The sequence below is a fragment of the Neopelma chrysocephalum genome, unplaced genomic scaffold (assembly GCF_003984885.1).
Source record: "Neopelma chrysocephalum unplaced genomic scaffold, ASM398488v2 Primary Assembly neopelma1_43, whole genome shotgun sequence".
Taxonomy (NCBI): Eukaryota; Metazoa; Chordata; class Aves; order Passeriformes; family Pipridae; genus Neopelma; species Neopelma chrysocephalum.
In genome coordinates, this window is record NW_020897702.1 from 22,680,026 (window position 1) to 22,735,860 (window position 55,835).

The 55,835-nt window shown below is 41.7% G+C and overlaps 1 protein-coding gene across 1 annotated transcript; it reads left to right on the top strand.

Annotated features, from left to right (window-relative positions):
- The first annotated feature begins 713 nt into the window (after positions 1 to 713).
- Positions 714 to 41,321, top strand: GUCY2F (guanylate cyclase 2F, retinal). The gene is given in 19 exon segments (XM_027677705.1): positions 714 to 1,452; positions 3,247 to 3,542; positions 5,290 to 5,644; positions 10,312 to 10,396; positions 14,763 to 14,859; positions 15,358 to 15,492; positions 16,776 to 16,856; positions 17,867 to 18,043; positions 18,958 to 19,114; positions 20,466 to 20,615; positions 22,460 to 22,608; positions 24,939 to 25,102; positions 25,398 to 25,590; positions 25,673 to 25,847; positions 30,697 to 30,795; positions 32,167 to 32,261; positions 33,304 to 33,395; positions 38,114 to 38,198; positions 41,110 to 41,321. Coding segments are annotated over 19 exon segments (3,351 nt in total). The 3' UTR covers positions 41,137 to 41,321.
- Positions 41,322 to 55,835: the final 14,514 nt, after the last annotated feature.

Here is a 55,835-nt window from a genome sequence, read left to right on the forward strand (position 1 = left end):
AATCCTACTTTCCCCTCATTTTCTGATTACCTGTTTATCCACCTTTCATTTTGCCAGGTTTAAGAGTCTCTGCTATGAATTGTTCTTGAAAAACTTTTTCAGGAAGTTTTAAAATCAAATGCATGTACATATGTATCCCTAAGTATATGAATATAAGGGCCTATGTATGTGTGTGTGTATTTGTCTTCATATGGGCTCTAATTATTATTCAAAACTCACTGTGGATTTTTGGCAAAAGTTGATGGCTTAGTGTGTTTCACCTTTTTATTTTCTTCTATGGGTGTTTGTGTGATTTTGAAATTATCTTTCTTAAGAACCAAACCCATAGTGTATCCACAAGTTGTGCTTTCTGCTGCAAACAAAGCAGACTCATTCTTCACTGCCTGGTGTCAGAATATATTGCAAAGTATATTAAAATATCTATGTAAGTGTGCATTTGAGGGTTACGGCACGTCTGACACTGGTTGGACACTTCTCTGCATGATGAGGTGGGTTTTGTGGTGCATGTCCACGTGTCTGTGCATGGTTTTGGCTTCTCACAGACTTGCGCCTTGAGAACTGTTGTGCAAGTTGTGCTGACTCAGATGTATCTACATGCAGTGAACAAATACGTACGTTGAAAGGCGAAAGTAATCTACTTTCCTTCCAGCCACTGATAATGCACTGCCTGGCTTCCTCAAGAACTTGGTGCAGATCTACCCACCTATAATACAATGTCGTTTCTCCTACGGTGCCCTAACAGCTTCTTCTGGGTGCTGTCGAGGCACATTAGCTTGCATCACCTCAACACTGGAAATTCATTCAAGACATTTTTCTGGACTCTCTGGTGGCCGCTGTTTGGAATAATCCTACTTTGCTCTCCAGCACATTGTTCTGTCTTTAAAATTGGACTGCTTGGACCCTGGAACTGTGACCCCTTCTTTTCCAAAGCCTTTCCCCATGTGGCTGCCAGGTTAGCTGTGGGACGAATAAGCCAAGATCCTTCACTAGATCTTGGCCACAGGCTGGATTATGTGATCCTGCAAGAAGAATGTGAGGCACCAAGAGCTCTGGTTAGATTCATTGACTTTGGAAAGCTTTCCTCAGCTTTCATAGGCCCTCTGAACCCTGGCTTCTGTGAGGTGGCTACACATTTAGGGGAAAACTGGAATAAAGCTATCTTCTCATGGATGTGCAACAATTATAAGCTGGATTCCACCATCCACCACCCTGCATTTGCAAGGACTCTGCCCTCTCCAACCCATGTTTTGTTTACAATAATGAGATATTTTAACTGGGCTCATGTTGGAATCATTGCATCTAGTGAGGATATTTGGATGTACACAGCCAACGAGTTAGCAACTGCACTCAGGAGCCAGGGGCTACCTGTAGGCATTGTTACATATGTGCATAAAGGAGAAAAAGGAATTGAAGACACCTGGAACAAGATTAAAGAAGTTAATGACATTAAAAGTAAGTGCTTTAAGTCTCACTCCCTTTTTTATTATTATTTTTTAATTATTATGATTATCTCTAGGGTGGTACTGCATTGTTACAGTTTAGAGAATTGAAAATTTGAAGTGGCTTAAATGAAGAAGAACTTTACCTCTAACCTTAATGGAGGCAGGTCTTCACATAAAAGAGCGCTGGACATTTTGTGTTTGATGGATATAGAGCAAAATAGTCTTCTACAACATGAAAGATTGGTTCCAGCTTATCTGAAAAAAAATGATATCTAGTAGATGGTTGTCTGTACTTGACTTGTGTAAAGAGTAGTTTTTTAGTAGATGGTTGTCTGTGCTTGACTTGTATAAAGAGTAGTTTATAGGAAGGTTTTATATTAATAATGATTTGTATTCTGGATTATCAGAAATCTCACCCTTTGATCCTCTGTCCTTGCTGCCTGTGTTCAGTGAAGGTATCAGAAGTGAAATTCAGTGCTACACAACACAGTCTACTAAAGCAGTGGAAGGGCTCTTTTCGACGCACAGCTTGTAGTAAAGAACGATCTTCTTTCTCTTGAGAAAATGGGTGGGGGGAAAAGTCCTGTTTTTCTGGTTCAGAGCCTTGTTAGGAAGTCTGTGATGGAGCTCTGATCCTGGATGTACACCTCTGCAGTCATCATTGGGACTCCAGTGAGGATGCATTTTAGCTGACTTTGGATTTTACACCAAAGAATAACAAGGGTAGCAAAACACTGTCTAACTTCAAGTTTTATCAGTATTCAAATATGTGCTTGAGACCAAATCCACCTTGGGTGGGTTCATCTCCTCACCATCACAGCTCTCCATGAGAGTTACAGATGATGGGCTCCTTTCATAATAAATGGAGAGAACCAGTCCCTTTTCAAATATCATTCATTTGACCAACTTAAGCTCTCTGCTACAATATGGGATGAACCACTGTCAAGAAGTACAAGTTTCTTTCCTGTAATTCAGAAACCTGAAAATACTCTTTTTTATTTTAGCTTCTACTTTTCCAAGGATACTTTTTCTCCTAAGGAGAGACCGCAGCTACTCTAGGGATCCTGCTCTCTCCTGGTTTAGTAGCCATCAGGTCTCCTTTGCAACTTTCCTTCACACCATTGCCCTATTTTTCTTCTCTCGTTGACTTAGTCTTGAGATGCTATCTTGGATCAAATATCAAGAGTAGTTCCTTTCCTGAAGGGCCAGTGAGCACCCAGGAAAGCCTGTTAAACAGATACACCTGTATTTCAATTCTCCCACCAGACATGGGGACGTTGGTTCCATGGCATTTTGCGGGCAAAGTCATAGACTTTGGGACAGTCAAGCATGAACCAGATGTTTAAACACAACACAGTGTCCAACCTAAAAATCTGTATATTTGGTGACAGGGTGAATGGGTGGAGGTTGGGCATTGCTTGCAACAGTGTGATGTCTGTCACCTCAGGGCACACAGAGGGAAAGCTCAAGTCTCATGGTCAGTGACAACAATGACCATAATTACCCAACATGTTAACCCGTGCCTCACTTCTGTCAGAATTTCTCTCCATTCTTTCTTCTTTACAGTTCCAGAAATATGTACTGCTCACAACCTTCTTTACTAGGTATTGCAGACCTCCAAAGGCTGAACAAAATAGGTGTAGCTCCCAGCTTCCTTGACACGTAACATAGGAATCTGACCTGTAATAGTCAGGAGAAGAGTAGTTCAGACAGATCTTTTATTGGGAGGGGAGGAAGCTATTTTGTGTTGAAAACCCCACATAGATTAACAACACTCTCTGATGTCCTTGTGTTCCAGTTATAGTCCTGTGCATGCATTCTGTTCTCATCGGAGGGGAGGAACAGGCCACCTTACTTACAAAAGCTCTGGAAATGGGACTAGCAGATGGAAGATACATCTTTGTTCCATATGACACTTTACTGTACAGTCTTCCTTACCAAAACAACTCATTCAATGTCTTTGATAATGACAGCAAGCTCCAGGAAGCATATGATGCTGTGCTGACTATCACACTGGAGTCTGGAGAAAGGACTTTCTATGATGCATTCAGGGAAGCTAAAGAAAGTGGTGAAATAACCAGGGATTTGGAAGCCACACAGGTAAATATTCTTTCTCTTGGGCTTTTCTGGGATCTGTCAACAAGAGACATGAGACAAGCAATCATGGCTAAGCTTTGCGAACGAAGATTTGGGAAGGGCTCTGCCCACATTTGCTACAAGAGCCCTGGTGGCTAAAAAGGCCAATACGAGATGGACAAGTCCAGTTGCAAAAGGCACAGCAGAAGGCCTCTTTAGGTAGTATCAGCAAGACATGATTCTTTCTGCGTTGTCTTTTCTCCTCGAGAGTGATCCTGCGTGCATTCTCAAAGGAAGCAGCAGCGTTATAGATAGAAGCAATAGTTATAGAGAAAGCACAGGGGAGAGTCAACCCAGACTGCATGCTTTCATTTTGAGAAAAATGTGGTGAAATTTGAGTATGGTTTGCATTCATTTGGAAAGATCATTTCTCCTGGATGTCTGGCAATATAACTCAGTTGGTTCAATTTGCAGGACCATGCTGGGAGTTCAAGAGAAAGGGGTTGTCTCTGAGCTTCTCAGGTTTGGTTTGCTATGTGCTAACTGCAGTAGACTCAAGTTGAAAAGGTGTCTCCTAATATAGGAAAAGTCCATGGAGTTTGTAAGGAACCAAAATAAGATGTCCATATGCCTGAAAATTCGAGGGGATGAGACAGACTAATGAAATACTGGATGTTTAAGAGGGAAATGTTTAAGATTCTTGCTGCCTTGTTCTTCTTAGCACTATAGTCAAAGTTACTGTTTGTCAGCACAATTATCTAAATGTGAACAGTAGCCTATTAAAAACTAAATCAGTTGCTACCTTGTAGACATTTGCAAGAAGAACTAGGGAATCTCATACTGGTGAAGAGATGCAGGATTCAAGTGAGCTGATCTTCAAATCTCCCTATGGCCTTTGAAAAAGTTACAAGTACTTTTAAGGCATGATTTATGGATGTCTACCTTAGAAGGAGATGAATCATGCCTTGAAAGCATTCATTTCTTTCCCTTCAATATAATGAGAGCCCAGGTTAACTACATAGAGTGTTGGGTTCTTCATTGTAGATATCTACATCTGAGCAACAAATCCCACCACAAATGTCAAATCCTGTGGCTCCCAATGGCACTCCTCATTTTTTTCACAGGTATTTGCCTCTAATCCCTCTTCACCTACCAGCTGTGAATGTCCACATGATTGCAAAAGTCATCATTTTTGTTAAAGGTTCCTAAATCAAGTCTGTCATGGAAGGGAGCAATGCAAAGAGAAAAGGTTCTGTTACCCAACAAAACAAGTTTGCCATGGCTCTGCTTTGGGATTTTAACATTTTAGGAATAAGTAATTTTCTGACAGAGAAGACAAATTGTTTAGGCAAGGACACTTTTCCTGTCTTGGTAGGGAGGGAGGCGAGTCTGTGACTTTGAACTTCTAGTTGTAGAAGATGTTTTAGTGTAGTGTTTTGAGGCAGGTTGTGATAAATTTCAGCTGAACATCAGGCTCAGAGTCTGGGCTTTTACCATCCTAAAGCAATTTTGCATGGTTTTAAAAATAGTCTGAAATTGTATTTTGGGAAGCAACCATAGGAAAAGACAGGTGTTCAAAGTCATGCATATATTGAGTCTATCCAGAGCTACCTTCGACTTAAGATTCTTCAAACCCTTTACTCTCAGAGCCTTAATACTGTCTCAGTACTTGAATTTACAACTTAGACAGTGGGACAATATTTTGTCACAAACCTCAAACTGGAGGTTGGAAACAGTCTATCCTGACCTCAATTTCTCCATGTATTTTTAGGTTTCTCCACTCTTTGGAACAATCTATGATGCTATTTACTTCATGGCAATGGCTATAGACAGTGCCCGGAAGAAAGGAGGCAAAGCCTCCGGAGCTAACATAGCTGAGCACACAAAAAACTTCAGTTTCCCTGGATTTACTCACCAGGTAGAGACAGACAGCTGTGGGAAGGGGCTCAGCAACTATGTGATACTGGACACAGATGGTCATGGGAACCAGCTTTTCCCAACCTACATGCTGGACATGTCTTCAGACTCTGTGTTGTCCCTAGGCCAGGCCATCCACTTTCCCAATGAAGTTCCACCCAAGCCAGACTCCAGCTGTTGGTTTGATCCAGATGTTCTCTGCACTGAAGGTAAGGGGGGGAAAAAACAACAAAAGGGTCAAATGGCATTGAGTGTCATTTCTTTCTTCTTTTCTCTCACTCCAGGTGGTTACCCCTTTAGATTAGAACTCCCCAACAAGAAAAGTCTAAATTCAAGAAATTAATATAAAGATGTCCAGTCATCATCCTGTTCATAATGGGAATCATATGCAGAGATGCCATCACTGATCCAAAAGACTCTTTTATTGCTTGTTAGATCATAGAATCATGGAATCATTAGAGCTGGAAAAGACCTCTAAGAGCATTGAGTCCAACCATTAATCTATTACTTCCAAGGCCACCACTACCATATCCCTAAACACCACATCTACACATTTTTGAGCAGTTCCAGGGACATTAATCCCATCACTTCCCTGGGCCAATAAGGTTGTTGCCACTCCACTGTTGTGGTGTGCTTGAAGGGGTTTTTGGGTCTAACAGTCAGCATCTGCCTATCTTAATAATAACCATTATACACCAGAGGCTCCACCCAGCACTATGTCCCTGTCCTTCTGAGGGATAGGGCACTAAGAGGATTTGCCTGGAAGACAGCCTCAGAGAGCTGCTCAACAGCAGATGCTTTCACTATCTCTCCTGTTAACCCAGCTTTTTTATCCAGTTGTGGCATTAAGGACATCAGAACTCACCTCTTCAAGAAAAAATGATAATCATTACTCAAAATAGTCTGAGTCACTGTAGACAACAGAGGTAGTAAACAAAGGCTTAGGGGCCAAGACATTTGTTCTGCTTTCCAGGCTGGTAAGATTGGGCACTGTTTTTACTTATTGTTTTTAATTTGAGGCAACCGTGGTGCAGTTTTAAAGTCACGGGGAAGCCAAAATCTCAGGGTAGGATACTTAACCTCCTCTTGGCATATTTACTGATAATATTGAGCATTTACACCTATTGCTCCAGGATATGACTGAAACAGACAAAATTACCCACATCTACAGAATACTTCATTCAGTAGCTGAGAAAAACATTCCCTTTGGCTCAGCCATAGCTGGTTTAAATCAGTGTCACTCTATGAAAATTGGAGATACACTGATCTTACAGCAACTGGCAAGCTATAGAAGAGATAAATATAATACTATCATAGATCTAATTTTGCACTGCCACTAGGAACTATGTAGCAGTTTAGCATCCCCTTCCAGTCTATGGAAAAATCCCACTGATTTTCAGAGAGATCAGATTTCGTGTTGACGCCTTTACAAAAGCATAAAGCTCTAGGCATTTGTCAGTGAAACAGTACTTTATTATTATTATTACTAATATTTCAGAGACTGAATTTTATGACTAAAATGAAATCCAGGCCTCACTCTGGCTTTTGAAGTTAGGGTTGGAGGGGGATTTGATGTGAAGTTGTCAGGCTGCTGTGGTTCCTAGCTCCAGGTTCACCAGGAGTGGGGCTGTGTTGCTGTTCCCAGTACGTGGACATACAAACACACACACACACTGCAGAGACAACCAGTCACTGATAAGAGTAACAGATATAAGAGAGCAGTGTTTTTAGAGGCACCACACCCACAACCAGGATTGCTGAGACATGGACAACATAAATGGCCCCATCCTGTTCTCATGCACCACATAATTATGCTCCAAGCTTGCTACCAGACCTCACAGCCCCAGTTCCTGCAGACTTAAAAATGCATCCTCTAGTAGATGGTCCCAACCTAAATTCCCTAATAGCCATCTCTCAAACCCTTTGATCTCTGCAGGAGGTGACTCCAGACTTGTGGTCTCTCATGGGTTGCAGGCTCCAGGACTCATCCTACCTGTTCATTTGATTGGTGTGAAGTCTGTAAACATCACATGCAGTCAGACAGCACACTCACCCAGAAAAAAAAAAAGAAGGAATAGGGGTTAAGAAGAAGGTAGGACAGATTGTGATGATCAGGTGCAAGGTTTGGCTGGAAAAAAGGCACAACACAGTTACGTGTAACCAGCATCCCCATCCTCTCCCATATTTGACCATCCCTGACTCACCCTATCTGTCCCTTTCCCCATTTTTGCCCTTCCATCTAAAGATCCCATAAGAAGTTTCACATAGTCCCACAGTTCCCTTAAAACATTCCCTAATAACTTTAACACAATCCCACAAGTTCTCTCAAGTATGCCCTAAGTTTGCTGTTTCCCATGAGCTCACGATAACCTTGCTTTCACTTCTAATTAGTTATAAAGATCTGTTTGAGCTTCCTCAGGGCTTTGCATGGTCCCTGCAATGCCCCATTCATCACTGACATGAACTCTCTGGTGTTTGGTAGTGCCTTTGCTATCTCTCATTCCTCAGGGTTTGTTTATCTGGCTGTTTATTTTTTACTTTTCTTGTACTTTTAGTGTATGGTTCACTGCAGTGAATGTTATGCTCTGACTAGCTCTCATTCTCATCTTATCAAATCCTGTTTCAGTGAATAAAATTAGATGGACTTTGGATGTTTTTTAGCTGTTTAAGTGTCTTCACATCTGTAATGATGTGAAACTGTTCCCCTACTTCAGCAAGGGACACGATCAGGGAGAGATCCTTTGGTACTCCTTGATTTTCTGCACTGCACTTCAAGTACCACATTGCATAAGGGTCCTCTAAAGAATGGTCAAGCACTTGTAGGTTATTCTAGGCAATGAAAATAAACAAAAGAACTTCTCTTGGGGTCTTTCTCAAAGGAGATTTGTTCAGACAGTAGTCTCTGGGGGCTACCTAAGGAAGTTCAGGAGACAGGACCAGTAAAAAACCCTGATTAAATACAAAAAAGAGCATTACCAAACTCCAAATTATTCCTACCACATTGTGGTCTGGGTTACAGATTCTCTCCGAAAACGTTAGAAGGCCATGCAGGGATGTGAGATGGGACTTTCATACCTTCATCACTGGTTTGTCCAGGAGGCATTCCCTGCTTTGTACAGCAAGAAAACCAACTCACAGCACTGCGGCTGGGCTATTCAAAGCTCATTCTCTCTTTAAAAATAAGTTTATTAGCAGGTGACCACAGCCCAGAGCACTGGATTTCCTGCAAATCTGCCTCTAAGTGGATCCAATCCTTCCTTCTCCATGCATGTAGCATTGTGCAAGACCTTTATGTGATGTATTCTAGCTTTGCATTAACACCATTCCATCTAGAGGGGAACATTTTGACAGCTCCTTTGCCTGCCTAGAATGAACACTGGGTTGCTGTCACCTGCTCTTATGGGGGTCACAACAATCTGACTTTGTCCATGCATGAAGAACAAAATGTGTCCTGCCAGCCAGCTTGGTGTGGTTTTGCTCATTCCTGTATTCAAGATGAGCATCTTCTGGAGAAAGGTATCTGTGTCTCCACTGTGGTGAAGTAAAACCTTGGTCTACATCCACACTGTCTGCAAAGTGGAGAAATGGGTGTGAAGTATCCACCTCATGGTGCACGGATTTCTTCTCAGATGAAGGTATCCAGGGCTAGATCCAGGCTGGAGCAGGAAAACAGAGTGACTTCTTTTACAGAATCATAACATCATAGAATCACAGAATGGTTTGTGTTGGAAAAGATCTTCAAACATTACCAAGTCCAACCTTGCCTTTTATGGATAGGAACATCTTTCACTAGAATCATAAAATAGTTTGGATTGGGAGGAACCTTTAGAGGTCATCTAGTCCAACCCAACACTAGACCAGGTTGCACAAAGCCCCGCTGAGCCTGATCTTGAACACTTCCACGGATGGGGCAGCCACGGCTTCTATGGGCAACCTGTTCCTGCATATGTGTGAGGCCAATCAGGGCTTGGGGATCTAGGCTGAATTGGGAAAATTTCAGCTAAAATACTCTGTCTTTTCTGAAATGGACAACACTTTTCAAAAAGGTCTTCAGTTTTCACTGGAAAGGTCTAGGTTTCAGAGGTTGCAGATAGGCCTGTGATTTAGGTGTAAGTGTGACATAAAGTCATGAACCTTTTATTAACCCAAATTTCTCCATGTTTGTTTGCATTTATAGATCTCTGAATACAAACAGAATAAAATAGAAAAATCAGAAGACAGAAAAGGCAGACACAGCAAACAGCTCCCTCTAGAATTCAGCTCATTCACTCATGTTGGCTTCCCTTAGCTCTCTAGTAAACACACTCATGAGCAAAGTATCTGCCTCCAGTACTTTCTGTCCATGGAATGTTGAGGAGAACAACATTCCGCTCCTCCTCTTCTGCTCTTTTCAGCATTAGAAATCTGTAGCAGAGAATGAAAAATCCCAGATGGGCCAGTAACTCTCAGTGGCCATAAGTTTCGTACCACATGATAAAGATTTTTCAGTTTTTCAGTTCCTGGAGAGAAAAGGGTCAGATGTTAAAAAGTTATGAACTTTGCAGAAACTTCCTCTAAAACTTGATACTTCCCTGTGAGTCTAGTCCTTATTTACTTGAAGAAAAACTATTTTTCCACTGATCCAACACTCTAAGTATGGTTTAGGTGAAAAAAGTGCATGGAAATAAATAATTAGAGTAGTTGCAGTCTCGTGTAAACAAAGTGAGTAAGTATTTGTGTATTCACAAGTTAACATTGCATAAAAATTGTCTTTTGGTATTCTCCTGGCTAAATATTTGACTTTGTAATCTGATGATCTGATATTGATGTTTTTAATATTACTGCCTAAATCAAAATGATTTTCTAATTCACTGATTCTTTTCCCCCCTTTGCACAGGGATTGAACCTGAAGTCATTGTATTGGGAGTAATGCTGATATTTGCCCTGTTGGTGTGTGCTGTGGGCCTGGCTTGTCTCATCAGGTGAGGTTTGCAGCACATATTTGAGTTGGTGCCATTTTTAACTTCTGTGGGAGGTTTGTGCTTTAACCAGCAGTTTAGACCATGCACACAAAGCAGGTATGATTGTGCTCTCTGCTCTCCAGCCACAAATCTCTTCATATTTATAGTGGGTTGACCCTGGCTACATGGCAGGCACCCACCAAATCCACTCTATCTCTCCCTTCTTCAGCTGGACAGGGAAGCGAAAATATAACAAAAGACTCATAGGTCAAGATAAGGGCAGGGAGAGATCATTCACCAATTACCACGATGGCCAAATGGACTTGACTTGGGGAAACTAAATTTATTACCAGTTGAATCAGAGTAGGATAATGAGAAATAAAATCAAATCTTAAAAACAGCTTCTCTCCACCTCTCCCTCCTTCTCAAGGCTTCACTTTGCTCCCAAATTCTATACTTTGTCCCCACCAGTGGCACAGCAGGCAGGTAATGGGGACTGTGGTCAGTTTTTCACATGTTGCCTCTGCTGCTCCTTCCTCCTCAAGGGAAGAACTCCTGACACCCTTCCCCTGCTCCAGCGTGGGGTACCATTCACAGGAGACAGTCCTCTGTGAACATATACAATAGGAGTCCTTTCCACGGGCCACAGTTCTCCATGAACTCTTCCAGCAGTCCTTCAGGGTGCAGTCTTTCAGGAACAGGCTGCTCCAGCATAGGTCCCCCACAAGTGCAGCCAGCAAACCTGCTCCAGCATGTGCTCCTCTCTCCACGGGTCTAAGGTACTGCCAGGAGTCTGCTCCAGTGCAGGCTTCCCAAGGGGTCACAGACTTATTTGGGCATCCTCCTGCTCATGGATTGCAAATGGATCTCTGCTCCACTGAGAACCTCCATGAACTGCAGTAATATAACCTGCCTCACCCAAGTCATCATCACAGGCTACAGGGAAATCTCTGCTCCATCACCTGGAACACCTCCTCCCCCTCCTTCCTCCCTGATCTTGGTTTCTGCAGGGCTATTTCTCTCACATATTCTTACTCCACTCTGGCTGAAATTGCCCAGTTATTTTTTTCCTTCTTAAATATCTTATCTCAGAGGTGCTACCACTGTCGCTGATGGCCTAGACCACAAGCAGGTCCGTGTTGAAGCCAGCTGGCATTGGTTCCATCAAGGAGAATACCCTCCTTACAAAGTAAAAGGTTCTAGCAGCTTCTCACAGAAGCCACCCTATAGCCCCCCACTACCAAAACCTTGCCATGCAAACCCAATACAACTTTATTAGGTGACAGTGGCTTAAGCACTGCAGGTATTGGTTCTGCAGTCTCAGGAGCAACCATTTTACTCTTAACACAGTCCAGGCTTAGTAGAAGATTGCAGTCTGTTGCTGTAAGGATTAGCTGGATGATGGGTCTGAAGCATTAGGAAGATGATCATCACTTTGGAAATGCAAAGGATGACATATGAACCAAAGACAGGAATCTGCTATGAGAACATGAGGGTGGAGACCAATTCTTTTTCTTACTCCAGATCATTCTTCCCCGATATAATCATGTTTCCTATGCAAGGTTGACCCTCTGTATTTTCTCCATGTACTAGAGAGAAAGAAAATACCACTAGAGAGGGTTTGGTCCAATTGTTTAGGATGCCTCTTTATTATCAAGCTGATTCATTGTCTGTTTTGGAGTTCAGATCCCTAATCATTCCCATTGTATAAATATTGGTCTGGGGATGGGATCTTTGGAGCAAATGCAGTAGTTGTCTGGGGAAGGAACCATTTCCAATTTTTGCATAGGTCACACTTGTGTCCCAAGTGTATGTGTGTGTCCCACTCTATACCCAGGGTAGAAATCAGCCAGAATGGAGTGCTTAGTCCGGGAGCTATGGATTGATGTTTAGCAAGGACACTGTGACCCCTGGAGTAGTCTATCTCTGATTATTGGTGTCTACATGACTGAAATTAGAATGAAAATAGACTGAAAGTAGAAGGCATTTACTCAGCAGCAATGAGTTCAGCAAAGCAGGGTTCCTAGATTGTTCCATCCAGCCTTGCCTCTCAAATAATTCCCAAACATGTTTTCTCTTCAGTCCAGAATCATCCCTTTGAACCCAGATGATACAAGGCCACCCAGCAAGCGACACCCCAAACAGTTCCCCCACTTCAAGCACACAGCTGCTTCTGATAGCATTGCAGGAACTGAGGAGGTTGCCTCCATCCACCCACACTTTGAAACCCAGCTCTATTCCCTGGCTACCAGCCTCTACAATTAAGTAAATAAAATAAAATCTTTCTGCCTACTCTATTTGTAAGCTCTTCCACAAGTATCATGATTGGGAAGGCTCAGTCATGAGTAAAGATGTATGGCCATCTGCACCGCAAGAAAAAAGTCCAGCATGACTCAGACAATAATTTTTATTAGGAAAGGACATGTCTGGAACTAAATTTAAACCACAGCATGGTCTCTGTTTAAATGTGAAAGCTCTGGTCCTAGCTCTGCCAGGGATCTGCTGCATGACCTCCAATAAGTCACTCTACTCTCTATGCTTAGCTTTCGGAAGAGGGATGCTTTTCTCCATGCTTGTGGGAAAGGATGTGATTGATCAAGCAAGGTTTTTCAGGTGGACCAGTGTAAGATACATAAGTTATGAGTCTTTTGTGTGAATATGAGTTGGGTGGCTTGGGACAGTGTGGCTAGAGAAAGATTATAAAAACATTGTCCCAGGTAAAGTCTGTGGTTACACGGATAAGGCTCCCTCTGAGCTCCAGGAAACTCTCTGTGCTCTTCTAAAATGCCCAAAGAGGTACATGGAGTGGAAAAATTAATTGTGGTGATGCGGGGGTATTTTATGGAATGGAGTTCTTCTATAGTAGAGTTAGCAAAAGACATTCTATGGTCCACCTTATCAATATCACAGAATAGTCAATACCAGAGAATATTCTGAGTTGAAAGGGACCCACAAGGATCATAGAGTCCAACTCTCACTTGAATGGCCAGGTGGGGATTGAACCCACAATCTTGGCATTATTAACACCATGCTCTAGCCAACTAAGCTAATCTCAGTGTCACAAAAGTCTTAGGAGAGTGCAGAGCTGACATCTGCTTTAGTGTTAACAAAGTTCCTTAAATAAGAAAGTGACACTGAGGGCAATAGGGGAGCTTTTCCTTCCCTTCTCTGCTCCTGCTTGAGGAGCTTTTGACTGTCTAACAGATATAGTCTGTTTTGTGCTCAGTGTTAGACCTTGATGTCCATTGAAACAGTGGGTTTAAAATGATGAGGTGTGATGTCACATGTGCCATACTGCTCATTCCATGTAGCTTTTCCCTCTGTGTTAACTTGTGATCATTACAAGAGCATATCTTCCTCTGTGCTTCATACGACACAATACTACAAGGTAGAGACTCAGACAGCATATTTCAACAGTAACTTGTGTCCAGGCAGCTTTTATAAATTACCCACAATTCAGCATTGGTTCCTAAGAAAGGCTGGTGTGCCTGAGAGTGGTTTGCTCACCAGCCAGGCGAGTTGGACTAATAAAACCTATTTTTGTGTCCTAATGGAGGATGATTTGGGATATGACAAATAAAACCGAGCAAAACAAAATATGCATTAAACAGACATCCAATTAATATTTGTAACCAAATTAAATCAAGTTGTCAATTTGTGAACACACCCTTTTAGGTGATATCTTTTGTAGTCTGTGAAATGGATCACTCTTGACCCAGGGGATTTCAGTCCAAGACAAGGCATTGTGATTTGTCCACTGGTTTCACCAATATCTAACCCCATTGCCACACCATGTGGTGTGGTACCTTAAAGACCATGTAGTTCCAACCCCTCTGCTATGGGCAAGGACATCTTCCACTAGACCAGGTTGCTCAAAGCCCCATCCAACTTGGGTTTGAACACGTCCAGGGATGGTGCTGCCACAGCTTCTCTGGGCAACCTGTGCCAGTGCCTCCCCACCTTTACAGTAAAGAATTTCTTCCTAATTTCTAATCTAAATCTTCCCTCTTTCAGTTTGAAGCCATTTCCCCTTGTCCTGTCACTCCATGACCTTGTCCAAACTTCCTCTCCAGCTCTCTTGTATCCCCTTTAGGCACTGGAAGGGGCTCTAAGGTCTCCCCGGAGCCTTCTCTTCTCCAGGCTGAGCAACTGCAACTCTCTCAGCCTGTCACCACAGGAAAGGTGTTCCAGCCCTCCGAGCATCTGTGGCCTTCTCTGAACCTGCTCTGACAGGTCCACAACCTTCTTATGTTGGGGACCCTAGAGCTAGAAGCAGTACTGCAGGTGGGGTCTAATACTGCAGGGAAGCCAGATGTGGGGAATTCAGAGGTGGTGCAAGCTGGTTGCCTACCTAAAAATGATAACCATGACTCTCCAAACCTTTTAGGCAGAGTATCTTGAACAACCAGCTTTTCAAGGGGCCAAACAAGATAATAGTGACCTTGGATGACCTCATCTTCATCAACCCAGAGTTATATAGAAAGGTAAGTCTTCTACTCGTGAAAGTAATCTGGTGGAACACTAAAACAGGTTTGCTGTGTGGTATTTTCATACCCATGAAGCTCTGTGAAGGTATTCACTTCTCCATGTCATTTTTCCCTGCATATCAGAAAATTTCCCATATGTTGAGTGGTTTTGAGTCTCAGATTAGATGTCAGAGCTTTTATGATGACGTAAAACAGGATCCTTGATTGTGTTTATTCTAACTGCCAGGGCTTATTCTTTGTTCTTGAGGTTGGATGGTGCACTATAGTGCATGTCCATATAGATAAATCATCTTATCCTCTACAATAAAGTGTCTGCATTCAAACCTATTGGAAAATGTGTCTGGTCTGTGCTGGCTCCTACCCAGAGCTGGTGACCTCCTGGGGGATGATCCCATGATTTACTTATCAAGAAATCTGTGGTCTAAGACAGAGTTGGAGTGGAAATTTATATCCAAAGATGGTAGCTGTCTTGCACCTGCTTTCCTTGCCTTCCAGAGGCTGACCTTGGACAGTCTGACTGATGCAAACAGTATAGCAGTCAACTGCAGAAGCCTGAAATCTGTAACCCGCTCCTCTTCCTTGAAAAGCACAGTTGCCACCCATGAAACCTCCAATGTGGCTTTGTATGAGGTAGGTAGAGACCTCATGCAGCCTTCTCCCACTGTTCACTGAACAGCTCTAGTGGGAAAATCTTGGGCTACAGTACTGTAGGTCCCAGAACAGGAATTCTGTGAACAGACTCTAAGCATGAAAATAAGTTAATCCCAAGCATGGACTTACCACTGCTTAAGGTAAGTAAAGGTTGGAATACTCTACCCCCATTCTCACCCTGACACTTGGAGTCATGTGGGATGGTGATATTCAACATCCATACGTAGCATTGTCAGGTCTGGTCCCTGTTAGAGAAGTCACCATTTAAAGGCACCATGAAGAACCTTTCTTACAAGACAGTGTTTGGCTGGTGACATCTCTAATAAGGAACTTTCTGACAAGACAGCATCCAAATACACAAACAAAGACTCTTAAATTCCCCTTTGTGCCACTAGGACTGTATGGGGATTAAGCAGAAGCAATGGCCAAGAATATTCACCCTGTCCATCAGTTCTTACCTGAAAATACAGTTTTTTGAAAAAATGGCATGGTAACTTTACCTGAAGAGGAGCAAAATAAACTGCATCTATCATTAATGACAGAAAAAAGATCTGGCCAGAGTTGCTTTCCTTTTTAATCAATTTATCATTGTTTATCAGATACTAATACACCTTCCAGGCATAAAGTTCTGATCCGGGTGAAAGCCCTGCCTCACCCCTTTCTTGAGGATTTGTGTGGATATTCTTATTCAGGTGCAGTGTAGAAATAATCTACTGCCAAGAACATTAAAAATCCTCAACCACTTTGAAAGTGAAGGATCTGGAATTCATACCTAGGTCCCAATGTTAGCTGTTGCTCAGAGACTTGCTCTATCATTCATTCACCTGTACTGTGATTAAGGGACTGGAGCATCTCTCTTATGAGGAAAGGCCGAGGGAGTTGAGCCTGTTTAGCCTTGAGAAGAGACAACAGAGAGGAGACCTCATCAGTGTGTACAAATATCTCAAGGGAGGGTGTCAAGAGGATGGAGCCAGCCTCTTCTTGGCGGTGCCAAACAATAGGACAAGAAGCAATGGGCAGAAATTGATGCACAGGAAGGTCCATCTGAATATGATCTTTACTCTGTGAGTTACTGTGCACTGGGGCAGGTTGTCCAGAGAGGTTGTGGAGTCTCCCTCACTGGAGATATTTGAGAACTGTCTGGACACAATCCTGTGCCATGTGATGTAGGATGACCCTGCTTGAACACAGAGGTTGGACTAGATGATCCATCAGTGTTTATTCCACCCTTACCCATTCTGTGATTCTGTGATTATGGACAGGGAGACTGGGTGTGGCTGAAAAAATTTGAGACGGGAGTGATTCACAATCTGCGGCAAAGCTCCACCAGCATCTTAAGGAAGGTAGGAACAGGAGATAAAGAGATGTGTGGAGGGAAGGTTTCTCGGGGGGGACTTTTGCAGCTTCAGGGTGTTCTTATTCTCCTTGTCTCCTGTTTATCCATTGAATCCCACATCATGGTTGTCAATGAGTCTTGTCCAATCTGGTAGAATGGACCATGCATGACTGCATCTGACAAACTTATCGATGATCAATATGTCAGAGTCAGCAGTTTGCAAAACCTCACCCAGGACCTGCCACTTCAAAGCTGGTACAATGCTAAATGTACAATGAACCCCCCAAGTGACGTTGCCTGCAAAGGCAGAGTGGTTTGGGGGAGCTCATCCCCATGCAGTGTGAGGCACTGGTAGACACTTTCATGTATTATATGTTGACAGTGTGACACAGAGACAGTTTTGCATTTCTCTGGTATTTGCTTTGTGTCTCCATCCAAGATGCCTGTTAGAAGTTGACTTTTAGTCTTAAATTTTATTATTATTACCAAATGACAAGAAAATATACTTAATTTCCAAATCCAAGGCCATTAGTTTTTGACAGCTATTGCTAACATAGCAGTGGCATTTTAATGCATATAAATACAACAAATTTACCAGGTCATGTCTCCAAAGGCAGTGTTGACGGATAACTTTGGACCCTCAAGCATGGAATTGCTTTCCAAATCAGACCAGACCCAGAACAAGATGCCACATGCTGAACTCAATCTACTGAAGCAAAGCCATTTTGACCTATTGAGAGATTCAATCCGGTCTGTCTAAACAGAAAACAAATTTCTGTTCAGTTTGCTTTTACTATCTTTCTTTCTTTGTCTTAATGGATAGATAAAGGAAAGCAAAGCTTGAAAAGAGCATTGAGTAGCCAAAAATAACCATCAAAAAGGTTGTTTGCTTCCCCATCCTTGTATGTAAGGCTGTTTGGGAGTACAAGAGTGATAAGGACATCTAATGATATCAAGAAGCTGCTAAGTAGATGTCTGACTGACTTGGACTAGCTGTGATTCACTGTCTTGTTTCAGATGAAAGATCTGCGTCATGAAAATGTGAATCTGTTCCTGGGCTTTTTCTCTGACTGTGGCATCTTTGCCATAGTGACAGAGTACTGCTCTCGAGGAAGCCTGGAGGACTTGCTGAGAAATGAAGATATGAAACTGGACTGGATGTTCAAGTCCTCTCTTGTGATGGATCTAATTAAAGTAAGTCCATTGCTCCTGCTGAGGCATGATCTGCATGTGACTTTTATATTGACTGAGCTATTTGATCCAGAACTTTGGGATTTTTATAGGAATGCAGGGAAAACCAATGTGAATGTTATTATACCAATATACAGCATCTTTAATGGAGAACTCTTACCCTTATTTTGTTACTATCTGAGAGAAACACTATTTGGGGTAACAGGACTACAGCCACCCAGCAGGATAAGAGGTTAAAACTACACATCAGGCTGCAACTGATCACCTAGAACAAAGAATTTTGTGACAAATTCATACTTTTCGAAGGCCCTATCTTATTGTAAATCAGAAATGCATCCACCATAGAACCAAACACTGTCCATCCCCTGCCACAGGATGGCTGCACTTACAATCACTTTAGTAGAGTGTTCACATCCTTCCAATCATAGCCCATGTGTTTTCATCCCATAATGGTAAACCTGGGACACGCAGCTTTCAGAGGGTAGACTGCCAGAACTATTCTTGCAGCCTGTGATCCACCTTCTGAACCTCCTGCAGAGAGCTGGATAAGGGCATCCAGCTCTTCATGGCTTCCTTTGACCTAACCATTGAGTACTACTCGTGGTAGTACTTACCTTGCCTAAAAATGAAACTTAGGAGTGCACCGAGTCCTAGGGCTACAGAAGGAGGCATCTGACTGTTCCTAAAGCTGTCAGACCTTTCCAGCATTACTTGAGGGTGCAGACAACCTAGTTCATGTTCCTAATCCATTTCTGAACCTCCCCCATAGTTTATTGGTTTGATCATGACTGCATTTGACATAAAGTCAATACTATATCTGATGCCATCTAAGGTGACAATTTGGCTTCGTGTGTCTGAATGCTAATTAATAATATAAATCCTAGGGAACAGCTTCGGGTTTTTTCTGTGTTTCATAGGGAATTAGATATTTGCATCACCGAGATTTTGCCCATGGACGTCTCAAGTCTCGTAACTGTGTTGTGGATGGCCGGTTTGTGCTGAAAATCACTGACTATGGTTATAATGAGCTCTTAGAAGCACAGAAATGCCCCTATATTCAGCCATCCCCAGAAGGTAGGTGACATGAGGAAATATTCTTTTTTGAAATATTTTTCCACTGATTTAACAAATGTTTGTCCTAATACAATTTCAAACCAGTGGCCACACAAGGATTTACATGCTCAATCTCATGACATCTTGTTTCCTGTATGTCATTGTTATACGAAAGGATAAGCTATTTTTTTTTCAGACTTCCTGAATGTGAAGTGAATAAGAGAGTGTCATTGTAAGGAAAATAGATTTTATTGTATGTTGTGACAGAATGTAAGCTTGTTGCAGTTGGAGATGGATTTAACTGTCCCTGAAATCTTACCAGTACTGAATTTCTGTGACCAACAGAATTGGCTTCACATACTTAGACCCAGTCCTATATTTGAAGTTTTACATTAACCCACATGCAAAGAGGTTTTTTGTTAAAAGAAGCCATCTGAAACACAAAATCATGCAGATGTCTTTGAAATAGGTCCTCTACATGCCAATTACCAAAAGCTGCCTCCTGAGATTCCCACCACTTAGGAAGAACATCTCATGGGACCAGGTTTGGAGACTTTGACAGGATTTCTTTCACATGCCCCTTATTTTGGGATTCCTCTGATATCCCAATTTATTCTTGAAACACGGTTTCAAGTAGTAGGTAGTTTTTTGATCCTTCTGTCATGGGATTTGATGCCTACACATTTCCAGTGTCTCAGATAGGGCAGTTACCAGACAGAAGACTTTCTCCTCCCTTACAGAAGTTAAACATATTTGCAGTAGTTGAAATGTTCATTATTCCCCATTATTCAGAATGCACAGTTATCAGGGTAACAATATCAAGTTTCAAGATTCATTTCTTGATGAGGCTGGATATGTTTTACAGCTGTGTTTTTCATCACTTGAACTATTGGATTACAAAGACCGATTGTGCCTCAGATTCTGCTTTTGCAGAAACTACTTTCATCTAAGAAGTATTACAGAAATAATGGTATTAGTTGTTTGCTTTTTAAAAGAGCAACAACAGTAACAAGAAATCCGGGCTTCAGTCTCAAGGATATTTTAAATAAAAAAAAAAAAAAGTTAAACCTTTTGGCAATGGTGAGGTGACTTCTTATGCTGAAGTTCAGGGCTGGTGTTATGCGATAAAATTTGTTGGTACCGAAACTTTTTTTAAAAATGTAGAGTGAAATCTGGAAAATTCAATTTTTTTGTCAGGATGGAAGTTTAATATTTCTAATACATCACAAGAAGTAAAAGATTTGGTCCAGTAAATAATGAAGGACTTTACAACCTTTCCTCAAATGACTGAAATATGGTATTCCTTTTAAGCACTTATTTTGCAAGAGTCTGAGCTCGAGTGTAAGAAACGTAATGCTCTGGAATTTTTTAGAATTGCTCTGGACAGCTCCTGAGTTACTGAGGGATCCAGACATGCGCAGAAAAGGCACATTCAAAGGGGACATTTACAGCTTTGCAATCATCCTACAAGAAGTGGTTGCTCGGGGTCCACCATACTGCACATCAGAACTCTCAGCTGAAGGTAGGCAACAGTATATTTTTAAGGCTTTGAACAGAGCACTCAGAAAAAGTCTGGTCAAGCCCCTGGGTTAAAACATTAATATGGAAATAATGTATCAATCTCACGACTTTTCTCAATGACAAAAGCTTGTTTTCAACAAAATATCCATAATAAGCATCAAACTGTGTAGTTCTGATCACAGCCTTGGGGCTCTGGGTACCCCTCAGGATGCTTCAGGGCCGGCCTCAGCTGCCACCGCAGCACCTCCAGTTCCCTGTCCAAACTCTGACTTTTTACAGTATGGGTTGAAATCTGATGGTAGAATTTTCCATAGCTTCCCACTCCTTAACTTTGCATTTGACAGCCCATTTTTATGTGCATCAGGGGAGTTGAAGTTTTTGAGCTGGACCCCTTGCCAACATCCTATTTTGCCCATCTGCCCATCTATTTTTCCTTAATTCTTCCCCATTTAGAGAGGTTCTCTCTTCAACAGAGTTTGAAGTGATATGTCATTAACCTTTTACTTATATAGAAGGTGATTTCTATCAGAAATAGCAAAGAGATAAGCTCTTTGGGAACTATTCGTTGGTGTAACCATGTTGTGCATGCGTGGAAATAGTAAAGTCACTGCAGTCTGGGACACGTCACAAGCAGTAGAACAGGGAGGGACTGAGAACAATCTAAATTGAGCTGATTTTAGTGACAACACGTTTTAAGCTGGGTGGTCACCAAATAGGGTATGGCCATTCAGTATCTGCCACTTCAGTGCCTGAAAAAACAGGGCCTTGACCTGAAGATGCTACAACAATGCAATGACAATGATGGTTATGGTGTATCCCACCCTGTAAATCAGAGCTGGACCTATGATGTAGCCTATGATGTAATTAGCTCTTGTTCCCTTGCAGAATCTCCAGCAAATATGAACACAGTTCAGTCCAATTTCCTAGCCTGATAAAATGATGAATCTCTACTCGTTGCATTTTAATCCTCAAGGGGCTTTCACTTGTGGTGGGAACTTTAAAACAATCTGGGGAAGGCATTTTCCCTTGGCTGCCTGTTGACTTATTTGGGCCTGGTGCTTTGATTAGTTCATTTGGTGGAGACTGGTGGGATGAACCAAAGAGCCTTAAAGTAAACTGTCAACACTGAAAAGCTTTGGGTACTCACAGCAACAGCTGTGGAAATGCAGAGCTCCTGCCAGAGAGAGTGGTTTTCACTCCATTTGACTGCTCTGCACTACACAAAATGAAACTTCCAAATACAATAACTTTGGTGGGGTTTTTTTTTAGGGACTGACTTCTCAGGGCTTAAAAGCCCAAGCCCAGTTCCTTATTAGTCTCATTTCACCTCTAGATAGGGCGTAATTTCCCAGATGTTGTTTTGAATCCAAACTCTCCCCCTTAATATTGTTTCCACTGTCTCCATTCACATAACCTCCTACATACTGGTTCCCAGTTAACCATGAAGCGTCAGAGGCTGCTATTCTTCCTGTCTGGGCTCAGCCATAAACCTCTGCTGTTTTAGAAGACTGCTGATCCTAGCGGAGAGAGTCAGAGGGAAGTTCATTAAACACAAACCTGCAGGCTCACATATCCATCTGTCACACATTCTTCTCCCATCCAGCCACTTTATTGCTCATAACCTGGTTCTCCAGGGACAAGAAAGCAGATGAATCTCTTTTAAATCCTTCAAGAGACTCCTGATAGAGTAAAGCAGAAACCTCCAACTTCATTTGGCACAGACATTGGGTGCTGAGAAATAACAGTAATGGCTGAAGAAGCAAGCAAGGGAGAGGCGAAAAGTCCTTTGCCCCTATCAAGACCCTCCATCTCACAACATGCTTCCCATTCTTCTCTTTGTCACAGAAATTATAAAGAAAGTGAAGAAGCCCCCTCCTCTCTGTCGCCCAAACATAGCCCCTGAGGTGGCCCCCCTGACGTGCCTCCAGGTAATGAAGCAATGCTGGGCTGAAGCCCCTGAACGACGTCCAACCTTTGAGGAGATATTTCATAAGGTTGGTGAATACAAAGCAGTAGGTGTAATTACTTTGTTTGTACTTGGCCCGGAAGTGTTTTGTTGGTTTGAGTTTTTTTCTTTAACTGAGTTATTAAAGAATGAAGAAGTGGAAGAGCCCTAGACTTGTCCTGACCTTGAGGTGGTGAAGCAGCCTGGACATGGGCTTGATGTCTTCACATCTGCAGTGTACCTTCACAGATTGTCTCATGGAGAACAATGATTTGTAAATTATGATAGCACATTTATATCTTTTTCTTTTTTTTTAATCTGCTGAAGTGTTTAAAAGGTGAGTAAAAGGAAAATTTACCAAAGATTGTTAAACACAAAGATACAACATTTGGCATAGGAGGTCTCTCAGCTCCAGATTGGTAGAGGATGGGAGAACATCCCAGGGAAATATGACTGTACCTGAGTCCAGTTTGAAAAGCTTTCCTAGACATCTGTTACTGGCCAGTCTCACAGGCAGGCACTGGCAAAATAAACTCCCTTTCTGATCCAGTAGTGCAGTTCCTATGTCCTTATAAGGTCATAGAATCATAGGTTTCTTAAGGTTGGAAAAGGTCTTCAAGATCATCAAGTCCAACCGCCAACTCAGCACAACCACTATGTTTGCCACTAAATCATGTCCTCAAGAGCCACATCCACAAGTTTTTTGAACACTCCAGGGATGGTAACTCCACCATTTCCCTGAGCAGTCTGCTACCATGCTTTACAACCCTTTATGTGAAAAAACAATTTTCTTAATATCCAATCTAAACCTTCCTTGACACAACTTAAAGCCATTTCCTCAAACCAAGTGTTAAACCCCAGTCTAGTTTTACTGGGTGCACACTTTAATTTTAGACTTCAAGAGATTTTGTCCGTATGAATTCTTGCAACCAACTCTGGTTCTTTGATACTTTGAGTTCATGTCCAGAGAAAAGACTACACACTTTTCTCTAAGAGACTTTTTTTTTTAATTTGATGAGAAAATGGGCATTTTGGCAAAAAGGGTTTTACAGAGATTACATGCAACTTCACAAAAGTATTACAACAGGCTACTAGGACTTGCTATAGAGTAGGGAACTTTTGTTACACCCTATACAACTTTTGTTACACAAAACCCTATACAACTTAAATGAGATACCCACAACTTAAGTGAAATACAGAAAATAGGTGTTTAAGTTACCCACAAAAGGAAGAAAAGAGTAAAGGAAGAGAGATTAGGAGAAGAAAGAATAAAGAGAGAAAAATATAGTTCGGATTTTAGGGGTCTCGAACCACGACAAAGTGGAAGGGCACATGTTGACAACTTCGAGGAGACCAGGCAAGATGGAGACTATATGGGTGCCTTTTTATCTACGGTGGCCCCTCCCTCTAGGCAGGACCTTTGGTTCTCTGACCACTCGAGTGTCTTCCTAGCCAAAGGGAGGGGTTCTGCAGCCAGTCAGAGGCTCCAGGGGATGAGGTGTGGGCAGGCTACCAGGCAGGCCTTGTTGGTTGATAGCCCAGCCACATGGGTCTCGGTGCTGCCCTGTGCTCTTCACGGGCACAACTATGTTGGCTACAGGCCTTACATGTGCCTTCCTGCCATGGGGCTGCAGATCATGTGCCTGCAGGCCTAGCCTAGCCCTTCCCCCAACACACATGCTCCCCCACAAGGTGGTTCTGACCCAATAATTACTGATCTACTGATTTACTTGGTCTAACACCAAGTAAACAGATATCCATAACTTTTACCTTTTGGTTCTATGAAGCTGGGAACAATTTTAGACCCAGTGACTCCACTGTTGAGTCTAAGGCAGCTTCAGAAGCCACAAATTATCCAAAGGTTCCAGAGGTTCAACTTCAGGTCAGGAAGAGAAATCACAACAAGAATAGAGAATGGAGGTGGCAGTACACATACATGCCAGAGTGCAAAGCTGGATTTAAGTCCAGTAATATGTAAGTAGGTTGTAAGTGTTCCTAATACCCTGAAATTTGTACCTCTGAATGCAAAAATTTGCAAGTTACCCTAAAGATTGGTCATGGGATAAATGGGGTTGCAAACCTGCAGCCTGATAAGACTCCATAACAACAATGTTGACAACTACTGTAAGGTGATGTAAGGGAACTGTCACTGAAAGTTCATAGATGAGCAATATGGTCCTGGGCAGCTTCCATAGCTATTGATGCAAATTCACCTTCTAATTTGCCTTTTTCCTTTATTGTTGAACTCTTCCCATTGATAAAGCCAGTCCTTACCACTGAACCTTGAAAATAAGTGTTTGCTTTTCATTCCTTTCCAAACTTAGAGTGCTACAGTGGTGTAATGAGATGGACAAATAACTCTCTAGTTTTATTTTCCAGTTCAAAACAATCAACAAAGGGAAAAAGACCAATATCATTGACTCAATGCTCAGGATGCTTGAGCAATACTCAAGTAACCTGGAAGATTTAATCAGGGAACGGACCGAAGAGCTAGAAATTGAAAAACAGAAGACAGAAAAGCTACTGTCACAAATGCTTCCCCCGTAAGTACTGGTACTTTAGGTGGTATAAAAAAAACCCCAAACCAAACCAAATAACCCATAGCTTGAGTGGATAAAAATCTTCCCCAGAAGTGAGCAACACTGTACAGCACCTTTAATTTTGGCCAGCACCTTTCAATGAAAGTAAGAAACTTCAATCAGTACTTGTTACAGCCATATAGAACTTTCTATTTAGTGAAAGATACTCTGAACAAGTAGGACAAAAGAGCCTGAGCTCTTGGGCATGCAGTAGAAAAGGGTTTGTGCCCTGCCATCTTTGCTGGTGTTGTTATTTCAGATCAGTGGCAGAAGCCCTCAAGACTGGTGGCACTGTGGAACCAGAGTATTTTGACCAGGTGACTATCTACTTCAGTGACATCGTGGGCTTCACATCTATTTCAGCCCTCAGTGAGCCCATTGAAGTAGTTGACCTTCTGAATGACCTTTACACACTATTTGATGCTGTTCTTGGAAATCATGATGTTTACAAGGTGAGAAGTAGTTTTATTCTATGTCTCCTTTCCATCTTTTTCAATTTTTTAATTTTTTTTTTAATGTAATGATATTTACTAGGTGGAGACAATTGGTGATGCCTACATGGTTGCTTCAGGACTACCAAAACGGAACGGGAACAAGCACGCAGCTGAGATAGCCAACATGTCCTTGGACATCCTCAGTTCAGTAGGAACATTCAAAATGAGGCATATGCCAGACATTCCCCTCAGGATACGAATCGGGCTGCACACAGGTAGGCAGCAGCACCCACCTGCACCTGAATATCAAAGAACTCCTTCGCAATTGTATTTCCAGCTTCAAATGCTTTCTTCGTTCCTACCCCCCAAAAAACGCTCTTACAAGACATGTTAAAATCTTCCATATCAACAAGGGCATTAACATGGAAACACAAAACCCAAAGAGGGTTTGTGGAGGAGAACGGCTAAGTATCATTTCAGGGAGAAATTGTGTATTCTGTCCCAGTTAGGAACTGCACCCGGATTATTAGTCACAAGGGTTTCATTGCACGGATAGATCTTTGATGTGCCATAGGATCTTCAGTGGTGGAATACGAAGACATCCAGTGATGTCTACTCTATTCTGAAATTAAAAAGCACAGAAAAACTGGCATATAAAGTGAAAGAATTAAAAGTTTGGTGATATTTATTACAGGTAGGACATACTGGAAGAAAAATGTGATACAGATCTTAAGAAGAAGTTATGTTATAAAGAAAACAAATTCTCTAATGTAGAAGTCATAATCTAGTCAATTAACAGAAAAGTGGCTTGTTTAAAAAGAAAAGCGAAAGTTCCTTTCTTTTACATATCTAAAAAATATAATTAAACTCCAAAATAAAATAAAATAAAATAAAAAAAACAACAAAAACCCAAGACTGCTGTTACATAGGCAAAAATATGATTTTAAATGTAGGAAAATACATCTGCTATTATCATAGAATCAATATTTTTACAAGAGATATGAACCTTCATAATTTTGTACACTTTGTAGTCATCCATTAATAGATTTTTCCCAGCCATTTGTCACCAGACTTCTTGCCTCTTCCTCTAAAGTATCAGGTACTGCCCATTGTGGGAAGCCAAACAATGAAAAAGACTGCCCAGGAATCTGACCCAATATTACAGGAGGTTTAATCCTCCTACCCATCTGATATTGTCCACATTTTTGCAGCTGTGTCAGGCAAGCGTTTTACAGATGTCAATATTCTGGTTTCTGTTGTTCATGTTGGGAGACAGAAGGAGAAGGAAGGAAGTACCTCACCCAGAATATCCCGAGAACAGAGCTGTGACTTGAACAGAGTTAAGATTAATATTTCATATCTCCTAGACCTTGCAAGATCTTCCTTTGGGGATATCTCTTTAAAACTCATCTTCCTGCTGTTTTCTTTGAAGTTTGGGAGTCTTAGTTGGCCTTTCACAGAAGTCTAAAGTGTTAAAGGAATGATTCCAGGAGCACTGTGTGTTTAATACTCTATTGGAAATTAGGTGAGACTATGGCCCAGGCTTGTCTTGCCCATAACAGGAGTCTCTGGAGCACAAGCAGCACATTTTCAACATGGAAAGAGACGAAATTGATGTGCAACATCTGCTGCTGCCTGTTGACAGCAGGTCTGCAATGTGTCTCCCATGCAGTATGCCAAAAAATCTATCCCTAGGTGATGTGTACAGGGGGGAGTTATATTTTTTCTTGATTTTATGAACTCTAGGTAGCTGGAATGCAGAATTGCTAAGAATTGTTGTATTGGGCGTGAGAGGAAGAGGGGGAGGAGTTGGTGTTTTCTTTCTAAAAAAGCAGAAAGCAGATCTTGTTTTGCACAGATCTGGCAGCATCGTACTGTCATGGGAGCAGCCACAAATCCATGTTCCAAAGCAAACCAGCTCTCTGAGCCACTGAGCTGACAGCAGAGTTTGATTAACCTTAGACCCTATTTCTCCTGAGAAAAGAAGCACGAAGAGGGAATCATCAGCCTCATGAAAGCATTAAGGAGGCACCTGGGGGAGAGGAGAGTTTGGCTGACACTTTCACTGTACTGGAAAGGATGGAGAATGGGTGTGACCCCCCACTTATGCAGTTCAACTGCTCCCTGGAAAGTGGTGCCAAGAAAAGCTCATGATCACCTCTTTGAAAAAGCAATAAATGCCACTTGGGCATGGGCTGCCCATGTCCTTTCAACCCCAATGGAGAGCTGCACCTCTGGGAACTTCTGCTGGCCCGTGTCCATGGTCCACTTATGGCAATGCATGAGTGAAGCAAAGAGGACAAGAAGACCAAGGTTTGGTCTGCAGTTTCTCCCCTGCTTTAAATGAATCCTGGAATCTTGTCTCTCTGCTCTTGACTTCACTGCATGTCCAGGATAACTCAACTGATTCAGCTGTTTCCATGCCATCCATGTCTGGGCTGGAGCTGGACAGCTGGGGAGAGTGGTGGTGGGAGGACAAGCTTTTCCACCGAGGCTGAAGATTTGTTTATCAGTCAGGCTCTCTGGCAGTCAGCCCTGTACTTTGCAGCACCACTGATGGTTGTTGCAGAGTCTTAGCCAGGACCTCTCATTAACTGATCCTTGCAAGCCCTGGCAAAGAGCAATTTCAAAGCAAACCTGTGAACCTGTGTACTTAAATAACTAGGCCATAACATTCTCATCACAGGGTGTCTGGTTTCCTCTGAAACTTGTTACTGTGGGAGATTTACCACTGGAAATTTTTACTAGCCTTTTGCTGAAGCTGTCTAGACAGGGGAGAACATACCCAGGCAGTGAAGGCAGTGAGTGAATTAAGTCTTAGACGCTTTCAACACAGAGAAGTCTTTTGGGAATGCTTACACTGTAGGGTTGGTTTTGAACTAGGAATTTCCTGCATAGGTACCTCAGCCTAAAAATCTGGCCTCTCCTAGGTTCGCAGAAATGGCTAGATGATTGCACTGACTGAGTAGGAAACCTGAATTTAGGCACCCACATGGAGGTGTTTCCAGGGTTTTTAGGAAGCCTGCATTCGTTTTGAGGACACATAAGTGAACCCTGGAGAGCTGTTCAGGTGCAGGAGTAGAAAGGCTCTCACAGCTCAATTGACCAGATGACTTGTCTCCACTGACAACAGTAGAAGCTTGACTCCCTTTACTTGTGCTTCTTAAGATGGAATCAAATCCTCTTCAATGAGGACTGTTTTTTTGACAGGAACCATCTTTTTGTGTCCCTGCAACACCTACTACAGAAGGAGCTTTGTTCCTTACTGAGATTTCTGACTGCTGTTGTCATGTCATCACCACAATAAAAAGAGAGGTGATGCTTTCTGAGAAAGTGTTTTCTCAGGGAAAGCTCTTATTGAAGCATGAATTAAAAAGTCTCCAACAAGACCCTTTTTTCTGTATAGTCACATTAGCATGCACAGATTAAAGACCACTTAGGTAAGCGTTAGGTCCTTGGCCCAGAAGTCTCAACAGTGCCCTCACAGTTATGCTATAGAGGTGCCTATAGACTAAAACCTGAAAAAACTTCCTGTGATGGATATGGCTCCTTTTCTGAAAAGCTTGAAACAAATTAGAATGTACCAATAAAGATGGGAATTAAATTGGAAGGGATTCTGAGGAACAGTGTCTTGTCCAAAGTTCATTGACAGTTGAAAAAACCCAAACCTTAAATCAGGTTTTTATGATTTCTATCAGTCTCTGCATGCTGTGTTTGATCCAGATATGCTGTTTAAATCCTTGTAACATTTTTGGTATGAACCATTCTTCCTGTCTCTTTTTTTTTTCTGATATTTAATCTAGCAGTGCTTCATCAGGTAAGAGTTAAAATCTGTCTCACCTCTCAGTTTGCATCCTCATAAAGTACATTAAAATCTGGTAACTTTGTGCAGCAACAGCTTTTCAGAGGATACAACAATAGGGATTCTTACAAAGTTTCCTGTAGCTTTCAGCTATGGAGTTTCATTGTCCTTAGATGTATCTGAAAGAATCAATTTTTGTAAATAAGGCTAAAATCAGAGTAAAATTACATTGTACTAAAACAAGTACCTGATCACTTCTAAATTAGGCTACAATTATATTTGTTACTGTTTTAAAAACAAACAATTTAACCAACAAAAACCCCAACACTTTAACATACAACCTTATCTATAGCATCATTTCAGGTACTGTTGATGATGTACAGCGTTCCCATCTCTTGTAAACTTGCATGGCAAAAGATTTCCTAGATATCAGTTATACTAAATATTAACTCAGAAGGATCATGACATTGAAAAGGCAAAGACATATCTCATAAATGCATCCAATGGAAAATACAGTGCCTCCTGTCTTTTCTTTGCAAGAAACCTCACACCTCCTTACGTTGCTTCTATTTTGCAGGCCTGATATTTTATATTGTGAGTGATGAAATTTAGCATCTTATCTTTCAGAGTGCAGTCTAAACATTATCTAAGCCATGTGCCATGGATGACAATTGTCTGTGGTGTTTGGCTGTCACATATTTCATCTCTCAGTGTGTGCATGTTCTTGTGAATCCTGCACACATATGTCTCCGTGAGAACTTGGCACCAATTCTTTGGAAGCTACTTTGGAAGTGAATGGATTTTGTACAAAGAATGAAATAAAGGAAAAAAAACAGGTTTTGGCTAGAAAGGCAAGCTAATGATGTTTTCCTTTCCCAGGAGGTGACACAGGGTGGTCCAGAGCGCTGCCAGCAGCTCTGGACTTCGAAGGCTGATTTTTAATCCTGTTTTGCTGTGGTACAGGGCATATCACAGGATCTGAACTTTTGTCTTGTCACATGGAAAAAGGTCTTTTTAAAATGAGATTATGGTAGTCCTTGAGTTTCCGTGAACTCTGGACAAACTTATCCCAGATGATGGTAAACTGAGGTCCTACCACGCATGACCTTTCTCAGGCATAAAATACCAGTGTGCAATCCAGACCAGTGCTTAATTTTTGATTGCTTATAGCAAGCACTAAGGCCAGTGAGATCTTTAAGAACTCTTCTTCTGTATTTACAAGTGGCTTTTTGGATATCAGAGGAGAGGATGAGATTTGTTTGTCAGTGAGCCCCAAGATTTGTGCAGTACCATCTGGGTTACACAGATGATGTGTCTTTCAGGGCCTTGTGTGGCAGGCGTGGTGGGGCTGACCATGCCACGGTACTGCCTCTTTGGAGACACGGTGAACACGGCATCACGGATGGAGTCCACGGGCCTGCGTGAGTATTTGGGACAGTCCCTGGGGTGGGTGGTTGAACTAACTTCTCAAGAGAGATGAAGAAATGCACATCTGTAATTATAAGTATTGCAACTGAAAAAGGGCAAGTCAAATGACAAAATTCAAAGCGGCCTGAAGGACAGGGCATCAACTTTGCAATTGCAGGTCAGCTTTTATGACCCTGCCTTCAAGACCCTGCCTTCCATCTCCAGTCCTCTAATTTGAATCCCATCAACTAAACTCAACATGAATTTTGCCCTAGTTTTCTCTGACATAGGTTGGATCTTGCTTTCAGTCAGTGCTGAGAACCCTTAATTCAGAGCTGTTCTTGCACAGTAAAATAATGCATTTACCTGTCATGACCAGTACAAAGCAAGGGTTCAAGCACACGAGGGCGTTGCTTCCATCATACCCTTGACTGTAGAAAGTCCCACTGAGATGGAGGCAGCAGGAGCACTGCAGATACAAGAGCATTGTTATACAGTAGTAGAAATGCATATAGATAAGTGACAACAGGAAAATTGTAGGTTAGTCTCTCAGGAAATGTAGCTCATAGCTATGTGGTCTTCCTCTACGTACTCCAAATGATGTTCCTCTTTTAGATTATTATACAAAAAAAAAATTAATTGGCTCATCCCCCATTATTCAAGAGGGAAGGGAATTTGACTGACACAATTGAAATAAAAGCTCAACAAAAACAAAAAAGAAAATTATCTTTGAACTTTTCTTTGAAAGAAAAGTTTTAGAAACATTGCCTGGCTTGTTCACACCAGTATAACAATAACAAATTTCAGGGAGTTCCAGCAAGGGCTGTAAAAGAAATTGGGGGAGTTGGGAATTCAGTAAGGTTCTCCACCTTTGCCTTTTTGTTCACAGACTTAATGGTAGCTCTGGGTAGAATCAATTACTGAAAGCCCAGATAGATCTAGATGCATAGCCACATTTTCTTTATGTTCCCTTGCAAACTCCATCTCTCTGCTCTTCATCCCAACTTTCTATTTATGTTGGGTGTCTGGAGTAGGGCAGTTAGTTATTTTTGGGTTTTTTTCCCATTCCCTAGTTATTCTGTGGCAATAGATAAAACAGCAATCCAGCTGACAATGTCACTGGAAAATCACTTACTATCTTTGTTGAGCTGGGCTTCTGCAGTTAGTGTGTTTGGTATCCATCTGCAGGAAGCCTCCAGTGTGGATCTCCTCTGCCCCTGTGCTCATTACAGCCCTGCCTGAAAGGATCCATCAGTCAGCATTGAACTCTATGTAGAGGAGCACCACACAGTTTTGGAGCACTTTTCCTCATCAATATGAAGCAGCGGGGAATTTGCAGCCTGTATGCAGCATAGTGATCCAGCTGTTTTGCTTTCCGTTCCCAGCTTACAGAATTCATGTCAGCCAAAGCACAGTGGATACGCTTCGGAGTCTGAATGAGGGCTATGAAATCATACCTAGAGGGAAAACAGAACTGAGGGTAAGAAAGGTCGGGGCTGTGTGAAGCACTTCACAAGAGAGTCTTCTTCTTTAGGGAATTTACATATTAAGCTCTTGTTTGACCTTCATCCACCACTCTTCTGCTAAATCCTTCCAAAATTGTCCCTTCCAGTTGTTTCAGTACATGAGGTGATTACTGAAGGACTGTGGGATTGAGCAATCAGCTGTACGTGGATATAAGTATTTATTTAGTACTCTATTTAGTCCACTCTTAGGAGAAGCTGCTGCTTCTCACAGTGTCCAAACAAGACAGTACTAAATAATTCAACCATCATTTCTACCCTTACATAGTTAATAGACAGACTTAGAATCTTTACTTGCCTTAAACATCTAGAATTAAAGCTCTGAATATGGCCTCGGGCTCCTCAACAATCTTTCATGACAAGAGGGTTCATCTCATCTGAGTTCATATGTCTGCAAGTGGAGATCGGAGGTAATTATTTCAGGTTTAGTCAATGGAAAGAAACCTTTACACAGTTAGTGGAGATAAATTAACACTTTAGAAAATTATTAACCTGACGTACTGTCAGGGTCCAGTTTATGTGAAGATGAATGTTTTTCTCCACTTCTTCAGTCAAGGGTGATTGACTGATATAGATGCCTACAGTTCACCAGATGTATCACACCTTAAAAGCTAAATCATCAGTGGTGGGATAGGAAGTTATATTCTGATACTCAGTCCAGAAAGAGTTGTAAAATCTCTCAATTAATAATGCTAGTGCTGCCAAATAAGATGATTAGAGATCCTGTAGTTTCCTATTTCTGTTAAATTGTGTAGTTTCAATGACCCAGATCAATAGGGGTCATTTGTAAATGAGAGTTTGAATAAGGATAATGAATATCCTGCTTTAGGGTAATGAAATTCAAATAATCCCTGAGCTGTTTGGAAGGACAGCCCAAGATTTCCAGCCATGTTCTGTCTCTGGAGATATATGAAGCCAGAGAAATCCAGAGGAAATTACGTATTGAGCAGAGGGCAATCAGAAAGCTGATCTTTATCTGGATTTTTGGTTTTATTTTAGGGTAAAGGAGTAGAAGACACATATTGGCTGGTTGGGAAAAAAGGCTTTCTGAAGCCCTTACCTAAACCTCCTGAAATAAAGCCAGGGTAAGTGTGACTTCATCACTGTTCAATACATTCATTATAAGGTCCTTTTTGGAGTTTGCAGGCTGAATACCTGTCTTTCCATGTTATCTGTTTGCAAAGTCTCTATCATTTTCCTTAGGTGACTTGTATGTTCAGGTATAGTACTGAGACTGAGAAGTTATGTGGTTTCTTCAACTCCTCTCCTTAGTCACAGTTCCCAAATGGGATGGAAGCTTGCTGCTTCTCCCATATACTGCCTTGAAGATTGAGCACCAGGGAGCTGCTTCCTTAATCTCTTTCATACTCTGTGTGCATATGGAAGACACACAGGTATGGACACTTTTAGGTCTCTGTTGTCATCAGTGTATGGGTGACACTCAGATTTTTCCCTCCCTCTATCAAAATTCCTGCTAAAAAACCACCAATCTCATCCAACATATAAATATATTTCTTCCCTTTCACTCTAATATAAAAATAAGGAGACTTTGTGTTATAAATTATGGCACCGTTAGGTAACTGAAGACTTAATGATGTTGCCTCCATACAGGTGGTGGTGAGCAAAGATTGATCACACAAAATTCATTAAGTCATTTTCTAGCTTTGCCATGCCTGACTTTGCAAACAGAGTACTCCCTGTGCAGCTGTTACCTGCTGTATGCCTGGAAAGGATGTTGAGGTCAGGACATAAAAAACAGGAGTCAGATTTGTTTGACAAGAACAGCGTAGTCACCCACATTAAAAGCAGTCAACTTTGACTCCCTTTATAGTCAATAAAGAGAAATACAAGCTATGGTGTCTGATTTGATTGGCTTGCTTGGATGTCTGTATTAGAAGATGAATTGCCCTTGCAAGGTGCCTCTTTTGTTGACTGTAAAGAGATCCTACAATGACTACCTCAGAGATAGATGTATGACAACAAACAAAGTCTGTTTTAATGTGGCTCTGACTTCTGATCAATCTTGTTCTAAGTATTACCTCATTTTCTCTTAGTGAAATGAAGACTTCTTTTTTTATCTCTCTCTGCACACCAAAGTCGACTTGGGAGGCTGCATACAGGGCAGTCCATGTGCTCAGAACCATCCCAGAGCTTTCTCAGAGTAAGGTGGAACTTACAGTATTACAGTATTTGGGGACATCATTTTAAAATTGTTTGGATGTCAGTCAGGGTGAAAATAGAAGTTTACTGAAAGACAATTTTGAGATACAATATTTCGTAGGCCTTGAAGGCATTTTACTACTAATACTTGATGGGAGTGAGCTATTGAATAATGTGTATTGATATCAATGATGCATTATTCACGGGAAATATGAAACTTGGAGGAATATGGCATGCTAAGCAGTCAAGCAGCAGACTACTTGTAGGATAGATATTTTTTTAAGATTTCAATCAGATAGGTTTAGAGGAAGGCTATACCAGGAGACTAGTTAGGTAGCTGAAAAGCAGATATGGAAAAAACCAAAAAATTGTGAGTAAATATTTGAAGTTGACATCCCACAATGCTCTGGGACAGGCAGAGCCTTGGCAGCACTGGTGGAGCACTCCTCTTGTCCAAAACAGCAGAAAAGACCTGATCTTATGCAAAACTAGCAGATATAAGCCTGACCTGGACTAACTCACAGATGCATTTTGTAAAGCACTGAAAAAATATCTAACACTAGGAAAAATTCAATGGCTAATGAAATTCAGAAATAAAAACCAAGCAAAAAACAAGCAAGCCAAAACAAAACCAAGAGCCAGGATCATGTTCATTTGCCGTTCCAAGGAGATGAGTGACATTCTCAGCCTTCTGAATTTCCAAGTTCAACATCCTGGTTCAGAAATCCTTTGCTCTGGTACTGAATACAATGTTCAAAAAGCATCAGAAGTCCTCTATCCCAATAGGTAGTTTTATCCAGAAACTTTCCCTTTCTAAGACTATTCTAAATTAGTTATGGAAAGTTAACTGGAGGGGAAAAAATAACACAATTCAGCAAAGAGAGATACAGATTGTTGATCCTCTCAAGGGTTTTTAACTATGAACTCAGTGCCCAGGTAGATCACATATGAGAGTTTTTGATTTTTAACATTGAACCCAGATTCCTGACCTCGCATGAAATCATGCAATAGGTCTTAAGTCCAGAAGGGTCAATAGGTTATCCAGCCCACCACCACTCACAGCGATGAGTGCAGCCTGACATGAGACATCACTGAAAACTGAAGATGCAGGCATGGATAGGAGTCAGTCTGGGGACTCTCTCATCCTCACATACATGAGGATCATCCCTGGAGGAAGCACTGAGATCCTTGTTTGAGGATAAATGGGTGAGAAATAGTGAAGGATGCTCAAAGAATCCATCTCCCAACACCAAATGAGAATCACCTTTTTATGAGACAGGAAAAAGGTACCCATCAGGAAAACATGGCTTTTTCTTCTACTCAGTACAAAGTTCTCATTGTTCTGTCTGTATTGATGCACCACGGTATGATGGGAGTTGATTGGTAGAGAGCCTCTGCTGTTGCTGCTGATGTGTCTTTCCCGGGAGAAAGGTTTTCTATTCAATCTCCTATTTGAAATCTTTCACCTAATGCTCTTTTAAATCAGAAATAAAAGAGCTTGTGGGGCAAACAGCAGCAAAACCCTTCTGTTGTCCTTCTATAGCTGGACTTATGAAACAGCATCAAAATACTTCCTAGATAAACTTTATATAACATATAAAAAGAGCTATCTGAGGAAATCCAAACATCCTCTGTCTCATACTCACACACTTGATCACCTAATCTTAGGACACATGCAGTTTGCTTCACAATCAATCCTTTCTTTTCAAATTATTTCTGACCCCCTAATATGGCAGCAAAATAAAAAAAAAGGAATATTGATCATGGCTGTGGCATAATGATTGTGAGAAAGAAGAGTCTTTCTCTGAAATCTGATTGAGGGGAGAGAGGGAATGAAAGCTAGTGACATCTCCCTCTGCAAAAGACTACCTGACTTGTGATATGATTGCTTCAGCTTTTATTTTTAAACAAGCTCTTTTTGAGCGAGCTGAGGTTTCTGAAGAATTGACAGGAATATTAGAGAATTGGTGCTGATAGCAAGAAACCCTAAATGCAGTATTCAGAAAGGAAGCAAAGTCAGGACTTTACAGATTTTCTCCTGCTGGCTTTGGAAACAAGGTGGTAGGAAGAGAGGACCTTGGAAAAAAACCAGCTGTCTTCAAAAGACAGAGGATGGGATGGAGGGTGCAGAACCAGACCTTTCCAGTTGCTCAGACATTAGTGAGTTTAGGAGATGTGCAAGTTCTATTTGCACTGGATCTTTCTTTTTGTTACTGAGCTGTGGATGAAAGTCATTATCACGCAGTTATTTGATACTTGTGTGAGCAATGTTTGGACGTGGACCTCAATCTCATATTGTGCTTCATCCCTAAATACCTTGGTCAGGTCTTCACCTTCTGTGGGTCACAACCTGCTGCACTATTGTGCAGACACAGGCAGCAACATCCTCCACTCTTCTGTGGGTGAGTCCTGCCAAGTGGATTCAAGGAACAAACCACTCACATTCACCCTGTGGCTGAATTTTGCTACTGCTTGCATAAAGGGTCTGGACACAAAGATTCCTCTTCTCTCTCCAACAGTCAAGATTTAATCTTATTAAATGTTATTTACCTCCATCTGATCTGGTCATCTTGCACGTCTTTTAAGAGTCAGTGCGGGGAAATAGACATTTCTAGGTGCAGATCTTCTGTCTCACAAAGTATATCTACTTTGAGATAAACCCTTACTGTGTTCTGGCAGTGTCAACTTCCATCTACTGGCTGAGAAGGGAACACAAGATATTTGGCTCAGATGAAAATATCTGTGTTGCAGAGAGACAAATGGCAGGGAGCTAAATCCCACCTGAATTGTAGATTCCTAGAAGTCATTCCTCATTGAGCCCATCAGGATTATATCCTCCTGGCTTCCCTGTCCTTTGGACAGAGCCCTAAATGCTCCAGCACTCATGAGGAGGTTTATAAACAGGAATTAATGTTTCTAAAAAGAAGAAAGATGTTCCCAGAGCTGAGGATTTAGGTAAGGAATGGGAGGACAAATTGACTAGACATTTCCATTTGTAGAACAGAACTGACAAAAGAGCTGAAACTTGACTCTGATTTCCCTCAGGAAAGGCTTTTAAATTTGTCCTAAGCTTTCAGAGACAGCTGGCTATCTCTAGGGACAGTTAAATAGGATTTCCATTAGGAAATGTGCCCATATTTTTGAGAGATGAGAGCTTCTGAAAGCAACACCTCTGGAAGAGCAAAAGGCACTGAGACAGGAACTGAACCAACCAAAGGTGAGATCTTCACAGCAGTTTTGTTCTTTCCTTTCCTTTAATTAATGAGGGGAAGGATCAGTGGAATAATGGAATCATTCTCCCAGGATTCGTCTTGTCTAATAGATTCTGAAACAGCCATTATAGACATATAATTTGTGCTCCTCAATCAACAAAGTCATTCATTTTGTCCTGGGAGAAGTGTCTAAGAGTACCAAGAGACCTCTGGACACTTAAAATTTAATTAGGTGACCTCACTTTTTGCAGTAATTCAAGTTGAAAGGATACAAAATGGGAATAAATAAAACCAGGACCAGGACCAACATTTGTTTTCCTTTTTCTCACCAGAAGACACTTACCTTTCACTTGGTCTACATTACAGTCTGTTCTTCATTACAGATGAAACTGAACTGGTTCTTTCTCTAATGGCCTGCCTGTTCACTGCAGGTATAGAGCTCATGGGTTACTCCCGGAAGAAATTGCAGAGTTCAAAAGGAGGAAAGCTGAAAAAGCCTTGGCAAAAGGGCCTAGATCTGAGGTAGTAGCTGTAGGACAGTCCCAATGTAGCTCTTCTGCTTAGTGTCTGCTTGCATGTCGTGTGTCTGCACTTTGCTGGTTTTAGTGTCTTTTTCTTTTTCCCTTTTAATTTGTTTTTCTTCCTTTCTATTTTTTTTTAATATGTTGTATTATTATTCTAAAGTGTCTCATTCAAAATGCGTTCAGAACAGCAGTAAAGCTGTCTAAAGATAGTAGTAGTCTTGTTGGGTGATTTCCTAGCAAATTTATGCTCTACTATCATATTAATTCCTGAAAGGCATACAGTATTTCTGTGTTTACCTGCAGTGTATTATCAATCCATTGAATGTTGATGTGCACTGTGCCAGGAAGAGACCAGTACATGGTAAACACAGTGATAAAACTGTTCAAGCCTGGAAAAATCCAAATTGCCTATTGTTGCTTTCCTGTAATGTATATCTCCTACAATCCCATATCTCATGACATGAAAAAGGATGCAGGTCTGTTATTCATCATTATGGTACCTACAAGTATGAGAAATAATGGATTTAGGGTGATTTGGGTGGAATTCAGAAGTTACACGGAGTATGACAGCATGACCTGAGGTATCTGATCAAGGAGGTATTACCAGAGCAAGGCTGGTGTGTAAGCATGCACACCCACACATGCACGTGTGGTGTCCCCTGAAAATGCTGTATGATTAGGTTTTCTTAATAGTATCTCTAAAAACATCAATAATGCTTCTGCTCAGTTCCTCTGAACCAATGTGTATTTAATTTCCACTTTCTTAAAAAAAAGGAGAGGTGGATGAAAGCCCAGAGTACCTAGATACAGGATAGTTACAAACCCCTAAGATACACCATATCAGGCTGATAGATTACTATGAAGACTAAAGCTCCATCTAATTTTCTCATAAGGATAAAACCCAGCAGATAACTTTTGGCTGTGTTCCTCCTTCCCAACCACAACCTTTAAAGATTCAGGGGTACTAGGCTGTTTTATCTAGTTTTACTAGTGTTGCTAGGCTGGTTTATCTCCCTTAAAAGATTTTTAAATTTTGAGGTTCTTCCTATCGAGGACCTGGGCAGAAATTCCTCCTTAAAAAAAATAAAAATAAAAATAAAATAAAGGATTTAAATGTGGGGCCCAATCCGCAGAGACCTGCAATAAGCACTGCCATATGGAACACTCACTGCTAAATATAAGCTCCAAGGCATGGAAGACCACCCTGCTGATTTACACCCAAGAGTACCAACTAGTCTTCCAAGGCTGGAGACAAAGAGCATCTCTCACTTGGGTTAACCCTGCTTGACAAAACCTGCACATATACTGATACATAAATATTTAGTACTTATATCACCCACAGGCTGATTAGTAGTATATTATGGAGAAGAGAAGGTCCTCAGTAGCCAACTTGGCTCAATCCATGGGAAATAGCTGAAAAATTAATAAGGCATTCATACCTGGATCTTTTCAATGGTCCTAGTTCAATCCTTCTTGTGTGCATGAAGCTTTCAATGGAGGCAATTAAGTCCTCAACAGCTACTTATTCCCAACATGCCTGCTTGGTGGTTTAGTGATGTTTCCAGCTAATCTATTTTAAATGCTTATAGTGAAAGGGAATATGCCACCAATAACCTTGTTTTTCCTTGATAGCAATAAAGGAACACTTTCCATGGATCTGAAATATAGTGATCCATAGTCCATTCACTCAGTGGATGATCCTATTAGTCTGGGACCATAAAGAGCTGACAGTTCCAAAAGGTTCTTGCTGCAATAGGATAGGGATGCTCATCTTGGAGTAATTATATTTAGGAATATTCATCTGGTCTGGAGTCTAGAGGAAGGTCAAGACTCTACTCCTCATGCTTAGGAATCAAATCCTTTAACCTTGAAGGAGTGGCTGTGGACTCTGCTGTCTTTAGTGGACACCTTATTTCAAAGAGAAATGATGGTTCTGGATGGATCTTGGTAAAAACGTTCAGCAAAGCATGAGGAACACCTGAGTGCATCTCCAGTTACCAGAAGATAAACCCCTTGGCTATATCACTAGTGACTCTTATACTTTGTCCTGTGGTAAGATCTGTGACCTTAACATGTACCTTCCAACCCACTCATGTTAGTGGGATTCAGCCCAGAGCACCATGTTTGTAGAGACACTTGTGCAAGGTTGTAGATGAAACAGCAGCTGAAGAACACGTAGGATAAACTATGGTGTCTCAAACACTGCTGGATAATATCCTCAGGTAGATGAATCCCAACCATAGCATCTTAAAACACTTCTGATAAGGAGAAAGGGATTTCTCTCTTTAAATTCAAGACACAACAGAGAACTGTCCCACAGAGAGGCCAATGACTCCCCAGGATCTGTAGATTGATCTCACTTTGGAGATGAGACTTAGAGTCTATGCAAGTCAGTCAGAACTCATTTTGGAGTTTTAAGTGGTGAGATTTCATCCCAATGTGATGAGTAGCTGTTGTGTTTATAGAGGGACCCATGGCATATGAATCTTAGTACAGTCTGTATTGCTCTTTGCTGACCTTTAAGTATATAAGCATACAGGTAGAGTATCCTGCATGGACAAAAGTCTGGGATTACCCAAAAATACTGAGGTTCAATTTTTCAAGTTATTTTCTCTCCTTTTTTTTTTCATTGTTCCTCAAGAATTTGACTCTCCTTCTATTCTGATCTCTCATGCTATGAACTCAGCTTAGCGACAGGAGATCCTTCAAGATTCTTTCTTGTTCAGGAAATACAGTAAACACCCAAATAATTGCATGTTGCTGGCCAAACCATAGACTAGCAAGGTGCAGCTGACCAGCAGATAAGATCATAGAATCATAGATTCATAGAATGCTTTGGGTTGGAAGGGGTGTTTCAAGGCCATTTAGTTCAACTCTCCCCTCCCTTCCCCTCCCCTTCTGTTTTACAGCCACAACTGGCCAGATGTACTGACTAGGAAACTCAAATCTGTCCTGAGGGACACAAAGAGAACACTAACAAAAGCAACCTTTAAAGAGCTGGGGAGCATGAAGGAGTCTGATATAAGTTTCGAAGAGGATGAAGTTTGAGAAGAGCACAGCAAAGAATTAGTAAGATCAGGATGGACACCTCGAAGCCAATCCAACAGAGCTCACTCTCCATTTAGTTCCCAACCACCCAAAAGCAGTATAATTAATGAAGCATCTTGGCTCTTGCAGAGAATGAACCTGAACAGGCAGATGAATCCTGACCATCTTCTCTTGTGAAACTGGGAGCCAGCTCAGAGTTGTATGTGTGCATTTTTTCTGGGGGGGTCCACTGGGGAGGAACGTGATGGTGATGATGATGGTAGTTACAGCTCTTCATGAGCAACTGTCACAAGGATGAACTCGAATATTTTAGCTAGGTCTGCGTGGCAGGACAAACAAGTCTGGATGCTCTTAGGCCTGGATTTGAACAATAATGCCAAGTGCTAAAATGATTTAGCTGTTTTGCATTAAATAATTCTTTTCCTGTTGTTGTAGCAAACTCTGGTTTCATGAAAATCATTGCAATTGAGAAAAAAATGTTTTGGCCAACAACAAAAAGTATTTTTACTCTCCCACAGGTGGAAATTCTGAATCAAAATGTTTTGTTCCTGTATGTCAATTTAAGCTGAAACATTCTCTTTTAAATTGACATTTCAGCTGCAAAAGGCAATTTAATGATATTTTCAAACTGAAATGACAGTTTTGAATTGAAACAGTTTGGTATGAATCAATATTTATTTCAAATGCCAAAATGAGATTCTGCTCAAAATGTCAAAATATGTCATCTTTGTAAATCCAGATCCAATTGCAAGAACATATACAGGATATCTAAAACATTTTATGTGTTTCATCCCAAAGCAAGATGAAAACAGAATGCCAAGATGTTTTAAAACTGAAATGCAGTTACATTAGCTGAGTAATACTAATAAAATACACTTTTTTTCCTGAAAAAGTGGGGCTGATGGAACAGAGAGTACATCACTAAAGCAGTTCAAAGCCTAAAACCCATCACTCTTTTCCTTCCCAATATCCAAGAGGTCTCTAAGGCACTTGTCTATAAAGGAAGCCTCCCAGTAAGTAAAAGACTTTTTGACCTGTAGGCACTTCTCACAGAGCACACTTCATCAAGGTAAAATAATTTTGGTGTTGGCCTCTTCTTCTTCTGGGTTTTTTATTGCTGTTCAACATCTGGCTTCTAATAAACTTCTGGGAATTATTATTCTCTCTCCTTCAAGGCTGGAGAGAAGAGCAGGTATGTTAATTCAATGCATATTACCACCAGAAGGTGCTCATTGTGGACACTGAGATCTTTCTCAAGCTCAGTTTGAACTCTTCTCATCAGAACAACCTAAGCAGATTTTTACCATTCAGATAATAAATAAGAGTCAACAACCACTTGTCAAACATTCTTGGGATATTGCAAATATCTTTATGGAACAAGGTGAGTCAGACTTCACAAAGTTGAGGAACATAATATTTACTGTATCAAGTATAAAATGTACACTGTCAAAGTAGGAGCTGTTTGGAATATAAACATCTGAAAAGCAAAAACAGAGGGGAAATCCATTAATATTATTTAATAATGAGATTTTACTCTATGGCACCTGGTTTTGTGAAAGAAGTTTTGCTTGTTTCATGATGAGAGTAGATATTCCAGGCGGGAGGAGTTGGCCCTTGAATGACATCTGTTAAAAGGCTCATACAACACTTGAGCTGCCAAATTAGGATTTGGAAAGTTTTCACTTCCTGCCCTCTGCTCACCCTCTGTTCGAGAATTCATTCAGAAGTAAAGTCCTATGGAAGAGACATAGGGCAGGTAATTCTGACACAATATACCTCAGTATACAGTTCTAGGGAGGGACATTATCTGGGTTGGTTTGTACAAATATGAGTTTAAAATCAAACAGTTTCTCCATAATTCATGTCTTTTCCCTTATTTTCCCGTGTAAAAAACATTTACCAGTGCTGTCCTGCTACATAGCACAGTGGGTTAAATCAACCTGAATTTTCCATCTGAAGATGACTGAAACAAGAGGATTTCAATCCATCCTTCTGCCCAGTTTTTTCCTTCAGCCTGTAGTCTTCTAAAATAAACAACATTCTTTGAATTTATTTTAGAAAATAAGATAGTAAATCTGTGGGAAAGGGTAGAAGAGAAGCAAAGTTCTATTCACTGATGACTTTAGTAATCCCAGGATAATTCTTAATTCTCTTTGAAGCCAGTGGTATTTTTTTTCCTCTTAATTTCAACAGGAAGAGGCCAAGGACTCATCCCTGAGTGTGACGATCTCTACCTTTCGAAACCCATAAAACATATTTATATTTTTCTGACATTATTCTGTTTAGATAGATTTAGGTTCACTCATGAGATTTCTTCTAATACTTCCTACGATTACTGTATAAGCCTCTAAGTTTGTTACTTTGCTCTTAAAACTAATGTTTGGATGTTGCAATGAGGAAGATGTGGGCTGGAAGCAGCAAATGTAAATTTTTGTAACTCCACATGAGACTTCTCAGCTGACTGTGGACAAGGCAGTTGGTGGATTCTTGGGTAGTGAAGTGCACACTGTAGAAATCACTATCAACAAGAATCTATTGCATGATTGCTGGAGGTTTTACCACTGATGTTACAGAGTGAATTTTAACACAGTCATGCAAACCCGATGAGAACTGTAGAAGGTGTATTTGTGTGCAATAAACACTCTCTGAAACACAGTTCATATTTCATACAGTATTTTCAGCAGTCAATTTATAACATATGACAATAAAGATCCTTGAAACCTATACCTCCACCTCAAAATCTCATTCTAGTTTGTTTATTTACCTTCAGCTGACTTCTCAGCTTATTTTTCAGCTCTCTGTGCAGGTAAGGGACCTGTGGAGCCCCCTGTTCACATATGTGCTTGATTATACAGTAATTTAGAGGCAGGTCTCAAAATGCACAAGTCAGAGGCAGGACAGTCAGGGAGAGAAAATATGAGATGCAGAAGAACCCCAGGAAGATATGGAGCAGCCACAATGTGGATGGGTGTCCAAACAGCTGCAAGGGCTCATGTCTGGGAAAATTTCCTGTGACAGGGGATAGTAATGCAAGGAGGGGACAATACCACTCCCCACAGCACATTTCTTATTAGAAAATATGAAGGTGTTTCTCTGGGTTATGAAATTACAGCCAAGTGAATGCAGGCATAGAGCCAAAGGTGAGAGGTGAGTAATCCCAGGAAAATTCTGTGATTCTGTCCTCGCACCAGCAAAGAATCTGTTAAATAAATGCATGGAAAACATCACGTCAACCTGCTGCTTTCTATCCATTCAAAGGACATAGTCTGGCAAGGGCCTATGCACAGACAGGTTCTTACCTATACACTCACACACAGTGTCATCAGCTGGATGTATCACTGATGAAGGTGCGCTAAGGATTACCTACTGGTGTAGCCACACATCCTTTCTTTCCCCTTCAGGCATGCTAGAAAGCCCTACTGTGGTACTCACTAGCCTCATCTGTGTTAAAAATAATGGTTTGAATCATGTAAAGGAATTATAGAATTGTTTAGGTTGGAAAAGACTCTGAGGTCATCTAGTCCTACCATTAACCCAGCCCTGTCAAGTCCACCACTAAACCATGTCTCCAGGTGCCACTTCTACATGTCTTCTAAATCCCTCCAAGGATGGTGACTCCACCACTTCCCAGTTCCAATGCTTGACAACCCTTTCAATGAAGAAATTTTTCCTAATATCCAGTCTATCCAAACCTCCTCTTGTACAACCTGAGGCTGTTTCCTCTTGTCCTATTGTTTTTTATCTGGGAGAGGAGACTGACCCCCACATGGATACAGCCATCTTTTAGGTAGTTGTAGAGAGTGATCAAAATAAAAGAATACATGGAAGAAGGCAGAGAAACTGCAGCTCTTCACACACAAACTCAAGCTTTGTGAAATGATGGTGCTGGATAAAGCTCTTACAGATAAAACTCAGCCTGATGAAGAGCTATAGGATTGCTAGGTCACCTGTAGAATATAGACAGATTGATGTACAGGGAGGTTGGATTAGCACATAGAGTTGAAGAAGACCTCCCAAAATGCACTGAGAGCCATTGCATTAAGGATCATTTCCAGACCCTGGGTGTTTGCAATCTTCTCTTCCAGCCTCCTGAAGCTGCTGGGTGAGCAGCAACACACAGTGCTCCTAGGCCAGCAACTGCTGAAACAAGTGAGCAGGGAAAGCTTTTCTGTATTCATCCAATGCCAGGATACTCCTCCAGTCTTCTTGCAATGACCACAGGAGAGAGTTCCCTGAGCTGATGAAACCAGATCCATGTTCTCTGTGGTGTAAGAAGCACCTGATGCTTTTCCTCTGATGCTCATTACTTTACAGATGTTGGTATTAAATTTCATTCACCAACCTTTTTCCTCATTCATTTGAGTTTTTCACAATCCTTCTCAAGCCTGACTTCATGCTATTTGCAGATGTTAGCATCCCATGCTTCTCCTTCCTTCCCTGAACATCCCTAAATTCTGTTAAACAGCACAGGACCCAGTGGAGGGACTACGAGGACCACCCACAAAAGTTCTTGCACAACACATCCTGATCATGCAATTCTCTGCTTGGTTTCCTGACTCCTCATCAGTCCCTATCCACTTCACTTTCTCATTCCTTCGTGCAATGAAGTCTCCTTTTCTGCACAGGACCTGTTTGGAATCACTTGAAAATCAAGAAAAATTTTATCAGCTGGTTCTCTTTTATTGCCTGCTTTCATTGACACATTACAATTATTTTATTCAAAGGAAATAAATTCCCCTTTTGCATTATCTGTTCTCAATTTGGGGCTGTTCAGGAGCCAGACTTGATAGCACAGACATCAGGCACAGTTAAAAAACTAATAGATGCTGAAAATAAATACACACTCATTTTCATAAATCTAGATGTCTGAAACATGTTCATTAACATATGCAGAGAAGCACAGGAAAAATCGATTCAGGGCCAAGGACCCATGCTGAAATATGTTATATCCACATAGGCCTGATGCCCAAATGGAAACCACAATACAATGCATGAAATTCCAGTTGGTCTTGAACAGAAGGCATTTATTAAGTGCCGAAGCCTGTTTTTTCTATTGTTAAAATTTGCCGAGTTGCAAATGTTCTGCAGTTTTCAAGTGGAAAATGGTCTGGTTCTCAGACAGTTTGTTTCCCAGACACCTCAGCTGCCCATCTGCTGGGCTATTCCAGTCACCAATTCCAAAGCAACCCTGGAGGCAGATGTCTCAGCTCCAATCTCCACATACAATTTCCTCCTTTATTTATTTTTTCATTCAAATGCTGGAACTGAAATAGTATTTCAAAATATTGAAATCCTGCAGGAAACCAACTGACCTTTCTCCACACTCACCAGAAAAATGTGGGCAGGAAGAGAAGGCAGCAAACAGACTCTGTACAGCTAAAGCTCCAGCCTTGAGGTCTTTTCTCACCAGAAGAAATGCACTGTCCGAACATCACAGAATAATATCTGATGGCAGATGTACAACAATTAACTGCTTTAATAGCCATGGCTTATCAAATATTTCTTCTGTTGTTTTACCAGAGGTGTTAAATCATGGACTGACAGTCTAGTGCTATAAAAAATTGCTTACATTTCCCTGCATGTGAGCTCTGCTTAGGTACATTATTGCTTCAACAGACGAAGCTAAAAACTATAAATCTGAACAATTCTGACTTTAAAGGAAGGTCAGACTTGGCTTGGAACATGCATTTTGTGACTCAGGGCTGTTTGCAATAAGAAAGCATCACAGGAGGACAGCATTCTTTGCCAGTCCTTGTTTTGAGCTGTCTGTGAAATCTTGGCACTGTGTACCAAGAACACTGTGTTGAAATAAAACTTTTGTTTAACCTACTTGTGTGGGCTCCCTGTGGAGGTGACTGCCTGTGCTGCCAAATCTGTAACTCTTAGCTCCCCAAACACTATCAGCACATAGAAAGAACCAGAGGGAATAACCACAGGTTGTTATCCAAGTAAGGCGCCAAAGTTTATTCGTGGAGAGATGTCATCAAGGTTGCTCAGGATGACTGCACCTGTCAGGACTGCAACACGGTCAGGACAAAAGGAAAATACGACCTAATACTCATGGTGGGTCCAAGGCTTGGGTCCAGTCTGCATTTCTCGCACTGTGGAGGGAAGGGATCAGCCAGAAAACCTTCTCCTCTCTATCCCTGCCGTTGTACTTTTGTCCTTGTGGCTGATATTGGGATGGGTACAGCTGATATTGGGATGGGTACACACTGGTGTGTGTGTGGAGAGGAACCAACCACCAGAAGGTGAGCAGGTGGAAAAGAACTGAGTCAAGAATCTCCCCAGATGGGTAATCCTCCAGCTGTGGTGGAAGTAGGTTTCATATCCTGCAAGATCTCCACCAAAATATTCCCCATATCTGGAATAACAAGAGGCCCTAAGCATTGAGAAGAACAACCCTTGCATTGTCTATCCAGATTTTAGTGAAGCGTTTAACACCATTTCCCAGAGAATTCCCCCGGAAAAACTGCACTGTTCATTGCGTTAAAAATTGGCTGGATGTCCAGGCCCAGAGAGTGGTGGTGAATCCAGTTGGCAGCTGGTCACAGGTGGGGTTCCCCAGGGCTCAGTACTGGGGCAAGTTCTGCTTAATATCTGTATCGATGATCTGGGTGAGGGTATCGAGGGCACCTTCAGTCAGTTCACAGACAATATTAAGCTGGACAGAAGTGTTGATTTTCTGGAGGGTAAGAAGGCCCTACAGAGGGATCTGGACAGGTTGGATCAGTGGGCTGAGACCAATTGTATGAGGTTCAACAATGCCAAGTGCCAGGTCCTGCACTTGGATTGCAACAACCCCGTGCAGTGCTACAGGCTTGGGGAAGAGTGGGTCCTGTGACTGCGAACATCATCTCCATGTTGCCTGATGCTACAGGGGTCCAGAGACACAGTGTACTCATCCCTGCACGTAGCTTCAAGACAAATTCAAAGGCAAATATGTAATCAGGATAACAATCTATAGAAGAGTTTGCACATCTCAAGGGCTCCAAGGACTGAAGGCTGTTCTCCCAAAGACTAAGTCTGTAGTTTCACTTGGAAGTGCTGAGTGATGAATTAAGATGTTGATGAGAAGCTTCTCTGTTTCACTTCCCTCTGGACATAGACAAAGCTCATCAATACGAATATCACCTTTGCTATCCTTCCCAGTGCAATAGATCATCCAAAGAGAAAAGGCTGGAACACTGTGTTCAGCCTCTTATACTTATGTAAGTCCTGAATGCTGCAATATTGAATGCATGTATCCTCACTATCTTGTACCCAGGTGCTGGACTCATTTCTAGGAGCTGTGAAGGGCTGCATGGCAAATCACTGTGCTCTTTGCAACTACGATGGCAAATGAGTGGAAATATGATGCTGAATCTGCTGAACTGAAAAAAACCTCACCAAATGTGAATGAGTATATGTCCTCCAAGATTTCACCTTTCTCTCTGTGCCCTCCTGCTATTCCAGACTGGCATTATATAGGGAAAGGCACATCCATGCTGTGGCAGTTATCTTTATGCTGTCCCATATTCTTTATAAGAACTGGTTCTGGAAAAACATTTTGCCCTTGATTTTGTACAGCTCACTCAGTTTCAGCAGTTTATTCACAGAGAAGAAAAGGACACAAGAAGACCTCACTGGTCTCTCAAGCTGGAACAAATATATCACTATACTTCTATTATTTCCATTCTGAAATATTTCAACTGAGCTAAATTTTAAAACAAACACAGGAAAATCTTCAGCCTTAAAAAGTCCAGCTACAGCCAATGACAATAATTAACTACTGCTCACAACTGTAACATTCAAATTCAAGGTACCACTCAGATGTAAGCACTTTATGCTGTATAAGTCATTGCATATGCACCTACATACATATGGACATATATATATATGTGTATATATAAATAGATAGGTATGCATACAATTATTCAGCAACCACCACCAGAGGGCAGGCAAAGAATACGAAAGTGTATTGTCCTGTGTGATACTGCACATGTCAATGAGCAAACTGTTCAGTGGCCAGAAAGATATCACCACCGTTTTCTTTGACCATCTCCAATGACTTTCTTATCATAGCATCTTAGAATAGTTTGGGTTAGAAGGGCCATTCAAGGTCATCTAGTCCACCCCTTCTGCAACGAGCAGGGACACCTGCAACTGGATCTGGTGGCTCAGAGCCCTGCCCATCCTGGTCTTGAATGTTTCCAGGGATGTGTTTGAGGGATCCTATTCTGCACTGTTGCAGCCTCACCTTGAATATTGTGGCAGTTTTGGTCTCCGCAATATAAGATAGACATTAAGCTCTTAGGAAGAGTCCAAAGGAGAGCAACAAAGATGGTGAAGGGCCTTGAGGGAAAGCCATAAGGAGCAGCTGATGTCACTTGGTCTGTTCAGCCTGGAGAAGAGGAGACTGAGGGGAGATCTCATTGCAGCCCACAACTTCGTCTTGAGGGGAAGAGGAGGAATAGACACTGATCTCTTCTCTATGGTGACCAGGGACAGGACCCAAGGGAATGACCTGAAGTTGTCAGGGGAGGTTTAGGTTGGATATTAGAAAAATGTTCTTCACTCAGAGGGTGGTTGGGTGCTGGAACAGGCTCCCCAGGGAAGTGGTCACAACACCAAGTGTGACAGAGCTCAAGAAGCATTTGGACAATACTTCCAGGCACATGGTGTGACTCTTGGGAATGGTCCTGTGCAGGGCTAAGGGTTGGACTCAATGATCCTTCTGGGTCCCCTCCAAATCAGCGTATTCTGTGATTCTGTGATTCTTTTTGATCAGAGATAGGTTGTCTTTTTCACCTATGACATCATTCTAGGGTTAGAAATTTTTATGAGAAAAAGGACATAGGAGTTTACTCAGCTCTTCAGTGCTGCTGCCCTCACTACTTCTATTTGTGCTTGATGGCAGGCAGGGGATACATGTTTGAGTGTAATTATCCGTGCTTCTATTTCTATTTCACCATTCCAGTGCACTAAACTTCCTAGTGGAAGTGTATCCTGTGCACTAGCTTCAAAGTTTTTTCTGAGTACACCCTACTTTTGAAATCTAGAAGGGGATGTTCAGGAGCAAATTACATTTTCAGTGTTTGGAAAAATCAAAGAGATAGATGAGCAGGGTTGTTTCTTTTGTGTTGTTTCCTTCAGGTTTTTGCATTACATCTGCTTTCTGTCTCCACTGAAATAACTCCAACCTTCCCCTATGTCTCCCAATCTATCCCCTGCTTCATTATTTGGTTCAGAGGGTTGTTAGAGGGTACAGGTATCTTTCTCTTCCAGCAGTATTTTCCACCTAAAGTACTGCACACAGGAACTGTCATGATATATGGTTTTAGCACAGCAAGGACCATGCTCAGGGACTAAGTAAGGATTTATGTATTTTTCCTTCATGCAAAAAAAAATCCCAAATACATCATTGGGGGTAGAAGTTAGATTATTCATGAAAAGCCAACACACTGCACAGGAAGCAAAGGCATTTTGGAAATAACTCAGAATCCAGCTGTGGGATATAAAAAACCCCCATGATTTCAATAAGTGATGACATAGTGGTGGATCAAGGGGCTATGGGAAGGATCAAAGGGTTTAAGGAACATGACAAAAATAGAGCATTTCTAACTCAGTTTTTCTCTCCCTATGGTTATGAATGCAACCTTCTTTTTTTTTTCAGCATTTGCCTAAAAAAAAACAGAAGGAGTAAAAGACAGAACAGATCACATTCTCCACTCTAACTATAGTGAAATCCTTTTCTGCAGGACCTGAAGATTACCTGTATCATGATCAGCTTCAAGGCCTTGCGGATATGATGCCAGTAATCCCTTCACTATAGCTTCCCTGCAATAAGACACCATATACCCAAAATAAACACAGTAATGAGGTAGAAAGAAGGGACAACAAAAAGGAAAAATTTATTATTTTAATGGTGGTTGATAGCTTAAAGTCATTTTTGTAAGGTCTAATTCAATAGCAGGGACTGAAAATGCTGGGGGGATAGACCAACTTTCCTTTTCATTCTCCTACCCAAAAGAAAACAAAAAGAAGGAAGAAGAATGGATGAAATTTCACAATTTAAATTAAGCAGGAGATTTAGAAACAAACATGATCTTTAACCCCACTGTCACAGAAGACAGAGTAAACCATTCTGCAGCTTGTCTGGTGCCACCTGATTCATAGATCCTCCTACTATTGCAGTGGTACAGCAGAGGTATAGGAAATATTTCCAAGAGAAACCACATCAGTCTCACTTGGTTTGCATTTCAAGGTGAACCAGATTTGTCACATGCAGCACAGTTTCTTGAACCTGTTTGTAAAGCTTTGGGGTTTTTCAAGCAGAGGCTAGAAGATGTCCCTGGAAATGGCAGTGGAGAGCAGAAAATTCCAGAGGCACTTGAAAAATCTGTGTAGGATGCAGGCTCCCTCCAACCAACGAGCAGGGCAAGTGCAAAACAGGTCGTCTCTGCCCTTATTTCTGTCTTCTTGAGATACTCACCTGGCAACTTTGCTTGCAAGCCATACCTCAAAGTCTCACTGGACAATGGTGTATGTCTGAGGACCACAGGGGTTGGAAAATAAAACCAGAGGACCCTGGAGATAGGGGTTTTTCCCTCCATAATACAAATAAAAATTCCATTTGCCCCATATCAACCCCCAAAAAATTAGAGGATTCTCTAAAACCCCTGTGATATGAGTTTACTTATTTGGGATTTTTGCCCACGTTTTCCTTCTCTTTTTTTCTCTTACTGCCTCACTGCCATATGCCCCTGCAACCTCCCCATCTGGCATTGTTTTCTCCCCAGCTTATTTTTGTTATCTTCTGTGTTCTCTCAGAAGACTCTGCAGAAGACCCATATCACCAAAGTCACCCCATCTGTATCCTGTGGTGGTACCTGCTTAAGCTGGGAGTTTCCACAATATCTGCCACTCCAAGTGATGTACAGCATCCCTCAAGCATTCTATTAATGTCTTGAGCATAATTATGTGCTTTTTGCTTTCTTGCTCAGTTTTCTGGCATTGTCTGCCTAGGCGTGAAGCAGTGCTTGGGGATCCTATCACCCAAGAGTAACAAGATGAGCCGGGACTATGCCAACCCTTCAAATCACTACATCGTAACATGGATGCAGCTAACTTCTCATAGCTGGTTATATGAGGCTGGGTAAGTGTGGAGTGTCCCAGAAGAACTGGACATGGGTAAATTTCACAGCTTTTTGGGTGAATTTCCCAGCTACTTGGGTTACTGTTAGCTAATTTGGAGTTAGCTAAGGTATGTCTCCTTTGCAGTTTAAGTGGAACTGTCTGCATCTTGTAATGTCAATGGTTTCATTGCCCAAGGCCAGGTGGACCTGAGGAAGGCTATGGTTGGCACAAAGGGGACTGAGCCAAACCTAGTCTGGGGAAATGCCAAGAGCTGCAACTTCTTCGAGTTCAACTAAATCACAGTTCCTGAGACCTGCAGACACCATATGATGAGGTTGAGATAGGACAAGAATCATGGTTGACCTGGTGACCAAGACAACTTCACCATTTTGCTCACCACCAGCACCAACCCCAAGGCAAGCCAAAATCCCAGAGCTTGAAGCATCATCACAATCCCAGCAGCAAAATTTCCTCAACAACAGCAGGAACAGAAAGAGTGGCCCGAACAAAGCTCTTGGTGCTCTTTTCCTCATGTATTTTTTTAAAAGAACAGGCTGTAATCAGAGCTGGAGGAAATGGAGCATAAATATCAAACTTTGTTTAGTCTGGGGAAATATAATTTATAATTAGGGATGGGCATCTTGTTGACAAGATACAACCTATTTTAATCATTAGGTAAGCACATGGTCAACTTCTAATCTTTTGCAGGTGTTTAAAAACTGCCAGTTCTTCCTGGCTGGTTTCTTTTCTTTTTTTTTTTCTCCCCCTCCCCCTTTGTCTTTTCTTTTTTAGTGTCATTTCTAAAAAAGTAACTGGGCTAACGTCAGTTCAAAATAATGATGCTTATACTGGCAGGGATGTCTTGGAGCATCTCAGTAGCTGGGAATTTTGCTTTCTGTTTATGCACTTCTGTTTGTCTACATGCCAGCCCCACAAACCAAGCCTGTTTCTCTCTCCTGTGGAACAGTGGGAATCTTGTGAAACTTTGAAGGGGAGGAGGTGGCCCAGGGTTGACTTTGTGTGACCAGCACTGACCTGTGGCCTTTTTTTTGAAGTGGGATTTGCTGGTCGCCACATCCTGCTGCCCTAGTATGGAGACATCTAGGATTTGTGCATGGCAGGTACTAGCAGAAATTATTGCAGGATTGGTGCTTGTAAGCAGTTCCAGTGGCACGATCCTACAGGTCTTCAGGGTATGGTGTCCCTCTCAGTGTCCTCAGGTTGTTTCATGGGGTATGCATGGGTACCTTGGTGCTGTTAGATAACCTCTTTCCCCACAGTCAACCACACTGAGGGTTAGCTCTCTCATGGGCACCCATCCCCACCAAACCAGCTTGTTCCCTCCAAGCTGGGATTTCCTTCAGGGCCTGCTTCAGGTTTGGTTGCTTCTGCTCCACACAGTCCTCCTACACTGTTCCAGAGCAGCTTTGCATGCTGTCCCCACGTTATTCAAGGCATTCTGAAAGAAAGCTAACAGTGAAAGAACAATCTCAGGGCTGTGCAGGCACCATCCAGAGATAGATGTCTGAGTGCTACACAACTGGACATAGCCTGCTCTAGAGAAGGGAAAGGTCTGTGTAGATCAGGCCAGGGATCACTCCCTGGGAGAGATATCTTTAGTGGGAGAGAAGTGGAGAAGTATCAGCACTCAGGTGTGACTGGGTATCAACCTAGTTGAGTTGACCCAACTTTCTACAGCCCACACACCGGAGGTGGAGGTCTAACAACAGCAGGATCTGTGTGAATAATTTCTTCTGCTTTCATATGAGTCTGAAATTTATTATTGGGAAACTTCCAATCCATTCTATGACAGGCCATTTTCCTGTTAGCAACACTTGGAAAATACAATTGGACCCACATCTCTAAACAGCAGGTACACGGCCATCCTCTCGGTTTGGTTGCTGACATAAAGTTGGCCATCAGGTTGGCCTGACCATGTTACATACGAGGAGGGGATACAGTATCTCCTTGTGCTTTGGTGAACTCCCATTATCAGTCCCAGCCAATAAGCTTGAATGAATTATGAAGTGAGTTTCATCTTGAGCAGGCGATGTACATCAACACATCAGTATCAAGTTGATGCCAAACCAAGCATCACAGTCATATTCACTAGGTACAGTGCCACACGATGGAGTGATAGTGGACTCCTAGTTTACACATGGCACAGATTTGTTGTGGCTTTTGTACCACATGATTGCTCGTCAGTATTGCCCTGTATTCTTGGGACCAGCTATGTCCTGTAAAAGTGCTATTCTGAGGTCATCAGTAAGGGTTTGGAACTGCTGTACGCAGGCAAGCTCCTCCAGATCGGCTTCTGTTGCCAGGACAAGTCAACAAAAAATTGTTCACTTACTACTGTTAAGGCATTTGGCCTTTAAAAAATATGCTATACATGTACACAGGCAATATCTATTGTGGTATTAAAATTTTTATTGTTTACTTCTTTACTATAATGTATACATTACTATTAAATTGATTATCCTTGTTACATTCTTATTGCAATAACATGTGCAAAATGTACTTATTGTGATATTTAACTAACCATATCTTTCACATTTGTAGACGTTTTCATCTTGAATTTCCCAGTATGGTGCAGTCTTGAAGTAACTCTGACAGGAGCTGGCGTGCTACAGAGAACAAACAGTAACTTGTTGCAGAGAAATAAAGGCTGGAGCCAGCACATGTTTAGCGGAATCCACAAAGCTGCTTGGTACATGGTATTAAAGGTCATGGCTTTTATTTGATTTTAACAAGCAAATCCAGGAAAGCGGGACAGAATTGACGCTGTCCAGGAGAAGGGAGTCAGTACCCTCTTTTTTTTTTGGGTCCATCCAAAATCCTTGGCCATCATTGATCACAGTGCAAAGTGTGCAGAACACACAATGCTGAAGGCAAACCTCTCCTTCAGGGTGGAGGTCACTCAGTGGAGATACTCCTCACGCATCCGGGGAAGAAGGTGGAAGGTAAGCAGTGGTCCCTGGCAGATTTGCTTTGGTCCCTGGTGCCTGTGGGAGCTCCCCAGTGGGGTGGCCCAGGGGAGGTCATGTCCTGGCTGCTGAAGCCAAGACTCATTTTGATCCTAAGACACCCATGGAGGAGCTGGCAAAACTCCATTAGAAGTTTGCTCTGCTGCAAACTAATGTGAGGAGTCCAGTGTACACCTGCCCAGGTATCAGGGCACATCTAAGCAGAAGAAGACAACACAGGCAATACACAGGTCCCCCACTGGTTTACACAAGAGCATTTCTTCTGAAATAAAAGGGAGCCTCACATCCAAGGAAAAGAAAGAAAAATCCATCCCATTCACTTTTCTAGAAGGCATTTACGTTATTACTCATTCAAGTACTAAACTGAATTTATCCTTTCCCCCAAGGGTGCATTTGGTCATCCCACTGCTGTGCCACAGACACACACTTGAGCTGTTGAGACACCAAATGTGAGTTTTGCCTACTGTGAAGCTTCCCTCTCA